Below are 59,357 nucleotides of genomic sequence, written 5' to 3'. Positions count from 1 at the left end.
TGCTCATGGATCGGGAGAATTAACATAGTAAAAATGGCCATCTTACCAAAAGCAATCTACAGATTCAATGCAATCCCTATCAAAATACCTACACAATTTTTAAAAGACATTAAAAGTTCAATTCTTAACTTCATATGGAAAAACAAAAAACCCATAATAGCTAAAACAATCTTGTACAATAAAAGATCCTCTGGAGGAATCTCCATACCTGATCTCAAGCTGTACTATAAAGGAACAGTAATTAAAACAGCATGGTACTGGTACAGCAACAGGCTGGTTGAGCAGTGGAATCGAATCGAAGACCCAGATATGAATCTACACACATATGGCCACTTGATTTTTGACAAATAAGCCAAATATATTCAATGGAAAAGGGATAGCATCTTCAGCAAATGGTGCTGGTCTAACTAGATGTCTGCATGTAAAAAAATGCGATTGGACCCATATTTGTCACCATGCACAAAACTCAAATCCAAGTGGATCAAAGACCTCAACATAAAATCAGAGACACTAAGTCAGTTAGAAGAAAAAGTGGGGAAGAGCCTGGAACACATTGGCACAGGAGACAACTTCCTGAACAGAACACTAACGGCCCAGGCCTTAATGTCAACCATTAGTAAATGGGACCTCATGAGGCTGAGAAGCTTCTGTAAGGCAGGAGATACTGTCAAGAGAACAAGGCGACAGCCTACAGACTGGGAAAAGATCTTCACCAACCCTACATCTAACAAAGGTCTAATATCCAAAATATATAAAGAACTCAAGAAATTAAACACCACCAAACCAAATAACACAATTGAGAAATGGGGCTTGGAACTAAACAGAGAATTCTCAACAGAGGAATATCAAATGGCTGAGAAACATTTAAAGAAATGCTCAACCTCCTTAGTCATCAGGGAAATGCAAATCAAAACAACTCTGAGATTCCATCTTACACCCATCAGAGCGGCTAAGATAAAAAATTCAAGCGACACCACATGCTGGTGAGGATGTGGAGAGAGAGGAACACTCCTTCATTGCTGGTGGGAATGCAAACTAGTACAGCCACTTTGGAAATCTATCTGGCGCTATCTCAGAAAACTGGGAATAAGGCTTCCTCAAGACCCAGCTATTCCACTCCTTGGAATATACCCAGAAGATGCTCCAGCACACAACAAGAACTTTTTGCTTAACCACGTTCATAGCAGCCTTATTCATAATAGCCAGAACATGGAAACAGCCTAAGTGTCCCTCAGTAGAAGAGTGGATAAAGAAACTGTGGTACATATACACTATGGAATACTACTCAGCTATTAAAAACAAGGAATTCCCGAAATTTGTGGACAAATGGATTGAACCAGAAATGATCATAATGACTGAATTAACACAGAAACAGAAAGAGATAAATGGCATATACTCACTTATATCTGCACACTAGCCCAAGGGGCATGTCCCATGAAAGTTTTCACTTACCAGGAAAGTGGGACAGAGGGGAGGACATCCTATTGGGACTCTAGGTGGGAGAAGCATGGGAGAAAGGCAAAATAGAAGGACCCAGAGGGCCCTAGAAACCTACAAGTAGAACATTATGATGGGCAGATCTGGGCCCAGGGGTCCTGCTGAAACTATGGCACCAGCCAAGGACAGTACGTGCAGTAATCTTCAAACCCCTACCCAGATCTAGCCAATTGACAGGACAGTCTTCACAGTTGAGTGGAGAGTTGGGTCTGACTTTCACACGAACTCTGGTGCCTCATATTTGACCATGTCCCCTGGATGGGGAGGACTGGTGGCACTCAGAGGAAGGATAGCAGGCTACCAAGAAGAGATTTGATACCTATGAGCTTATAAAGGGGGAGGAAGTCCCCCTCAGTCACAGTCATAGGGGAGGGGAGTAAGGGGAAAATTGGAGGGAGGGAGGAATGGGAGGATACAAGGGATGGGATAACCATTGAGATGCAATATGAATAAATTAATAAAGTATAAAAATAATTAGCAACAAACATAAATTATAGCAAATGGGCTACATAAAAGAAAGACATTTGAGTTTTTAAGTATAGGAGTGGTCCAATTCATGCTTCTGGGAGCTGATTCTGATTCCAGAGAGAAGGACAAAATCAGAGGAAAGGTCAGTGGAAACAATTGATCATACGGGATCATGGTTACAGTTCTAGTGAGAGGTGATGGTTCATCACACTTGGCTAATAGCACTGATGGTATGGAATGATTGGATTCACTTTGAATGCATTTTGTAGGTAGATATGAGAGCATTTCCTGAGGGACTGGATCTGGAGATTGAGGGGGAAAGATGAAGAGAAATGATTAAGAGACAGTGACAGAAAATGATCCTCTAGGATTTTGACCTGAGTAACCAAGTGACTCAGCAGTATGCACAGGGTAGGGAAGAACAATCTCTCAGGTACTTGAGCATTTGAAGGTCAGACAGAGGAGGAGGGCCTGAAAAGGGGAGGGAGAGTGGTTATACAGGAGGCAAAAGAGAATAGTGTGGGTTTCTGGAAACTAGAGGAGAAAATGTTTTCTAAAGAAAGGAATGACACACTATATCATCAGTGATGGAAGATGAGATGTGAGCAGAAAGCTGGCCACTGTATTTATCAAGTTGGAAGCTGTTGGCGATCTTTATGAAGACCCATTTCAGTAGAGTGCTGTAGAAGAAACCCAAGAGACAGGTTGAGAAGAAAATTTGAAACAAGGATATGGAGAATGCAACAATAGGCAACTGCTTTAGGGAGGTTTTTGTTTGTTTGTTTGTTTTTGTTTTGTTTTGTTTTTGTGTGTGTAGAGGCCAATAGAGACTGGCACCAATTCTAGAAGAGAATGTGAGATTTTATTAAACAAGGATGTATGGCAATGGGATACAGTAGATGAGAGAAATGGATGTGCACAAATAGAGAGGACAAGGTTCTGGGGGAGGGGCTCGGTTTGTAAAGTGCCTGTTGTGAAAACATGAAGCCTTGAGTTTGGATCCTCAAAGGAAAGGAAAAAGCTAAATATGCTAGCACACACTATAATCTCAGCACTGCAGGATGGAGACTGGCAAGCCTAGTCAATTGCAGAGGCCAAGCTGGAAAGCAACTACAAAAAACACTCAATGTCAATGTCTGGCCTCCACATGTACACACACACACACACACACACACACACACACACACACACACACACACACACACACACACACACACTCCCTACATGAAATTTAAAAAAATATAGTTGAATCCCTAAAGTCAGTTATTTCAATTGGAGAGATGTAACCAAATAACCTTTGCCTGAAAAATTAAATTTATCAGAACATCTTGCAGGGCAGCTAACATCATATAGCCTTGCATTGTCCCCTGTGCTTTCACATCTCTCCCCTTTTCCACATCGTAACACATTGTTTTTTTTATTCAGTTGAGAAAAGTGGACTCATTTAAAAATTTTTTATTATCCCCTCACTGGACTCAGTTTCTTCTCTTCTTTCTTTCTTTTCTTTTCTTTTCTTTTTGTTTTTCTTTGTTCTTCTTTTCAAATATATTTTATTAATTTATTCATATTACATCTCAATTGTTATCCCATCCCTTGTATCCTCCCATTCCTCCCTCCCTCCCATTTTCCCTTACTCTCCTCCCCTATGACTGTGACTGAAGGAGACCTCCTCCCCCTGTATATGCTCATAGGTTATCAAGTCTCTTCTTGGTGTTTTTCAAGACAAGGTTACTCCATATAGCTCTGGCTGCTGGGATTAAAGGCATGCACCACCATTTATTAACTGTTCACTCAAAGTCAACTGTCAAATTGGTACAGAAGAAATAAAGACTATCCCTCTTCAATTCTGGGCCTTAGGGACTTCTGGAAATATTTTGGGGTAAGAGACTATGCATTGAAAAGATTGGAGTCCTGAAAATGTAGATGATCAAATGAGTTAGTGTATCTAGGCTCAGATGTAATGATGACCTTCTTGATTCCCAGAAGTTGATGAGGTTTTGACAAAGTCCCCTTAAGTCAGTGGTTCTTCTACTGTACCATCCAAACTTCAAAAGTTGCATACCTTTACAGATTGTGACTTTATAGGGCTGGGGTGAAGTCTAAAATTCCTCATTTCTCATACTCTCTTGATGATACTGGGCCAGAGACCACACTTTGCCAACCCCGGTCAGAAGGAAGAAAGCAATAGGTTCATGATGATTGAAACTAGGAAAAGCTCATTGGAAATGTATTTGACTACATACCATGAGTGGAAGAAATAAAATGGTCCTTTGCTGTTTCTTTGGGTGGCATCATATGATCTACATTGATTGGTAGCAAAATAATAAGGAACACATCCATTCTGTTGCCAAAGAAATATTGGTTTTTAGTAGTACAGTCTTAACGAATGCCCAAGTTTTGCCAAATAAACATGATGGGGAAAATTGGCTACATTCGTACTATGGATTTAGATTCTCTGACTCCTACATCATTTATAAAGGAGAAAAGAGGAGCACAGGTGGTTTTCATTTCTAATCATAAAATATGATAGATTATTAATCAACATTCCAGAAAGATAACCACTCTTTATCCTCTGGGAAACCATCACTGAGTTAATAGCATCTCTACCCATCTGATGAAGAGGCTTTTTACTGTGCTTCCCTGTTGGCTGACATTCTTTGGTTTAATTTTTAGATTAAGCCAGGCCCAGCGGTGGTATTAGTCTCCCTGGAGGTTTGCACAGATGAATGGTGTGCATGCTGATAATTTGTAATTGGTTGGAATTATCTTGTTATAAATCAGAAATATGTTTTGGTTAAAAGCACACTTCTTTTTAAATGCCTCTAATATATTTAGAGAAGTAGAATTGTCTAGACATCAGAGTGCTTTGCTGCATCCTATATCATACATTTTATATTTTTCTAGACTCTGCCAAGTTACCATGAAACATGTTGAGCTGATTTACACCCACAATCATAAGAATAATCTTTTTGTTAATACTAGCTGTTTCTGTTCTTTCAAACTTAGGGCAAGCTGAATGTTGAAATTATTTTAAGTCATACTGCACTAACAACCAGCAAACATAGGTTTAATTAGATGCTTTGTTGACTCAATGTTTTTTCCCTCTGATTTGCCTGTTCTCATTGCTTGCTGAGTTTCCCCTTGGTTTGCTTGCCCGTTCTTCATGATTTATAGTTCCTTTTACATGCACATGCACACACAAACGTGCATGTGCACCTGTGCAAACACACACACACACACACACACACACTCTCTCACACACACACACACACTAGCAACCATTATGATCAGGTACCTCTTTTCAGTTGGTATTGAATTTCTTTCATCTGGCCATTTATGGTCAAACCTGTGGTTCAGGGAACACATATTCACTGTGTTTCACTTGGGAAAGTGTTTTCTTTATTACTTCTGAGCATCATGTCAGAATTAAGAGACCATTCCCATCTAAATATATTTATTGAAATACATTTCCCACATATAGATCTCTATATATTCTTTTAGTAGTTTAATAGAATGTTTTATGATTATGTCTTTAGCCTTATGATTTTTCCTTTTATATAGAGTATGATAAACAAATTAGTGTAGTGTGGGAAACTAAGAAAATTTTAGACATATTAGCATTCTGTTAGAAGACAGATGTCTATCTGGGATGGAGATGTAAACTTGTGAGTTGAAGATATAGAAAATATTTTTTTTAATTCTGAGCTAAGATCATAGAAGAAAGAGACTATAGAACCAAAGGAGATCACAGAACCACTGGGTTCCTGAAGCAATACAGAGAAAGCGACTGAGATGATTGAGAAGAACTAGGATAGTCATAGAAACCCAGAGGAGGTGTTACCCTGGAGGCCAAGAAGAGAAAGTTTGAAGAGTAAAATGAAGCAGCCACCTCTACTTTGTGACTCTAAGAGGACAGAGCCATGCCACTGTACTTAGTAGCATTGTGGATATTAGTGACCATAAAAAAAAGAAAGCACAGTGGGAAGCCAAAGTGGAAACCCTCTGCAGAGGATTCCGAATGAACTTAAGGGTGAAAAGTTGAGATCGTGACTAACCATAGACAAAGTCAAGAAGCTGCCTGACTAACCATTGACAAATTCAAGACGCTGTGCTGCAGAGAGGTTCAAAGGCTAGAAATGGAGGTTGAGGATGACGTGTTGAACATTGTCATCCTTGAATGATAGGAAAGGTAGAGTGGAGATAGAAACACTGAAGCAGGAGAGAAAAGGAACACAGTTTTCCTGTCTCCAAAACTCAAGCTTGATTCTTTTCTCAATGAATAGACAATTGTCTCAAAATCATTACTTGATTTATCTAAGTTTTCCTCTGATTTGAATACAATCTAAAACAATTTTCAAGTGACTTTCCTGTCCCTTATTTGTTTTATTGGGTAATTTTACTTTAGAGTCTATGTTTTAATGGGAGAATGGGGAAATAGAAAGATCCAGAGGGTCCTAGAAACCTACAAGAAGAACATTATGATGGGCAGATTTGGGCCCAGGGGTCCCGCTCAAACTATGGCACCAGCCAAGGACAATACAGGCTGTAAACTTCAAACCCCTACCCAGATCTAGCCAATGGACAGGACAGTCTTCCCAGTTGAGTGGAGAGTGGGGTATGACTTTCACACGAACTCTGGTGCCTCATATTTGACCGTGTCCCCTGGATGGGGAGACCTGGTGGCACTCAGAGGAAGGATATCAGGCTACCAAGAAGAGATTTGATACCTATGAGCATATAAAGGGGGAGGAAGTCCCCCTCAGTCACAGTCATAGGGGAGGGGAGTAAGGGGAAAATTGGAGGGAGGGAGGAATGGGAGGATACAAGGGATGAGATAAACCTTTGAGATGTAATATGAATAAATTAATAAAAAAGATTTTAAAAAGAATCTATGTTTTAATTCTGTAAGAACTATGTCTTTTTCTCTTATTTCTTTTGCCTACCAGACTAATTTTGTCTTATGGATGCAATACTCTTTTGAACATCTCTTAAGACATTAATTCAGATTTTAAATAGTATTTTCTACTTTTCATGTTAGCTCTCTCCTTAGATATTGCTTGCTTTGGCTTATCATCTTGGTGGTTCCATAATACCATTGTCTGTTGATGCTACAGTTTGGTAAGTGGTATGGAGTCCTCACAGTTCATCGGACAAGCCTCCTCTTTGAATTTGTTCAAGCAAATGAGTGGGTATCTACGGGAGAGACATTATTTATCAAGTGTAGACAGGAAGTTGAAGTCTGAATACCCAGTTATTCAGAATTTGGGAACTCATCTTTCTGGATATATTAGAGGATGTAACAGTGACACGAACATGTTCTTTGGCACCATGTCCTATATTGGCCACCAAATCCCCCGGGCACTCACCTTCTCTCTTTCCAACCAGAGAGACCACAGTAGGTTCCATTTCTATACATGGGAAGAGTTTTATTTAGACAATTGCTCTTGCAGGGTGTAGCCAGAGGTGAACACTATATAGCAAAACTCTACACAAAGCTGGAGAGTGGCCAGTCTGCTTTGGCAGACCTTCAGCTTGATTTGCTGCTTTTTGCATCATGACTCACCCTAGCTCCAAGCTGCTGCCAACTTTGAGCCTTTTCTGGGGCTCCCTTTATAAGATTCATTATCATTTCTTCAAAATCCTTTTCCTGTTGTTGGGTTAGCAGAATGTGTGTCCCAGAAGTTTAGTACTGCTTCCGGGAGGTCCCTAGCTCAGTGATCTGGCATGTGGATTAGAAAGCAGCTGCCTGGCTTAGGCAAACTGCCTACACTCACTGTGAGTCTGTTCACTCCAATTTTAAAAAATGGATAATCATAATAGTTGCCTTGTAAAATTACTTAAGTGGATTAATACACATAAACTAATTGGTTGCCTATGTTTTTATATTCTCCTAGTGAGATTCTTTCTAGTACTCTCTGGCTTTTTGTTTTCATTTTCTATTTCTTTTTACATTTCAGTAGGATTTGGAAAGAAGATAAACTGTAATGCATTGACTCAGTCGATCCCTTTAAGTTATGAATGAGCACTTGTCTTTGAAAAATATAAAAAATGAACATTCTAAGTTCTTTTTGTGTGTATGTGTCCCCCTCCCTCCACTGGAAGTCCTGCCTGGCTAGAGGCGGTGACCACATCAGGCTCCATATACCCCTCTCTTAGGAGTCTCAGCTAGGAACACCTCCATAGACTCCCAAGAGCCTTCCCTGTCTCAGAGATGCTCCCCCCACTGATTTCTGTTCTCTTTCTGGGTCCTCTCTTCACTCCTGGTCCCCACCCTCCACATCCCCATTCCCTCTCTCACCCAGTTCTCTCCCTCCATCTACTTCAGATGTCTATTTTCTTTGACCTTCTCAGTGAGATTCAAGTATTCTTCCTTGGGTCCTCCTTATTACTTATCTTCCTTGGGTCTGTGCATTGCAATATGCTTATCCAGTGCTATATGACTAAAATCCACTTATAAGCGAGTGCATACAATGTGTATCTTTCTGAGTCTGGGTTACCTCACTCTGTATGAGCCTTTCAAGTTCCATACATTGCCTGCAGATTGCATAATGTGTTTGTTTTTAATGGCTGAGTAATATTCCATAGTGTAAATGTACCACAGTTTCTTTATCCATTCTTAAGTTGAGGGACATCTAAGTTTTTTCTAGATTCTGGCTACTACAAATAAAGCTGCTATGAACAATAGATGAGCAAATGTCCTTGTTGTATGGTGAAGTATCTTTTGGGTTTATGTCCACGAGTGGTAAAGCTGGGTCTTGAGGTAGCACTATTCCCAATTTTCTGAGAAAGCACCAGATTGCGTTCCACAGAGATTGTACAAGTTTGTACTCCCACCAGCAATGGAGGAGTGTTCACCTTGCTCTACATCCTCGCCAGCATGTGCTGTCACTTGAGTTTCTGATCTTAGCCATTCTGGAGGGTGTAAGTCAGAATCTCAGAGTTATTTTGATTTGCATTTCCCTGATAACAAAGGACATTCAACATTTCTTTTTTATATGGCTTCTTTAAAATTAATTATTCACTTTATATCTTGGTCATAGCCTCCTCCCTCCTCTTCCACATGTCTCACCCTCCTTCCTTGTTTCCCCCCTCCTGTACTCCCCAGAGAAGGGGAATCCCCCCCACTCCAGCACATCAGGCTGTATCAGGACTGAGGGCATCCCCTTCCCCTGTGGCCCAGTGAGGCAGCCCCACCAGGGGAAAGTGACAAATAAGCAGGCAAAAGAGTCCACATCAGAGCCAGCCCCCACTTCCCTCACTAGGGTATCCACATGATGACTGAGCTGCCCATTAGCTACATCTGTGCAGAGGGTCCAAGTCCAGTCCATGCATGATCCCTGGCTGGAGCCGCAGTCTCCACAGGTTCCCTGGGCCCTGCTTAGTTGGCTCTGTCAGTCCTCATGTGAAGCTCCTGTCCCCTGAATACTCCATCCTTCTCCCCACTCTTCAAGACTCCCTGCACTCCATCCTGTGTTTGGCTGTGTGTTTCTCGAATTTGCTTCCATCAGCTTCTGGGTAAAGCCATTCAGAGGGCAGCCATGCTAGGCTCTCATCCATAAGCACAGCAAAGCATCATCAGTAGTGTCAGAGGTTGGCTCTCTCCCATGGGTAGGTCTAAGCTTGAGCCAAGCATCAGCAAGGCATTTCCTCAATCTCCGCTAAAGAAACTGTGGTATATTTACACAATGGAATATCACTTAGTTACTAAAAACCAGCAAGCAAATGAATGGAACTAGAAAAGATCATCCTGCCGGGCGGTGGTGACACACACCTGTAATCCCAGCACTCCGGGGGACAGAGGCAGGTGGATCGCTGTGAGTTCGAGGCCAGCCTGGTCTACAAAGAGAGTCTAGGACAGCCAAGGCTACACAGAGGAACCCTGTCTTGAAAAACCAAACAAAAAAACAAAAAACAAAACCAAAACAAAAAAAACAAAAACAATAGAAAAGATCATCCTGAGTGAGGTAACCTATACCCAGAAAGACACACATGGTATGTACTCACTTATAAGTGGATTTTAGCCATATAGTCCAGGGTAACCACACTATAGTACATGAAAATAAAGAAGATAAGTAACAAGAAGGGTTCTAGGGAGGATACCTAAACTCTCACTCAGAAGTAGAAATAGAATAGACAGCAGAAGTGGTTGAAGAGAGGGAACAGTGTAAGAGAGAGAGAAAGAGAGCACAGAGAGAAATGAGGGTCTATATCAGACCTAGGGTGAAGGGGGTGGGAGGACAGAGGGCATGCAGAGAGAAGAGAAACCTTGGGCAGGGACTTCTCTGTGATAAACTGGAGACCTAGGACAGGGTAGGCTCCAGGGAGAATGTGAGGGGGACTCTAGCTGAGACTCCTAGTAGCAGGGGCCATGGAGACTGAAGAGGACACCCTCCAACTAGACACCACTCCTAGTGGAGGGAGGGGAACACCAACCCATCCATGGAAACTTCTACCCAGGACTTTCCCTGCCTACAAGATGTGCAAGGACATTTAAGCACTTCTCATCCATTAAAGATTCCTGTTGCATTCTAAGTTCTTAATCTACTAACCTTTGGAACTGCATCTTCGCTTTATTTACCTAGAATAGAAAATTTAGAATGCAGGTATGCTGCTGCATGCCTGTAGTCCCAAAAGTTGGGGATCAGAGGAAAGGAGAGAGAGAGAGAGAGAGAGAGAGAGAGAGAGAGAGAGAGAGAGAGAGAGAGAGAGACAGACAGACAGACAGACAGAGACAGAGAATCAGAGACAGAGAGAGACCAAGACAGAGAGATCTGAGTCAGAAAATGTGAGAAGTGCCTGAGAAACAGTGAAAATCTGTCAAAAACAAAACAGAAGAAGAGAAAAGCTTTAGCATTCATCTAAAAGAACATTCTTACTTTCAAACTAGGCAAAGAAATAGAACTTCCTCAAGACAGAATATTTCTATAAAGCAATGTCGCAGAGTAAGGTTGAGTCAAGTAAAGGTCTCTTGTTTTCTAGTTGAACCCATAACTTATAAAAATATGGAAGTGATGGCGCCCTAGCCTATGTGACCTCATCTTAAGCTTTATTTTGTCTGTGTCCTTCCCAATCCCTGTCTTCTTCAAACAGTACTGTACATCTTCCACCTGTCCTTTAATCTCATACTGGTTTCCCCTGGTAATTTTTATTGTTAATGATACCTTCCATTTTTCATTTATTTTTCTTTAAATTTTCTTGTGCAGGTTTATATGTTGCATGTTTTCACTTTTCCATATACCCTAACCTCACTTCTTTTCTCTCCTAGATCTCTCCTTTGTTCCTGCAGACAATTTTACTTCTGTTTTCATTTTATGTATATGTGCATGATTTTATCTGATGATATAAAGCCTAAGAACCACAGATAAGAAAAAACACATGGCATTTGTCTGAAACTGGCTTGATTTGCTTACTCTGATTATCTTCGCTTGATTAATTTTTCTGCAAGCAACATAATTTTTGAGTGTACTCAACCTCTTGCTCTCAGCTGGGCCCTTTCCATTGGCCTCTAATCACACTAAAATCTATTCCTTTAATTAAAAGAAGCAGCGGTGGAACCTCCTCATCCTACTCCCACATTCTGGTCTATTTCTCCTCTCTCTCACCCTCAAACTTCTGCAGAGCTCGTTCTATGAGACCAGTACCTGCTCTTCCTCTCCTCTTTCCCCATTTCTCTTGACTCTTCCTTTGGCTTTATCACTGTAGAATACACCTCTCAATAAGGTCACATCTCACCCACACAGGCTTCTAAATCAACAAACCCTTTCCAGTCATCAGAACCTTCTTTCTCTTAGCACTGTTTGGTTGCCTGGTTCTAGAATATTGGCGTCCTTCTGCTTTGCTTCTTTGCTCATTCCTTCTCAATAATATATGTTATATATTATTATATTATATAAATATATATACTTATTTCCCCCGCTCCCCCCCCTCTCTCTCTGTGTGTGTGTGTGTGTGTGTGTGTGTGTGTGTGTGTGTGTGTGTACGTATGTATAAAATCCCACAGTGATGTCTCTAACTCAGACATCAGTCCTGACTGCATTCTTGTCACTTCTTCAAAAGAATATTCTCCAAGTATTCCAACATACTATGGCTCAGGGAAAAAGGCACGGTCAGCCACAGACTCATGCAATCCCCTTGTTATCCTTCCTTACATACATGCAACTAAGAACCAAGACTGTTGACTTTGTTATGCAGAAAGCTATCCCTCAAACCCATTGACTTCTCTCTGTTCCTATGTTCTTATTTCATGTCTATACACAGCTAACATTGTCTCTTCCATAAGTCATAGGAACAGCCCTCTGCTTATTTTCAATCACTAACTCAATCCTTTTGCCTCAGTATGGATGGACTGATGTTTTTAAAATATACATCATCTGGGTGAGGTAACACATATGTTTAATCTCAGTATTCAGGAGGAAGGAGCCAGCCTGGCCTACATAGTAAGTTGCAGGCCTGTCAGGGTCACATAGAGAAGCCTTGTCTCAAAAATCCCACATCTGATAATGTTTCCTCTCCTATCCCACACTCTTTAGCACATATTTCTTTATAAACTATCAAGAGCTTCTTAGTATTCTTCAATGTGGCCTTAAAACTCTGTTCACTTTGTGTGATGCCTACCTTCCCAGCTTATTATTTTTAAATACTTTACTTTTTGAGATTGTGATATAATTATATCACTTTAATTTTCTCTTTCCTTGTTCCAAACACTCTCTTGAATCCTCTGTAGAAGTACCTTTTATTCCTCTGATAAAATTGTTATCTCCCAAGCTTACTGCCTCCTTCTGCTAACCTAGGCCTAGTCCTGGAAGCTTCTAGCCTCCAAACAATCTAATCTAGGCCTAGAATGCTTTCAGCCTTCGAGACTTAGTGATGAATAAGCTCATCCTCTCTAGTACTTACTGAGCTCTGGACTGGCTGGGTCAAAATTCCTCTCCAAACTGAGTGAGTCAATCTGGTTTCTGACTGAATTGCTCTGTTTGGCATCAAACTAACTCTAGCAATATGTTCTAAGCTTCTGGGTCATTCTGGGTTCACCTAGGTCTAGCCTGTTGTCTCTTCAATCTCTCTCTGTAAAACTCTCCCAGTAAAACTGCCTCTGAATACCATGAACTGGACTGCAACAAACTCAACACCACTGCCTCTCAGCTCACTGACTGAACCAAACTACCTGAACCGAACTGACTAGGACTCAGAGATCCACCCGGCCTCTTGCTCCTGAGTCCTATTATTAAAGGCCTGTAGCACCACACCTGGGCCTAAACTTTTCTTTACCTGAAACTTTCTCTATACCAAGCTGGCCTTGAACTCAGAGATCTGCTTGCCTCTGTCTCCTGAAATTAAAAGTGGGTTTGTATTCCAGCAAGAGTAGCCATGTTGCTAGATTAAAATTCCTCATTTACTCTCTTTCTCACTTATGGCCTCTTTTTTTGTTATTTGTGTATGTTTGTGTATCCCTTTTTATTTTTTGAGCTTATAATATAATTACATAATATCAGTCTTCTCCTTTCTCCCTCCAAACTCTCCCATGCATCCCTTTGCTCTCTTTCAAATTTATGCCTGCTATACACACACACACACACACACACGCACACACATCACCTTTTATCTTTCTATTCAGATCTGTCAGGCCTTTCCCACCTTAGGGGTTTTTGCACAAGCAGTTTCTTCACCTTAGAGCACTCCTCTCTCTGCTCTGCTTGCCAAGTCCTTTTTAGTGTTCTGCACCTCACTATCAGACCTGAGCTGCAGAGTACCTTCTACAGGGAGAGTGTGCTTTTTAACTGATTAAGTGGCACTCCTACCACAGGCTGTTGATTCGTCACTTTGCGCTTGTACACTTACTTATGTAAACACTTCCCTAGCTTGTCACTCTTCTCATATCTCAAACACCCACTCAAGAAGTATTTGCTGAGTCCCCACTGTACACTGGGCATTATTTAATGAGGTGTGAGAAACTCTAAACAAATAGGCAGGCTGGCCACAGAAAGTGTCACAATGAAAATAACATGTGGATGGAAGCAACAGCGAATTAGAAAGACTGTTTCTCTGGGTAGGACATTGAGAGGGAAGCAACTAACTGAGCAACAGTTTGAATGAAGTGAAGGAGCAAGGCATAGGGATGCCTGGAGTGTGGGCTTTATTTGGGGCAGTAGGAGGGGTGAAGTGTAGCAGGTGTCTAACCTGTTCAAAACATCCAAGAGATCAATACATTTGGAATACAAGGGAGGGAGAGAGAGAATATGAGGTGATGCTTGAGGTATGAGAGTTTCTCAAAACTCTGAAGATAGAACTACCATATGACCCAGCTAGACCACTTCTGGATATGTACCCGAGGGACCCTAAGTCAGTATACAACAGAGACAACTGCACATCCATCACAATAACCAAGATACAGAATCAGTTCCAGTGTTCATCAGTGCATAACTAGATAAAGAAAATATGGTATGCATACACAATGGAATTCTACAGAGACATAAAGGAAGATTAAATCATGAATAAAATAAAAAGAAAATAAGAAACCTTAGCAAGAAAATAAATGAAACTGGAGATCGTTGTGTTAAGTGAAATAAACCAGATTCAAAATGACAAGTACTGAGCCCCTGGGACACAGCTAGCAGAAGTGGGCTGTGCTCTGTCCCCTGAGCTCCATTGTCAGGCCCACTGCTCTGCCTCCCTTCATGGAGAAGTCTTCAGGGCCCCAGGAACATTTAGATCCACCTGGGGCACGGCCAGAAGAGGCAAGCACCAGGCTGTTTCCTGGGCTTCATTGCCAGGCCTAAGGCTCTGCCTGCCTCCCATGGTAGTCCTACTGACACCAAGAACATCCAGCCAACACCATGGACAACCAGATGGCTAAAGGCCAGCGCAAGAACACAATCAACAAGAGCCAGGGCGATATGTCACAACAGAGCCCCGCTATCCTACTACAACAAGCCCTGGATATGCCAACACAGCCAAAGCACAAGAAATTTAACCTTATAAATGTGATAGAATCCTTTAAAGAGGAAATGAATGAATCCATTAAAGAAATACAGGAAAATTCAATCAAGTACGTGAAGGAAATAAATAAAAGTGCTCAAGAACTGAAAAGGGAAATAGAGGCAAATAAAGAACACACAAACTGGGTGGTATGGGGGCCTGAGGGGTGGGGGGCTCGGGGGGTAATCCTAGATATGGAAAACCAAGGGAAGAGAACAAGAGAAACAGACACAAGCATCACCAACAGATTAAAAGAGACAAGAAACGGAAGAGAAAGTCTCAGGCATAAAAGATAGGACTGTCTTTTAGGTATCTGTCCCAGAAAACTAAAAATTTCCTGACATAAAGCACCCAGGAAATCTGGGACAATATGAAAAGACCAAACCTAACAAGGAATAGATGAAGAGGAGACGACTTTCAGCCCCAAGTGCCAGAAAATACTTTCAATAAAATCATAGAAACCATCCCCAAGTTAAAGAAAAACATGCCTGTAAATATAAAAGACGCTTACAGAACTCCAAATATATTGGACTAGAAAATAAATTCCCCCTCCCAAATAACATTCAAAACACTAAATATACAGAACAAGGAAAGAACATTAAAAGCCGCAAAGGAAAAAGGCCAAGTAACATATGAAGGCAGACTTATCACAATTATACCTGACTTCTCAACAGACTCTAAAGCTAGAAGGGCCTGGGCATGTAAGAGTCCACAGATTCAGCCCAGACTAATATAACCCGCAAAACTTTTGACCACACGGGAGAAACAAGAATTTAAACAAACAGTACCCTTCCACAAATCCTTGTCTACAGAAGATACTGGGAGGAAAAACTCCAACACAAAATGTTAACTACACCCAGAAAACATGAGAAAATAGTAAAGGAAGGGAATGCATGCATGTAAACACACACACACACACACACACACACCACACACCAATTAAAAATGGGTATAGTGCTGGGCACAATGTCACAGGCTTATAATCCTAGGACTCAGGAAAGCAGAGGCAGGCAGATCTCTGTGAGTCCCAGGACAGCCTGGTCTACAAAGCAGTCCAGGACAGCCAAGGCTACACAGAGAAACCCTGTCTCAATAAAAACAAAAAATCCAAAAATGATGATGATGATCATGAAGAGAAGGAGGAGGAGGAGAGGGTATAGAGCTAAACAGAATTCTCAACAGAGGAATCTCTAATAGCCGAGAAGCAGTTTAAGAAATGTTCAGCATCCTTAGTCATCATTGAAATGCACTTCAAAAGGACTCTGACATTCCACATTGCATCAGTCAGAATGCCTAAGAAAAAAAAACTCAGGTGGTAACAGCACATGCTGGCGAAGATGTGGAGAATGGGTAACACTCCTCCATGCTGGTGGGAGTGCAAACTTGTACAACCACTTTGGAAATCAATCTGGCACTCTCTCAGAAAATTGAGACTAGGGCTAACTCAAGACCTAGCTATACCTCTCCTGGAAATATACCCAAAAAAATGGTCCACCATTTCATAAGGATGCTTCCTCAGCTATGCTCGTAGCAGCCTTATTTGTAATAGCCAGAATCTGGAAAATACTTAGATGTCCCTCAACCAAAGAATAGTGGTACATTCACACAATGGAATACGAGTCAGCTATCAAAAACAAGGAAATCTTGAAAATTTCAGGCAAATGGATGGAACTAGAAAAGATCATCCTGAGTGAGATAACCCAGACACTCATTTATAAGAAATTTTTGCCATATAGTACTGGATAAATACACTAAAATTCACAGACCCAAAGAAGCTAAGTAACAAGAAGGATCCAAGGGAGGATGCTTAAATCTCACTCAGAAAGGAAAATAGAATAGACAGAGGCAGTGGTTGAAGAGAGGGAACAAGGTGGGAGAGGAAAACACAGAGAGATATGAGGGGGGACATCAGACCTGAGGAGAGTGTACTGGGGGAGGACAAAAGGCCTGTAGATAAACGAGAAACTATGGGCATCTCTGTGAAAAATTGAAGACCTAAATCAGGATAGGCTCCTGGGAATATATGAGGGGGACTCTAGCAGAGACTCCTAGTAACAGGGGCCATACAGACTGAAGAGGACTCACCCTAACTAAACAAGTCTCCTAGTCTCTCTCTCTCTCTCTCTCTCTCTCTCTCTCTCTCTCTCTCTGTCTCTGTCTCTCTGTCTCTCTGTCTCTCTCTCTCTCTCTCTCTCTCTCTCTCTCTCTCACACACACACATACACACACACACACACAAACACACACATATACCAAACAAAACAAAACAAAACAAAAATCTTTGACTCTAAACTCACCCTGCCTATAAGATGTGCAGGGATAAAGATAAAACTGAGGTTGAGGGAATGTCCAACCAATGCCTGGCCCAATCCAAAACCCACCTCATGGGAGAGAGTTATGCTTGCAGACAGGAGCCTAGCAAAATTGGCCTCTAGGAGTCTTTACCCAAAGAGCTCTTTGAAACAGATGCTGAGACTCACAGCCAAACATTGGGCAAGGTGTAGAAAGCCTTGTGGAAAAGTGCAGGAAAGGAGAAAAGGACCTAGAGGTGACAAGAACTCCATAAGAAGACCAACAGAGCCAACTAACCAGGGCCCAGAGGGGCTTGCCAAGACTGAAACAGCAACCAGCGACCATGCATGGACTGTAGCCAATGGGCACCTGAAGCTTCATGTGGGTCTCCTAGTAAGAGGAGAGAGCGCTATCTCTGACTTCAACTTTGTTCCCAAGTTTTTGTTCATGTCTCACTGGTGGGATTGCCTTGCCAGGCCACGAGGGAAGAGGGTATGCTCAGCCCTGATACTACTTGATGAGCTGGGGTGGGTGAGAAGGGTGGCTCCCCTTTTCTGATGAATAGTGGAGGGTGATGAAGGAGAGGGAGAGAGGGTTGGAATGGGAGGTGAGGAGGGATGGGGCTATGACCAGGAAGTAAAGTGAATAAATAAATAATAAATAAACAAATAAATAATAAAAAAGATTATATCTGCTCTGAAGAAGATTCAATAGTAATGATATGTGGGTATGGAGGAGGGATGGGTTAGCATAGGTGTGATGACCCTGATTTGTAAGTAAATAATGCTTAAAAGCAGACTGAAGGCCTAGCAAAACCTTCCAAGGCAGAGGCACATGCAAAGGTCCTAAGGTGAGCGGGAGAAATGAAAACAGCGCCTGTATTATTGCAGAGTGGTAGCTAATAGAACATTCTGAGGGGAATCTGGATAAGGGTTAGGGATAAGAACATCAGGGCAAGGCATGTAAGGATTTTGGATTTTCTTCTAAGTACTGCTGGTAATTTTCAACAAAAGCCCTCAGGCATTTGGAAACATGGTTTTAAAATTTTCAGTCATGAGATATGCATTGCAGCAGAGACCAGAACAAAGCTGCAGTTGGTACAGAGCCCATATGCTGCTATGGTGTTGAGAAGTGGGGACGGGAATGACAAACATGATGACCAGAGGGTGTAATTTATATTTCTTCATCAGGTATCCATCTGTATGCCACAAGGTGCATGTGGGGATCAGAAGACAACTTGTATCATGTGTGCTCTGGGGATTTAACTCAGATTGTCAGGCTTGGTGACATATAACTTTACCCAATAAACCATCTAGCCTACCCAAGCTTTCGTTTGTTTTAAATTCACATAGCTGTTGTGAAAAAAAAAATTCCTTGGGAAAAGACAAGAATGCAGGTGAGGAGTTCAACATGGAAGCTACTTCAGGGAAGCAGGATGAGATGATGGATTTGGTACCAAGCTTGTGAGAGTAGAAATATATTTGAAGTTAGAGCCAACGATACTTTGATGTATACGGTGAAGGAGAAATAAAAGATGACCCTTAGATTTTTAATCTGAGCATCTGAAATGCTGTGGATTATTGATTTTGATGTTGACTTCATCAAGAACATGATGAGTTAGTCATGTGTGGGTGCTGTGCCCCCCTGGTGGGGCCTGGTGGACTGTGAGGGAGACCTCCATACCACTCAATAGTGTAAGTGTCTATGTCCACTGGCAAACCACAAACACAAAAGGAGGATAGCAGCAAACTGGCAGAGGCTCAGATTGGGCTGGAGCCAGGAGCAGGGAGGTGGCCGTCTTCCTTGGCTGTGTTCCCTCAGGTGCTGGCAGGCCTGACACCTCCCGATAGGGACGGGGGCATGATTGGCTATCCAAGAGCTCATGTCAACTCTCAAAAGGCTGTATAAAAATGCTCACTGATGCTCAATAAAAGGAGCTCTCCACCTCAATGCTAGTCTCGAGAGTCTGTTTCCAGAGTTGGTGACTCCATCTCCCTCACCCGCTCCTGGATTCCAGTTCATACTGTGGTGAAGTAACAAAGGACTTAAAGTGAACAGGGAGAGTGTGCATGAATGTCCAACGAACAGAATCCTCCACTGAGCACATACCTACTGAATCCTTACTGTATCCCAGGCACTGTTCTAGTCTCTGTAGAAGCAGTACTCCATATAGACACGATAACCACACCACTTCATCTAACATATTGGACAGACTCCAGCCCAATACATACTTGCTTTTTGACTCAACCAAATTATAATTCAGATTCTATAAGCCTGGATATATAGCCCAATGATAGAGCACTTGCCAAAGCACATTTGAGGTTACCCATGGAGAAAAAAAAAAAAAAGAAAAGGTATTATTTTAGGTTTGAATACGTTAAACCAATAGTTCGACATTACTATTGTCTTAAGACAAAAATCCACATATACACAATATAAGATGGCATCAAAAGAGTCAAAAAGAAGTACAAAGTTTTGTTAACTTCATTTAGAATTTCTTTAGAGTCACCTAAAAAATAAATATTGTGCTAATTTAAAGGTAGTATAATTCTTTTTGGTAATTCAAAACAACAAACTTGAATGTCAGATATACAGTTGAATCTGGACATTTTCACATTAAGATGTTTGAGGTTTATCATTGTTTAAGTCTAATTGTCACAGTCAAATTGGAAAGACTACATCAACTGACACTTTGTTCTTAGACTCTGATTTTCCTGGATTCATTGTCATTTCGATAGAACCTTTGCAGGTGATGCAAACAGCAGGATGCTGGCTGGTAGTATTCTTTACCTCAGCTAAAATGACAAACCCATCTCAATATCGCAGCCTGTAAGTTCCACACATACCCAAGATATGAAGCTAAGCTCACGTACACATGCTTTCCCATGGAGGCTGATGCATCTGGATTACCACACCCTTGTTCATGACTTCAAAGGGAAGCTAGAACTGACCTAGAGCACTCTGAAAAGGCAAAGGCCATTTCACATAATAAAGTGCTTTGTTTTTCTTCAAGCAGACATTCCTATGACTGATGGAATCCAGGACTATAGGCTACTTGTTATAGCAATTTGTAGTTTAAGGAGTGATTGGGGTACAGAGATGGCTCAGAGGTTAAGAACACTGATTGCTCTCCCAGAGAGACCCCAGGTTCAATTGCCACCATCCACTTGAAAGCTCACAACTACCTGTTATTCTGGTTCCTGGGAATCCAACAGCCACTTTTGGCCTCCTTGGACAATAAGCATGTATATGGTAAACACACAGATATATATCAAAACACTCACACAGTAAAATAAATAGATTACTTTTAAAGGAAGAAATTATAAAAGTAACTTTTATTTGCCTCATGTAATTGTCTCTCAGGCTTATTGCCTCTGTCTGCTAACCTAGGCCTAGTCCTGGAAGCTTCTCGTCTCCATACAGTCTAACCTAGGCCTAGAATGTTTTCAGCCTCACCTCCAAGATTTGCTGCTTAATAAGCTCACCCTTACTTGTTCTTTCTGAACTCTGGGTGGTTGGTTCAAGTCACTATTCTGCCTCAAATTCCTCTCTAAGCTGACTGATTCCAACTGGCTTCTCTGAGCTTCTGCCTGAATTGCTCTGCTTGGCCTCATACTAACTTTGGCATTGTGTTCTACTCTTGTGGCTCTTTCTCATTCTCTGGCTCTTTCTGTCTCCATCCGTGCCAAGTTTGTTCTCTCATTAGCCTGTCTCTGTAAAACTCTCCCAGTAACAACTGCCTCTGAATTCCATGAACTGAACTGCTACAACCTCAACTCCATTGCACTGCCTCTCAACTCACTCTCAGCTGAACTGCTTGAACATAACTAAGTAGAACTCAGAGATCTGCGTGCCTCTGTCTCCTGAGTGCTGGGATTAAAGGCATGGACCATGACACCTGAACTTAAACTCCACTTTACCTGAAACTTGCTCTATACCAGGCTGGTCTTGAACTCAGCTCTGTTTACCTCTGTCTCCTGAGACTAAGGACATGTTTGTATTCCAGCCAGATCACACAGACCTAGGAGGTCTTTGGATATGAACTCTTGCCAGAGCAGCCATGTTCTGAATTATAATTCCTCTACAACAAGTTGTGCTAACATTTTTATATCAGTGAAGCATTTTACTTTAAGATATAAATAAACCTAGGTGTGATAAGTGAGAAAATAATTTGAGCAGGATAATTTTAAATAAGTTATTCTTTTTACTCTTTAAAAACATTTTTTATTTTTGAGATCATAATTGCATCATTTCTCCCTTTCCTTTCCTCCCTCCAAAGCCTCCCATACACCCCTCCTTGATCTTTTTCAAATTCATGGCTCCTCTGGTGAGCACTGAAATATAGACATACAAATGACCTTATGCTTGTTAGACTGAACAGGTTAAACTTATGTATTTATATGTACACACATATACATATTAAATTATATTATTTTTTCTTAAGACACGTACTTTGTATCTGAAAGAGATCCTGTAAGGGAAAAAACAACTCAAAAGAACACAGATAAATGTTCACAAAGGGCGAGTGCAGAAGATAGATGTAGTGACTCACACATCCCAGCCCTTGGGAGGTGGAGGTAGGAGAATCAGGATTTTAAGGTCATATATGGTAACATAGTGAGTTAGAGTTAAAAGCTACATGAAAAAAAAACCCAACAAACCAGATGCAAAGGCCAAATGTATAAGCCTATAGTTCCCCAAGCCATAGCTTTGTTCAAACTAATAAGGAACGCTACTCTGTATTACATGGAAATGTTTGGTTTGCTTTTAAACACTATGTGTGTGTTGGGGGAAGGGTTAGGTGTAGGTGTGAACATGCCATGGCATGTGTGTGTGGAGACCAGAAGACAGCCTGGAAGAATTGGTTTTCTCTTACCACCTTGTGGGAACAGGGGGTTGAACTTGGATCTTTAAGCTTGGCAGCAAGCTCCTTTACTCACTGAGCTACCTCAGCAGACTGGTTGGCTTTTAGAAGGCAAGATTGTCATTATTTAAGAAAAGCAGAATAAGACTGAACTAATTCCAATCTTCTTTCCAGTCCTCAGGCATCAGTAGGTGATTACCCCAGGAAAATAGATTGCATTAAGGAATAGAAAAGGCAGCAGCTTCCAGTATGCTCATTTTGGCTCCTCAGGAATCCAGAAAGACCAATTATTAATTGTTTCTTGACAAAGAAGGAAAAGAATACTCAGAACAAATTACCTCAATTTCCCCATTATCAGACTTCTTTTGTAGAAAGCCATGATTTTAGTGTTTCATTCGAATTGCCTGTTGTGGACCTCAGTCCTCTGGGTACAACAGCTGCCATCTTCCGCAGACCACTATGGCTGCTTGCAAGCCTGTTGGCCATGATGATCTGCATGTGGCCTTGGGGGCTCTGGAGGTGCTAAGGGAAAGATTAGCTAGGGGACACTCCATCTGTACCGGCTATGGAGAAGCCACCACTCATGCTACGTGAAGACTGCACATAGCTGCTTTGGGGTCACTAAAGCTGCTTGAAGCAACACTTCAGCCATGCTCTGAGTGAAGATGAACTCATGAGTTCTCCAGGCTAGCTGAACTTTGATGCACTTATACTGTGTGGCTGGGACCTTAAGAGAAGGCAGATGTTTTTTCCCCTCCCCAGGAAGGAATTCCTGTAATAGTGCCAAAGACTGATAGCATCGTCTCCTAAAGTAGTTTAAAGTTTGTTCTTCTGTGTGTTATATACATATTTCTGGGGGGGGGGGGGGGTTATTGTAGTCATATATGTGTGGGTGCACTTACAGGCCAAAGGTCGATATGGGTTGTCTTCCTCCATTACTCTCCACTTTCTCTTTTGAGTCAGGGTCTCTCACTGAACCTGGAACTCACTTATTTGACAAGACTAGCTGGCCAGTGAGCTCTAGGGGTCCTCCTGTCTCCACATCTCCAGCATGAGGGTTATTGGTGAGCAGTGTTTGGCCTGGCACTTTACATAGATGCTAAGGATCTGAACTCAAGCTCTTTATGTCTGCATGCCAAGTACTTCATTCTCTGAGCCAGCTCCACAGCATCTGAAGTGTCTTCTTCATCCAATGTACTCATGGAGGAGAGAGCAGGGTGTTCAAGCCATGCAAAGGTGTGCCTAACCCCACTTTTTTTCATAAACTATGGGTTGAATTCAGTGTGGCATATTTGATAAACATTATGCATAGTCTTAAGGGACAGGTCTTTTGTTTTTTAGATTTCTGTGGTGTGTGAGTGTTTTGCCTCCATGTATGCATGTGCACTACGTGCATGCCGGGTACCTGTGAAGGTCAGAAGTGGGCTTTGGATCCCCTGGGACTGGAGTTACAGATGATTGTGAACCCCCTTGCTGGGGTTGGGAATTGAAGCCCGGTCTATTGAAAAAGCAACAAGTGCTCTTAACTGCTGAGCCAATTATCCACCCTTTACAGAGCATTTAAGGCAGAAATTGAGACAACTGTTGAGCAACTGTTGTTGCTTTTAAATTATTTGACAATTTCATACATCAATATAGTGTATTTTCATCATTTTAACCCATTAGACTTTGCTAATTTGTTTATGACACCACATGTTACTAACAGCTGTCTATGACTTCTAGTGAGTCATTTTACATTTACATTTTACATTTACATGAGTCATTTTAATCAACCAAATGAGAGAACTTGGGAAAACTGGACAGGCTATGGAAACAGCTTCCTCTAATTGAAACACATATACAAGGCACACACAAACACATGAGCAGGCTTGCATGCATGCACGGACACACGGGAGACTTTAACTGCTAGGGTTGGCACTGCTTTGACTATCAAGCCCCAAAAGTAGCAGAATTGTCTTATTTCCTGTCTGCAAATGGTAAGGAGTCTTTGCCTAGCAGTGTTAATCCCTCTTAATATGCAACAACTCATTAGGTTTACATTTAATGGCAGCCTGGATTATCAAATCATGCTTTTCTTTCTGAGACAGGGTTTCAGTATGAGGCTGAGGCTGGCCTGAACCTATGGAGACCAGGATGATCTTGGACTGCGGCACTTCTGCCTCTCTACAGTTAAGATTACAGGTATGTGTTACTATAAAGAGCCAAAATGACACTTACCACAAAGACCCTTTTCTTGTGATAGTTGTGCACTTAATTTGTGTTGGTGAACCACACATTCCAACCGATGTGTATAGAAGGCAAAGCATTCCTTTAGAGTCCCTAATAAGTGGGTGTTTGAGCACTGAGACAGTTCAGTGCTCCCAACACAACTTAACACTACATTATTGGTAAATTCACCAATACTGAATTGAGAAAACACGATCACAGATGATTCATGTGCTAAACTGATTTGGCACAATACTAGGAACTGTGATTTCTAAGAAAAAACCAAGGTATATTCCTAGGAAAAGTTACTCATCTCCAGGGGAATGTATGAACTCCAAACTGTATAAAAAAAAAGAAAAAGAAAAAGCTGTGCAATGGTGCTCGTTTTGGCAGCACATATATTAAAATTGGAATACACAGATTAGCATGGCCCCTGCCATGCTAATTTGGGATGACACCCAAATTCATGAAGCATTCTATATTTTTCCTTGGTCACTTCCCCCTGGCAGGGCAGCCTTGCCAGGACACAGAGGAAGAGGATGCAGGCAGTCCAGATGGGACTTGAAAGGCTGGGGTCAGATGGTAGAGGTGAGGAGAATCCCCCTTTCTGAGGACTAGGTGAGGGAGAGGGATGAGGGAGGGAGTACAGGAGTGGGAAGAGACAAGGGAGGGGGCTACAACTGAGATGTAAAGTGAATAAATTTTTAAAAATAAATCATAAAGAAAAGCTGTGTAACAGTTGTGCATACGCCTTTCTGGAGAGAGGCCTGAGAACGTCATTTATCATTTAAATTTGTACAGTCCACGCATTTTCAATATCCAAAGCTGTGCACCATGTGGAATTTAGTTTTGTACATCTTGGTTTTGTTGGAAAAGGGGTAGAAAACAGGTAACTTTTAAGGATCGGGGGAGGGGGTCTGGAATATCATTCCTTTTATGACTTTAGGACCATGTTATGGTATATAATGGGGAAAAGTTATCCCAAATGTAACACAGCTTACAAACAAGGGCTGAGGGAGAATCAACCAACAGTTCATTTAAAACACAAGTGAACTCAAGTGCACATTTCTGTTTCTGCATATTATCAATTTATCTTTATTTCTGAATATCACAAATTCCAATTAGAGTACTTTAAAAATATTCTTTTGCATGCATTTAACAAATCCAACAAAACAACAGGTATCCAGTTTACTTGCATTGTAACAATGAAGTTTTTTGTTTTTGTTTTGTTTTTGGTTTTTTGAGAAAGAGTTTCTCTGTGTAGCCTTGGGTGTCCTGGATTCGCTCTGTAGACCAGGCTGACCTCGAACTCACAGTGATCCGCCTGCCTCTGCCTCCCGAGTGCTGGGATTGAAGGCATGCGCCACCACCCCCAGTGCAACCATGAAGTTTTAACTGAAGAGCCAATAAACATATTTAAATTCACTGGTACAGGTGAGAACAAAATCCTTCGAGATGTGAGTCTGCTGGCATCCTACCACTATGCACATGTTGATGTAATATTACTACTGACCCTGAAGCACAGGCAAATGGAGATACAGGCTCTCCCTAAGAAGCAAGTAGAAAAGATTACACTTCATCATCATCATCACTACTGAGGGCAAAGCTGCTGTCTGTGGACTGAGACCCATCCTCCTTCACATTCCCCAAAGTCCCTCTCTCATCAGAATCATCAAACAACTTCTCATTGAGACCGTCTTCCTCATCAAACAACTTCTCATTGGAATTATCATCAAATAGCTTGTCATTGGCATCTTCATCTTTCTTTACATCTGTATCTTCTTCATCTTCCTTTTCATCTGAGTCTTCAAAGAGCTTTTCATCTATGTCATCTTCTTCCTCTTTGTCATCAGCATCTTCACACTCCTTTTCATCTGCTTCTTCATCTTCATCAGACTCATCATCAAAAACCTTTTCATATATAACTTCTTCCTCTTCTTCTTCATCTCCTTCCTCCTCCTTTTCATCTGAGTCATCCTCAAATTCTCTCTCAGACCCTTCCTCACCTAACAGTCTATCAGAGCCTTCATCAAATTCTGATTTGTCAGTGTCATTTTCTTCTGACTCTTTCTCAACATTTTCAGGGAACTCCTTGTCAAAGGCATCCTGGTCGAAATCTTTAACACCATTTTCTTCTAATTCTTTGTCAGAGCCATCTTCAGACTCCTTTTCTGAGCGGTCTTCCTCAGATTCTCTGTCTGAGTCATCATCCTCTGACTCTTTCTTGAGGCCTTCTTCCTCTTCTGAGGCTTTGCTGGGGTCACTGCTTTCTGCCTCTTTTGCAAGGCCATTGTTTTCATAACCATCTTTGTCTTTCTTCTTGGAGTCTCTTTCAGCGCCATTCTCTTGAGACTCCGTTTTAGGATTACCATCTTCAAGCTCACTCCCAGGGCGGCCTTCTTCACCGTCTCCTCCAGGGTGGCCCTCTTCACACTCTCTCTCAGAGTCGCCCTCATCAGATCCACCACCTTCTTTAGCATCTTTTTCAGGAGCATCTCCTTCTGATTCTCCCCCATCTTCTGCCTTTTCAAACTTATTTTCATCGATAGTTTCTTCAAATGCCATTCCAGTTGTAGCTTCCTGAACATGCGTGTTAGACATGCTTGGGTGCTCTGAAAAATGCCTCACTCTCGAAGGCCCTGCCCTTTCTGGAGCGTAGATGGAATCCATACGCTGGAGGCCTCTGTTGGCCTCAGGGGCATTGAGAAATGCCTCCCAGCCTTTCAGCCTTTCCTCTCTTTCTCTTGAGGTCTCCTCTACCTGTACATAAACAGGAACTACGGTTAAAATGAGTTTTAGGCAAAAGGAAGCTAACATCCTCTCTGATCATTTCTAATACACAAGTACCCTGGTTCTATAGAGCAACTTTCCTAAAGCAATCAAGCACTTCCTTCATCTCTAGTCTTCAAAACCATATGCCTTGGTTGAACAACCTTACACACAATTAACCTTAAACAAGATCATATCAATACAAGCAAATACTGGTATGCTGGTATTGCTGAAAAATGTTTCATTTCCTAAAACATTACTATTTAAGTTCTGTGTGCTGTCTATAACAGAAAGAATGAGGGATATTGTAGTTTAATGTTCTTTTCTTATCATTCTGAGAAAGCCTCCAAGTTCAGACTATAAACTGAGAAGTGATTAAGTTTGTCTCTATCACCCAATGTAAAACATTATTTACAAGACATATTATACAAAACAGATTAAGCCAACCCTCACACTAGACCTACAGTTGACAATGCAAGTTCCTGACCCCTTCCTTGACAGCTGCAGGATATACCTGATAATCTGTAGTCCCATCCCAGGCTTGAGCAGTGATCTGACGGCCACCAAACCACCTTCCATCAAGAGTTTGAATACAATAATCAGCCTCCTCTGGTTCCCTGAAGGACACAGATGCCACCCCATCTGGGTGTCTCTAAAAAGACAAAAATTAGAAGGGCTGAATGACAAGATGAAAAATTACAGACACATTTCCAAAGACAGGTAACGCCTCCTGACACTGTGAGCTAAGGGACTTAAGCAATCGGCCTCCCCTTTGTCCCAGCCAGTGGTCAGCTACTTCTTTAGCGTCATCTTGTCTAACAAGGCCAGGCAAAAGTTTCTGTTAATGACACTATCTAAGGGACAAGGCCATGTGATTGTTAAGTGTGAACTCAGGTCAGATTTGCCCTGGGATGGGCGCTGAAGGAGCACTGAGCAAGGGCTTCCACGTGAAAAGATGTGGTTTCCTCATCTCTAGGTCTCGTAGCTACCTACATCAAAGGGTTCTGAGGCCTGCGATGTGTAAATCCCTTGCAGCACACAAACTATACATGGTAATAAGTGGTCACTTAAGTATTTTGTATCATTTTTGGAAGTACAGGGAAAATACACAAGATCTGTTTTCCCCCTTGACTATGATCAGGTGAGTAATTCAGAGAAAGGCAGGAACTTTGAGAAAACTGATGTTCCACACATTTTCTTCTACTTGCTCTCATTTTTAAGAGTCAGGCAGAAGGGAAATAAGCTCGGCATATCAAATCAACCGAAGAAATGCCTTGTAAAGAGTGTTCATTGAACTACTGTGGACAGACAGCAGGCCTGTGATATAAAAACACTAATCTAAGCTGGGCACGGTGGCACACGCCTGTAATCCCAGCATGGAGAAGGCAGAAGTAGGAGGATCTCTGTGAGTTCAAGGCCAGCCTGGTCTACAAAGTAAATCCAGGACAGCCGAAGCTATATGGAGAAACCCTGACTCGAACCCCCCAACCCCCCGCCGCCAAAAAAAAAAAAAAAAAAAAAAGCCAAAGCAAAACCCACTAATCTAAAACCCAGGGCACTCGCAGTCACTTGCTCAGCTTGGAAGCGGTGAGGCTTCAGCACTGACTTGGGCAAACCTTGAACTTACATCAAACAGAAGGAGCTTCCTAATCTGTCCAAACTTTGAACATTCTACTCTCAGGTCTTCTCTGATTTCATTCAGCACCAATGGATCATCCTGCAAAAACAAACATGGTTAAAATGGAGGGGACTCCTTCTTCATTATCCAAGAACCAAGTTTACTACTGTGACAAATTAACAAATGAAAAAACAGTGCTTTGCTTAAAGTCAAGTACATCTGTCTACAGACTACAATGATAAATCAAAGAATCAACACAGAGTTATATGGCTTCACTCACTGCTACTAGTTCAGGTTTACTCTGAGTGAGAAAGAAGAAATAGACAAGCATGGCAGAGAGGGGAGGTCCTCAGCAGTGGAGGAAAACTATAGACTTAAACATACGTGTGTGCGTGTATTTTTTAAAGCACTGTGTAAAATATTCTTGTTGCTTTTCCACTGTGAATGTGCTTTAAAAAAAAAAAAGACAGATGCACTGCTGGTCCCAGTGGCCCCTAGTTCAGGAAGGTTCTCCTCCCGGAACTCTGGGAGAATTCAAGGCTCCCAGTACTGATAAACAGACCTCCATGCTTCAGGGCATGAGGAGTCAGAGGCGAACACTCCACCTCTGCGCTCCCGGAGCCTACAGTTCACTTCTCCAAGACTCTCTAGCCTAGCAAGCTACGCATGGAACTCTCTGATCTTAACTTTACACTAAGATGGCAGACAATGACCACGTGTGGTTACTAGGCACGTCCTTTCCTTATTAAAATTAATCTTCCTAGTTTCATCTTATTTTTTTTCACTAAAGCTATAGAAATACTGAGCTTCCTGTAGCTTTTCACATTGCATTGAACCATACTCATATGCACAAAAAGGGACCTCCCTTTCTGTCCAGAATTCTGATTCTTCATTTCTTGAGATTCCAACTTTGCAGGCAAAGTATTTTTAGGTAAGGCTTGGAACTGAACACTGAACCCATTGGAAGTAATATTACAAAATTAGTCATTATTTACCCTGATACCAGAGAGGACTTTTATGTATGCAACTTCTAACATTACTCACGTATCTGGAATGAAAACACACTCCATCCTTCCAAATATGAACTTTTTCTGATACCCTGGGTATTCATTTTCCTCTAAAAAGTTTAATGTTGGTGTCTGTTCTTTAGGCTTATAACCACCCTTCAGTCAAATTAAAACAGTCCCTACTACCCCTCTTGAACGCTTTCTACCAAGAGTTATACAGCAGCACACCGGGACCGTCCCGGTAATCCCAGTTCATGGGACGTGCCAGGACTATAAGTATGAAGGTAACCTGGGCTAGTAAAATCCTGTCTACGAAACAAGAACAAATAGAATGATAGAACATCTATTCCGCTGTCAGCCAGCATGTTTCTGTGAGGATATAGTTGTTCTATGTATCTGTATTACCCAACAGAGTAGCGACTACATGTGTCTTGTGTAACTGAGATGAATCCTAATTAATTTATAATAATCTGTGGCTACAGTCTACTTTACTTAAGACTGTGCAGGTCTATACTGACATGATTTCAGGTCCAGATCTAGAAACTCTGAACTTTTAAAAAAGAAAGACATGAACTCTAGTGCTCCATGTTTGACCACCTCCCCTTGGTGGGGAGGCCTGGTGGCACTCAAAGAAAGGATAAGCAGGCTACCAAAATGAGACTTGATAGCCTATGACCATATAGTGGGGGAGGAGGTCCCCCTCAGTCACAGACCTAGGGGAGGGGAATAGGGTGAAAGTGGGAGGGAGTGAGGAATGGGAGGATACAAGTGATGGGATAACAACTGAGTTGTAATCTGAATAAATTAATAAAATTAAAAAAAGAAGACAATCATCATCTTTCTTGTTAACAGGCTCTCATCGAGCTAGTAGATTACCGGAGATCAGGCATCTGTGCAAACAAAGAGAGCATGCACCAACGACAATTTCCTTTTCTGCGAATTCTGACACCACTGCCAACAGAGACTGTCCTGCCACATAATTTGGCATCGCATTGGAGACGGAAGAGTGCCCTTATTTACAAAGATGCTAAAAAGTAACTGTTTTTTTCCATTAGGCAATGGAAAGACAGGTTGGAACAGGGACCTCACTAGCTCCTTCAATTATTCTTCACACAAAAAGTCAGGGAAGGGCTGGGCTGAAGCTCAACGTTTGACTGTGTAATTGCTCAGCTTGTACCAGGCCCTGGGTTAGATCCGAGTACCACAAAAACATTCAGGATGCATTACTACACATACACTCCAGTACTGAGGAGTGAAAGCACAATTCTTTAGGCAAAGTCCAAGGTTCCTGGGGAGCTCACAGTGTGGCAGAGGGGAGGAAACTATTTCAGACGAAAACAAATACTGTGAAGGAAATCCAAAACAGAAGTACAAAAGTTTGCGAACTTCAAAGCACAGCTTGAAACAAACCAAGGACTTTTATTACAGCCATTTATTTGTTTATTTGGTGTGAGTGCGCGCATGCCCAAAAGGTCACCGGCAGAAGTCACACAAGTTACAAGCCTTGGTTCTCTCCTACCACCTGGGTTTAAGGATCCAACTCAGGTGCTTGGGCTCGATGGCAAATATCTTTACCAAATGAACCATCTTGCTGGCTCTGGGACTCACTTTGAAAGAGTCAGCCATTTGTAAGTGTGAAACTTCTGTCTTCAAAAATATCCGCCAGAAAGAATTTGGAACGGCCAGGAACAAATGTGTTTGAGCCAGGAGTGGTGGCATAAGGCTGTAATCTAGCAATCCAGGAGGTGGAACAAGAAGATTTTGAGTTTGAGACCTGTCTGGGCTACAAAGCAACGTCAAGGCCACCCTGAGCTACACAGTGTAGGTCTATTAAAAAAAAAAAGACCTAAAAACCAAAGTAGTTTTTAGGGGACAAATAATATGGGCTCTATCTAGGAAAGCCTAATTGTGCATAGTGTGATAGCTTTATTGGAGAAAGTTCTCCCAGTGAGCAAGGCCAGAGGACGAAGAAACAGACGCAATTACAGGCTCCTATTTGCAGAGGGCCAGGTGTATTGGATGACGTTTAGAGGGCCAGATGCTTTGGATGAAGTTTACAAGGTTTCTTGCTTGAGTTTAAGCGGAACAAATGTATGTACATCACCTGATAAACCAAGCACTCCTTTTCCATGGACACGATAATGAGGCACGCTAGCAACATATCCAGTGGATTACATGCATTACTTTTAAAACCTTCTCTGGCAAGAACAACATTTCAAAAAGTAAGTCCAGATGGCCCACCTGTCTCGTTAAAGCCAGCCTAAACTGAAAATCTACTAAGTATAAAGTGCACTTTACATTTGTGTAGCCTCCTCCACCTTTAATACACACAGAACATCTATTAGCCCAGAGCTTGGCAAAAGCATCTCAAAAGCCTGTTTTATCATAGTGTTGAATAGCCTAGCTAGTTAACTGAACAGTAGATAGGTACACTGTAGACTGTTGGTTGCTAACCCTCGTGGCAAACGGCTGTTGGAGCATGGCATGCAGCTTGCAGCTGCTGCCTAGAATTGTGAGAAAGGATCACAGCAAATGTCACTAGCTTGACAAAAATCTCAAAACCCAAACTGTGAATCATGCGCTCTGTTGAATGCACAGCTGCTGTCACGCCTTGTTAAAGTTGGAAGAACCTCAAGTCAAACTGACTATGTAGCATGCATTCATGCGTTTCACCTGCACTTCATTGCTACTCTACATCTAAACCGGCTGCTATATACCCTAAGTCTTTTGGATCTCAGGCGAGAAGTAGAGCACACAATCCATCGAAGCATACTTGTCACTACCTCATGACCACAGTTCAGCAATGAACTGACCATTTAAAGGCTAAGGAGCTAAAGTGAAACTACCATTTAACCCTGTTGACAGCACGAACAGAAACAAGCAAACAGGTTGCAACTACAATGTTTCCAAATCTGAACTTTCCCACTGTGAACATTTTTTCCTTGTATGCAATGTGTTACCATTAATTCCTGAACCAGACAGAGAAAGCAAAGGTTATTTTTTCACTATTGATAGCACCCTCCACACTAGCACATGCCATCAAGAGGCACAATGCAATGCAAGCTATCTAGACAAGTACTACTATTTCTTTAACACCTTACTTGCTGGTTTGGGGATTTTACATGGACATTAAAAATGTGATCTTGTGAAACAACCTCCACTATTTGAACATCAGATTTCTCTAAGGATCAAACTGTCAATAGTAATCCAAAGTTTTCAGATGTGAGTGTGGAATTGATGCTCCCCACCCAAATCAGCTGCTGTTTACTGAGCTGCAGTACAAACCCACAGGCTGCTCCCCTCAATTTGATTTCAGATAGCAAGCAGCTGTGATTTGGGGCCACAGTATGAGTATTAACCATTTTTTCTGGGATACAAGCAAAGGAAGGAGGGAATTCTAAATAGAAGTTGATTCTTTGCTCCATTTTCCTATTCTACCCATGACTACAGAAACATGTCTTCACGACGGGGCATAGTAAGCTTTGAACTCTCTTGTACGAAAACATAACAGAATTTTTAGATGTTAAAACACCACTTCCTACCTCAAAATCCAAGGGGTGAAACATATTTTTGAGGATGACAACTCGCTCATGGCGCATCCGGGATGGTCCAGCTCTCCTCTCAGGTCTCCAATCCAACTGCCTAATGTAACAAAAAATAGTCATAAACTTAAATCTGGGTTCAGATTTGTGGGAGAGAAAAAGGGATATAATCTTCAGTCATTATCTGATTCTAACATAGTTTCATAGAACTTTATGAAGTAAAAATAAAAATTCTAGGCAGGGGGGGAAATACCCGCTCAGTATCTGAAATCCCTCACATGTGAAGTCCCCCTTATAAATTAACTCATCTCCCTGGAAGAGCACTGAAGTTAGACTTCTAAAGCCTCCTAATGATGTAGTATGTATAACTTTCTACAAAGATGAAAAGATGGAGAGGCATCCAGCCATTACCAGTGGGGAACTGGTTCCAGGACATACATCCCCAGCTGGACATCAAAATCCTTGGCCATACAGAACATTAATACAGAAGACTACTGTATTGGCTTACAACCTATACCTATCTTCCCATGCACTTTAAATTATCTCTTGGGTACTCTAATACCTTACACATAATGTAAATGCTATATAAGCAACTGTCATGTTACACTGTATAGGCAGTAATGACAAGGGAAAAAAATAGTACTTATTTAGTACAGTAAGCCCACGGATAGAGAACCCATGTAATATGAATGGCTACCAAAACCCATAAATTTGTATGTAATTTATAACACTAGGAAGAAAAAACTGCACTGAGTAGTATACTACTAGTGGCTTTTTGCTATAATCTTATATTTTCCTTACACTGTTTGTAAAATTTGTAGCTGTCTATTTTAAGTAAGTGTAAAAAACACGGGACCACACAAAGAAACCACGATCATTTTATCATGAGTTTAAGCATAATGTTAGAATGCTAACAGATTTTACTGGTGGAAGTATTTACTCCTTTGACTAATTTCCTAAAATGAGCATATTTCAAAACATGTATACACACACACACACACACACACACACACACACACACACACATATATATGGTAAATGCAACATACTAACAAACCTGTGTATACAGATTTAGTTCTTTGCAGTTCATTTCAATCCACATGAAAAATGAAGGCATGGTTCTGGCATAAAGGCCTCAACTCTTCATTTGATGTTCAATACTGAGATCAGTTAAGGTCCCTTTTACTTCATAAATAACCACCCCCAAAATTAAGTTCTTTATCTACTGAAGAGGGACTGGGAGCACAAAGGATGGGGGCTCGGAGTGTGGGAAGAGGTGACGGAGGGGCAGTGAAGTTTCGTGAAGCTCCCCCATCACTCATTGTTTTGTTTTTAAATTAAGAAGTCTAGGACAGAGTAAAAAAAAATCATGCCAAAAAAGAAAATGCTCCACACCACTGCCAAGTGAGCCCATGGAAGAGACTGCTGACAACCCCTGATTAGCTAATGAAATGCTTTTAGACGTGTCTGATAGAACAAAACGAAATCTCAAGAACATACTTTAAAATATTTATATGAAACTTTTCAAAAAAGAAAAAAATACTAACTTTTGTTGCAGAGACAGCTTCTTCTTATAATCTTTGCACTTCTTCTTCTTTTTTGAGGCATCATATTCGCCCTTCAGCTGGAACTTTGCCACCTCGACATGCAATTTGTAGCCTCTAATTTCATCTTCATCCAAAAGTTTTAATGCAAGTTCCACCGATTCTTTCTTTATAAAGGTAAAATAAAATAGTCACTAAATTGAGCACTGAAATGAAATGAGATTTTGATATAAACAGCTACCTACTTTGGGATAAAGAGTCTTAGAATACTAATCAGGAAAGCTTTGTTCAAAATATAGGTAGACCTCAACGACCCGTGTTAACTTAGGTATGTGATTTGTTCTCTAAACCCATTTCTCCATCTGTAAAAAAATTAAAATGCTATCTTCATCACGGGGTTCCTGACAAAATTAGAGGAAATAGTATAAGGAAAAGTTAGGGCATGGCATAAGTAGGTGTTCAGTAAATTATATTATTGGGTAATATTTGTCTCCGGGAGCCCCAAGTTCTCATCGGCAGAATGAGAGGAATGGACTTGATTAAATTCTCGGGCACATTCCAGTTTTGAAATTCTGTAACATCTACTTAACTGTGGCTGGTTCAAGGAACTGGAGTAATACAGCCAGCCTTTAATGTTCAGCTTCATCAAACTAAGATGTAGATCTGTAATAGCAAGTTCAGTAGGAGATAATTATTTAATGGCTTATATATTAAATGCATTTATGGATTCTGGGTCCTACACAAACACAGTAGTTATCACCTCACTCAAACAGACTAAAAAATGTAAAGGGCTGAGGACAGCACAGAGGAGTACTGACCTGAGCTGTTCCCTTAGACACGGATCCTGGAGTAAGGAACTTTATTTTCTGGACTGTAACTTACTGGTTTGACAATCTGTTACTTTCATAGGCCCTAAGTTTTATATAAAAGTGTTTCACTGAGCAATGTTTTTCCTTAGAAACCCAAATATGGAGCTGAAGAGATGGCTCAACCGGTAAGAGCCCTTGCTGCTTTTGCCGAGGACCCAAGCTCAGTTACCAGCAGGCATATGGGTGGCTCACAACCATCTGAGCAACAGCACTTGTGTGTGTGTGTGTGTACCCACACACAAATAAAAGAAATCAATTTTTAAAAATCCCATGAACACCCTCTTCTTTTAAAGCGTTACTTCACAGGTTTTTATTCATCTTTGGGCTGGTAAAATTCTCACCTCTTACACATGAAATAGAAGACTAACACCGTAAATGATTATGGTAGAGTTCACCACCCCATCTTGTTTAAGAAACAGACTGGAGGCTGAAAATCGCACACTTTGCCAGCTCAAGCCTTTCTTCTGATTCCATTGCATATTGTCCACTAACTACACACCCATGATATTTATACTACATGGTCATTTTTTACTTGGATTTGTAGTTATTTCCAGGTTCTCTGACAAATACATGTCATAATTGTGGTCGTTTGTTTCACGCCAGGCAATAATGGATAACATGTGCTCCTAAGGAGACTGACCAGTGTTCCTTTCACATCAAGCAATCCCTGTGCAATTTACAGTAACAAGACCACACAAAAGTCCACAAATTTCCATTTTAATTCTCTTATGTAGTATTTAAAGCAGCAAGTATAATTCACCATCTCCTTTCCGGTCTAATTCAGAGCTTAAAAACTTTTTCTAAAGAGCCAGTCAGTAACCAGTTTAGGCTTTGAGGTCAGAGGTTGCTACTGTAACCACTCGATGCTACTGATGAAACACAAAAGCAGCCAAACACAAAGGTAAGTGAACCATGAAACTGTATTTGCAAAAATAGGTGGCAGGTAAGACTTTGCAAAACCACATTCCAATTCACTCCAATGTGCAAATAAAATGGCACTGCCTTTTTTCTTCTCAGAATTATAAACTGTTGATTACATACACCGATGAAGAGATCTTTGCAGTGAGATTTTTCGAAGAGAAGCCCCACAATCACATATTTACATAACATGTTGACCTTGTAGCAAACAGTTTCTTAAAACAAACAACCCTAGATTTACTAAGTTGACTTTCAGATTTTACTTTCTCTTAATACTTCCTTTGTGTTATATATTTTCAGCCTTACTCAAATATACCATATGGAAACAGTAATTTATATCTAAAATTTAGAAGAGGTACCAACATCATCTATACACAGTTTTTTTATACTCTGTTTTGGATGGTTTAGGGTAGGTAGTATCTATAAAAAATTCTAGCCCTTGTACCTGAGTTAATAGTACAGAGACAAGAGACTTATTTGACCAAATACCAACCTTAAGATAACAGCAAAGCCCATCTCCTTTAAGATTTCCTTGATCATCTTTATAAAGTTTGACCTTAAATTCTTCAGTCTGAGGATCTCTCATAATAATGCCAAATTTGGACATAAGCTGTATAAATTCATCCACTGTGATATCTGGAGGCAGACCTGTAATTTCACAGAACAATTTTAAAGTTTTTAAGGACGGTAAAAGGTATTTCACATTTTATCAATGAGAAATGACAACTGGGTGAGCACAAAACTTCCTATTTAGAAATCTGAAGAGCATCCATATTGTCTAGATTAAGATATATCATAGTTGTGCTCTGCTTCTGCTTCACTAACTTTGAAGGAACAAATTGCTGTAAACTATCTAAGGCAGGCATACAAAACAGCATGCAAAGTTGCATAATTTTTCTTCATACTGTACTAAACAAATTCCTAGTTAACACAAGTTGGTGTACAAAACACAAAAACTAAAAGTCACTTAGCACAAAGGCTCAATACTAAATGTTTTCAATCTTAAAACTTCATGAAAGAGCTGGAGAGATGGCTCAGAGGTTAAGAGCATGGGCTGTTCTTCCAAAGGTCCTGAGTTCAATTTCCAGCAACGACAAGATGGCTCAAAACCATCTGTAATGAGATCTGGTGCTCTCTTCTGGCATATAGGCATACATGCAGGCAGACCACTGTATATATAATAAATAATTTTTTTTAAAGTTCATGAAAAAGGGATACCTGACACATATACATTGGTATTTCTGTCTTCTTCAACGTGGAACCATCCTAAAAATCAAGTGAAACAAATAAAATACTTGAAGAAACATCACTAACATTATGAAGTCTTTGCAATGGCACTTTCTTAAAATGTTTAGAATATTCTCCTTATTTAAAAAAACTAAGACTAACCCAGCTTCCAAAAGAAGAAACCCTTTGACTGAGAATTAGCTTTAGTGCTCTGAGAAAGAAAAAGGCTATCTAGATTCTCCATGACTTTAAGCCTTTCTTAAAGTGAAAACTCATATTATCATTCCTTCAATGATATTATGATCCTCCAAAATGTAAACTGTATTCACACATTTTTCCTATCTCAGTTTTCAACCCAGGCTTTGTAAGGTAGAACCACTTGCCTGATTCGGCCTTTCTCTTTTCTCCCCTCTTTTTGGGGTCAGTGGTTTCCGGGGTTTCTTTCTGTGGAGGTTCTTCTACCGTGTTGGTGTTGGTGTCCTGGGCATTCTCAGTAGAACTGGATGCACCATTACTAGAAAAGCCGTAATTAGCCTGATACGTAGCAATGAAATCTTCAGTGATCTAAGTGGGTAAGTCAACACACATGCAGACATGGTTACTTCACTTGTTGAAACTGTGTTATACGGCTGTACATTCAGTTACTACTACCTAAAAATTCAACAAGTGTGAATTTTATGCCACAGGTAGCTGTACTAATTAAAGTATATTTTGAGACCAGTCATCTTATATCTGTGTAGTGCAATAAAAGTAAGACAAATGTACTAATATTGCCAACACGAAGAAAAGTATAATTTTAAGTGATGCCAACACCTTTTCTAGTTTTTAATAAATTACGTACTGCTTCTCTATAGTATATTTGACTAAGGTGGCCAATACATAAAACAAAGGAATATTAAATAACAAGAGAGTAAAACTAAAAGTCAACTAGTAATCTACTCACAGAAATCACCTTTCGGTGTGCAGATACACACAAATATATATGTACACTAAAATTGTGTTTATGCGTGAAGCTGGCAACTGTCAAACAAAATGCTCACTTTAATTCTAGCACTAATTCACTTTAGTGTTTAGTGACAGAACAAATTAAAGACCAACCCAAAATACACCTAACACCCTGGCTTTGCAGGAGAAAATGGCTAAATGAAGTTGTAAGTTCTGTTTATCACTTTCAGGCGCACAGAAAAAGTGGAGAAATTTTAGCCGGGTGGTAGAAATGCACACCTTTCATCTAGGCACTCAGGAGACAGAGGCAGGCCTGTGAGTTGGATCTCTGTGAGTTCGAGACCAGCTTGGTCTATGGTGTCCATGACAGCCAGGGCTACACAGAGAAATGGACTCCAAAAAATAAAAAAATGCCAGGCGTGTGTGGTAGTGCATGCCTATAATCCTAGCACTCAGGGAGTCAGAGGCAAGCTGGATACGAGGTTGAGGCCAGCTTGGTCTACAGAGTGAGTTCCAGGACAGTCAGGGCTACAAAGAGAAACTCTGTCAAAAAAAAAAAATGGCGGGTGGGCGTGGTAGCACACGACATAAATTCCAGCACTAGAAACTGTCTCAAAAAATAAAAAATGGCGGGCGGGTGTGGTAGCACCCGACTTAAATTCCAGCACTAGAAACTGTCTCAAAAAATAAAAAATGGCGGGTGGGCGTGGTGACACACGTCTTTAATACCAGCACTCTGGAGGCAGAGGCCAGTGGATCGCTGTGAGTTCGAGACAGCCTAGTCTACAAAGTGAGGCCAGGACACCTAAGGCTACACAGAGAAACCCTGTGTAGAAAAAGAAAATGGGAGAAATTTTAGAACCCAAAGTTTAAAGAGCCATGGTTTTCAATAACATAAAAGATAATCTTCCCAAGTAATTGCTTGTGAGACTATTAAATGCACTCAGAAGGAAGTCACATGGACATTAAAGCAGCAATTCTAAGTCCAGAAGTGGAAGAGTGAAATTTTTACAATCTGGGGAACTTGAAATATGCACAAATACAAAATCAGAAAGAATAGTTGAAATAAGGAATTTTTGAACTAACGATCCATGTACACAATGTAGAAAAGGTTTTTTTGTAACTGGCTCTCAAACTGCTTGTGTGCTGTTAGCACCCTTTGATACCAAAACTCCTGTGAGGCTACTAGTAGGGCACTTTCACCAGACAGTTGACAACACCAGGCTTAACACTAGTTGTTTTCTTTCCATGTTGAAATTAAACACTTAGCAATTCCCAAGTACTCAAAACAAATGTGGAGACTTTGTCCCATCCATTTTTGGTGTCTTCCTAGTCATATTCCTGTGATTAGAAGGTTCAAACTTAGATGCCCTGAAACAAAATTCAGTCGAAAACTAAAACAAGATGCAGGGAAAGTTTATTCAATAGAGTGAGGTACAAGGCTGTTTTCTCACCCCTTAAATCAACAAGCTGCACTTTGCACACAGCATGCATACGCGTCTCATAGAAGTTAATATTGGCTATACAGGATGAAACTGTTACTAATATGTTTTTCTGGGTGTTTTTCCTCTTTGCAGTAAAAACATCAACCAACTGTGACCTTCACACACACAAATTAATAAGGCATAAAAAGCGCTTAAGGCACCACCCTAACAACTACTTTTCTTCATACGTCGGTACTGCAATAGACTGACCGGACTAGCCACCAACCACCAGTTCAAGGACTTAGTATTTCACCAGTACTAAGAGGGGTGTCCCGTAAGGGTGGCCAGGGAGCCTCCCGGCCCAGCACCCCAATGGCAGTCAAGCTCTTCTTTCTTACCTTAGGAAACCAAGCCTTCTTATCAAGGTCCCACTCATAGGGAGTGTCATCCGGTGGTTGTCCCGAAGAATCGGTTTCTCCAGAGGGCTCATCCTGGGTGTCACCGTCCTTGGGGTCGCCATACAATTCTTGCATTCGCAACTGTTCATCAAACTCATCGTTCCCGCTTAAGTTGTTGCCACTCATGTTTCCTGGGTAGCCCCGGCGACAGCGATCAGACAAATGAAGAGGCCAAAGCGACTCTGGAAAAGAGCAGAAAGAGGTTGGTCCGAGGAGCTCAGAACGCACACTGCAAGCCCCGGTCCGCCTCCTCGCAGCGCCCCAGCAGTCCCTGGGAAGTCTAAGCTGCACTGCCCAGGCTCCGCCCTCCAGCCCGCCCCACATGCGCGAGCATGCGCCTTGAAGCTGCCAGCGCAGTCACCGCCACCCACCTGGCGGGCTCCGCCGGGCCTGAACGCCACCTCCAGGTCCAGGGCGAGGCGGGAGCGCGCACGCGCGCTGTCACTTCAGCGGCGGGCTCCGGAGGCACCTGAGCTTCCTCCCGCCACGTCAGGAAACGATTTGTGAACGAAGTCCGCTCAGGCTAATGCAGTCGCCATTGTCCGCGCGTGAAGACGTAGCGGGACACGCTGGCACGCCTACCCTGGCGTCATATGGCTGCGACGCTTGCGAGAGTCTGGGGCGGGGCTCCAAAGGCGTGCTCTTGCCGCGTATGTGTACATACTCGCTTGGAGGTGCAGCCTGTAGAGAGGCATGACACCCCAGGAACCTTGGGCCAGGTGGGCTCCTCTGCATTCCGGACGAGTTTTGCCCAAGCGATAGCCTGAAAAAGGACGTAGGACTCTTCAATAGAACTGCCGCTAGAGGGGCTTTGCGGCAGCCGCCATCTTGAGGAGGTGGGTGGGACCGTGGGACAAGTTTCAACCGCTTCGCGAAACCTTTGCACCTCCTTCGCTCAAATCCCCGCCCTTGCGCAGGAGCCAAGTAATACTTAGTTTTAAATGCTTGCCCTAGGGCACACGGTTTTTTGTTCATCTTAGGAACCCAAACACCTAACACACGCTTTGGCGTCGAGTGAGGAATGAGTGAGTGATCAAATGGAGGGCAGAAGGGCCCATCAGTTCCTAATCTCCATTTTTGTATGTGGTACCACGCTCAGGCTTGCAGTATGAAAGAGTACTTTTTGCCTACAGCCGGTCCATCCTGAAACTTGAAGCTTGACTGCAGGCGGATCGCTGTGAGTTCGAGGCCAGCCTGGTCTACAAAGTGAGTCCAGGATGGCCAAGGCTACACAGAGAAACTCTGTCTCGAAAAACCAAAAAAAAAAAAAAAAAAAAAAAAATCCCAGTGTAAACCAGCTGAACCGTGTGGCTCCGTTTCCTCTTACAATACCAGCTCACAAACTGCTCTAATCAGAACTTTCCTCTCAGATGTCTCATGCACAGCAAAAAGTGCAGGAGTCCATGTTTTTAAAAACAGACAGGTATTTACTGAACTCCTATTAAGTGCCAGGCATTGGGTGAGGGGGTGAGGTTCCACAGCAGTGGAGAAGACAAGCACAGATCAAGGGAGATTCAGTTAATGGTTGGTGAGCAATATGATAGAAATACTAGATGCTAGAGAGTGGCAACTGTTCTGTTTTCAGCATCCTTTTATACTCAAACACTAGAAAATTCTAAAGAGCTTTTTAAAAAAATGGATTCCATTTATCAACAACATTTGTTGCTGTAATGTTAACTATGCAGTAATATTTTAATTCATTAAAAGTCCCAGTGAACGCTATATGTTTGAACATCAGAGTTCTAACCCAGACTTGACAGTAGGGAATCGAAGAAATCACTTCAATTCCAATCACCTTTCTTTGTAAGTACAGTGGTTGTGAGTGGGTTCTAGACCATCCTGGCTCATCACAGACCTCTGTGAATCTGATTTCAACCTTAACAGTATTTTTAAAACAGTAGTTTTTGTTTTCAAATACACGTATTTTTACGATGTCCTTGGTTTTAGTAGAACTGGTGGAGAACTAAATTTGTATGCTATGGATTTTGGTAGATTCATTTAAGCATTGCTGAGTTCTTGCTCTGACCTGAAAATGGTGTATAGCTCTTTTCACTAATTTGCTATTCAGCTACCATTTTGTTCTGGAGTATGTTTACAACACAGGAGATACGGTGCTACATGATCGTTCCTGCACAGGAGACACACTGTTGGTGCCTGAGGTACCCTAACCACCACCACAAGCAAATGGGCAACCCCACCCCATCTCCTTACAAATAAATGGGGAAAAAACCCCACTCCTATGTCTAGGTTCCATATTACCCAGTCTTCTTTGCCCAAAAGCTTCCCAGAAGCCTATGGGAGCTCTTGCTGGAGGGAGTATTGCATTTTGCCCTAGATTTGCCGGAGCCACTACCGTTTGTCCTGTAAAGTTTGAGGACAAACAGATATATAGAGTCAGGGTCAGAGTAGAATGAAAACAGGTACCTATAAGAAATGAAAGGCCTGATAAGGGGCCTTCTGTGAAAAAGTTCCCCTACGTTGCTTACAAACTCTGCTAAGTTAAAGAACTATGCTAGGATATATTTACATCTACTTTAGTTTGAGAGTTTTCTTGTCCCCACATCTTATAATCTCTAAACTTAGTTGGCAGGGGCTGGTGGGGAGAGGGAGTTCTTCTGACTAAAAGGTTGGTGGATCTTCATCCTAAGATAATATGGACTGTAGAAATTCTTTAAAACTAAATTTGCTCACAGAAGGTATACAGTGTTAAGTGGGGGCACTTTTCATTTCAATGAGAAAGATCTGTCCTCAGGACATGTTTTGATTGTACATAACTTTGTAACTATGTTTTCATATTTCATAGAGTTTGTTGCGATCTGTATCCTAAATCTTAGACAAGGGAAGACCTTAGGACATATTCACAATTTGTTTTGCATGTGTCCGTATCTTCTCCTAGCTAGAACCCTTGTTAAAGAAATGAAATATCCCATAGGAACATTGCTTGTACTACAATAAGAAATAGAAGTGTCGCCAGGTGTGGTGGCGCATGCCTTTAATCCGAGCACTTAGGAAGGCAGAGGCTGGCAGATCGCTGTGAGTTTGAGGCCAACCCTGTCCACATCCAGGACAGCCAAAGCTACACAAAGAAACCCTATTTCGAAAAACCAATATAACCAATATATATGTGTTTCTCTCTCTCTCTCTCTCTCTCTCTCTCTCTCTCTCTCTCTCTCTCTCTCTCTGTGTGTGTGTGTGTGTGTGTGTGTGTGTATAATTGTGGGTAGTATAACCACCTGTAGAGTTAGCCCCAAGAAGAAAAATCAGTTATTTCCCAAATAAAAACAGATAAACTTTAATCCCAATTTTGTAGCTACAAAAGGGGAGGGAGCTGATGCCCTAGAAAGCTAAGAAGTTATTTTATACTTAGTCTGTCACTAACTTCATGCAGAGCTCTAGTTTTATGAAACATGAAAATTCTTGGTCTTTGTAGCTTGTTACTTTTTAAAATGAGTGTTGTAATTATTGACTCTCTGTATGAATGTATGTATGTGAAGTATATTTCTGTATGTGTGTGTGTGTGAGAGAGAGGGGGGGGGGGGAGAGAGAGAGAGAGAGAGAGAGAATGCACACAGGTACACATGAATGAAGACCGTGGAAGGATATCATGTATTTCCTCTTTCTGCCTTACTCCTTTTGAAGTAAGGTTGCCTACTGAACCCAGAGCTTATGGTTTATTTGGTTTTGGTTTCTTGCAGCTGGACTGGCAACCAGCAAGTGCCAGCGATCCTATTGTATCTGCTCCAATCAGTGCTGTAATTACAGGTGTGTACAGGACCACATCTGATTGTGGGTGATGGATTCCAAACTCTGGTCCTCATGCTTGGGCAGGAAGCACTGTTAACTGCTGAGCTCTCTCTCAAGCTCAGAGCCTGGTATATTTATACATTTCTTTCTTACTTGTTAGGCTCAGGAGAGCAAATATATAACATTTTTCTAATTAAGGAAAATTAAATATTTTATAGTTTTGTGATTTAAAAATAATATGTCTTGGAATTGAAACAGGTTCTTATATTCTGCCATTATCTTTAAAATAAAAAGTTACAGAAAGCCATTCAAACTTTATTTCTTATTTATTTGCTCACTTCCAGATTTTTTACAATTTTTTTCAGTTAAAGCAATGTTAATACAATATTAGCACCCCACTTTAAGCCAATTTTAAGGGCATTTAAAGCCCTGTGTTAATATATGTCCCACCCCTTTTGAGCCACATAATTAGCAGAAGTTCACAATGGCACAAGCCATTTAAAGCTCAAAAATACCAAAAGCACTCTCAAAAAAAATCAAGTTTTTAAAAATACAAATGTAACTATAGTGCCAAAGATAAGCTTCAATTTACTTCAAGAATACATTTTCTGAAAGCACAAATTTAAATCTGACAAATCTATTGACTACAGGTCCCCCACCCCAATTACAGTTATTAAGCTTATTTGTATTAGCAAGTTGGAGCAGAGTCTGTCTGACTTCCAGAAACAGAGATGAGCTCTAGGATTTAGGCACCCATCAAGTTGAGTAAAATCAAGCAGGTAGATAGATGGTCTGATGATGCTCGCACAGCCAGGTGTTGGAGATTCTGCGTGGCAGTTCTGCAGGTTTTTAGAAAGAGGGCGCTGCTCACCCAAATGAAATCAGTTTCCTTAAAGGAAAGAATTTCAGAAGGTGGCAGCTTAGAAACTTGGACAGGAATCTTCCTCTAGGGCCCGCGGTCACATCAACTCTGTGGCCTCCTGTTTGGGCTGTGAATAAGACAAATTTCTCACAAGTTTTTTGTGAGACATGGCTTTGCCCAGTTATTAATCAATGGCAGTAGAATTACGTAAAGTCAGGAAGTGTTGACCCGGTGTGGGAAGCACCCTGCCCCAGACTCAGCACTTAACTAACTAAAGCAAATGGACTCTCAAGCATTTGTATTTCAATTGCAAGTTTTCTTGGAATGGAATAGTGACTGAAGGAACAAGGCAGTCACTCTGTGAAAGTATATATATATATATGTATATGTATTACAGAACACCACAAGAGATGCTTTATCTCTGTTTGATCTCCTCATTTACAGAGTAGATAGCTCCAGATTTATAGCACACAATAAACACAAGCACTATTTTATGACAACCACACAAGTACATGAGAGATGAGGAACATCCGAGAGGGGGGGGATCCAATTAGAATTTTAAGCTTTCATCTTGGTTACTTACCATCCCCCCTATACAGCCCTCTTCGCCGTTGATTGGCATTTCCAAACCTCTTTTTCTCTATTTGGTGGGCTTCATTGTATTTAGAAAGCCCAAATGGCATTGCTGTTTGCACCTTGAAGAAAGTGATGGTTTGTGTTTTACTTACAGGGATAATTCATTCTGAAAACTTCAACACAATTCATGAACAACAAAAACCCAGACACAGAGTAAAGCTGGATACACACAAAGGGACTGAAATTCATCATTTTTTAAATGGAAAAATCTAATCCTTGTCCTCTCCTTTCTTGGTGCTACAGCCACCGAACACAGTCACACTAATTTCAGACACATGTGTGCTCCCAGTACCTGGAACCCGCCCCATCACAGTGAGGTTGTCAAGAGGGGTGTCGCCAAGAGACGTCTCAGTCTGGTCTGCCTTGAAGCAGCAGAGCTGAGCTTTGAAGTGCTTCTGGAAGGTCTTGCTCAACCAGTAGAGAGCAAAAGGGTTTACACAGGAATTACTGAAAGCCAGCACCCGAGAGAAAACGGTGACGAGGAAAGGAATGGCAGAGGGCTCTGAATAGCTTCGGTAAGTGAATGAATGGTAGAGGTACAGGAGGTGATTTGGCAACCAGCAGAGAGCGAACAGAGCCACCAGCACCAACACTGTTTTGGCAATTCTCTTCCGGGATTCAATCTATATGGGAAGAAAATTGCACAGACAGAAAAAAAAAATTCATTTAGCTGGTAGACACTTAAAAAAAAATTCCATACTGAGATTGACATAGGAATTTACAGTTAACAAGCTGGCCTCCCTTTGAACACATGCTTATGAGCTAACTGGCTGGGACACATGGGAAGTGCACCTGTGGATACAGAATATGACAAGTTAATTGGCATGGTAACCTGTGATCTTGGTCTCATTAACTCTCATTCTGAGGCCTCCCACCATCCTTGGATGTTGAGATAGTCTAGTTAAGTCAAGCAGTGCTGTGGAATCCCCAGTGATTTCATCTCACTAAAATGAGTGATACTATTCAGAGCAGCTTTCACCGCGTCCACAGAGGCTGACAGGAGACAGCAGTCTTCTGCAGTTTAGGAGACTTGTCAAGTTGGCACTGAAGTTGTTTTTAATCTATAGGGATTTGAATCATGTAGGCAGAGGAATAAAACACAATGTGCCATCCATCATATATGAGACTGCTCCTATTCAGATCTTTTAATACAAGAGAGGCACCTCATAGAGCCACAGACAGAGCCAAGGCACTGCAGCCCATGGACACTAAATGCATAGCTTACATAGCTTCCGCTTCATGAGCTCAGCTAGTGAGCTAACTGACAGACTACCAAAAATCCCTTTCTCCCCTTCCTCCCCCCTCTATAAAATGCACTACTTCCCTGTTCTCCAGGATGGATGGCTCCCTGACCACCAATCAAACAGAACAATGTTTTGTACCATCTTTTTATTCTGTACAGATTTATGAAAGGAGAGCATGCCTAACTCCTGCCACAGTCTGAATCAAGTGTGTGTGTGAGTCACTATGTTCCCTTGCTATGGCCACTTTATTCCACTCTTCCCAGACCTTGGGTTGCTCATCTGTATTGAAGTAGTTTGCACTGAGTAATGCAATGAGTCTTGCCAGTTTTACTGGTCTGTGCCTTTCTACTACCCTGTGATACTTGCTAAAGCAAATAACGCTCTGCTTTATAATCTCACACGATTCAGATTCCCTTACTGTTCTATAAGATAAATAGCGTTGACTGCTCTCACACTTCCACTACTCTGTCTACAATGCTGATAGTCTCACCACTGGTTAAATGCAGAGTGCCTTCAGGAACCATGCTGGGAGGTGTACCTATGTCATTTAGTCCTCTTCTTCATTTTACAAATAAATCAACTGGGGCCGAGAAAGGTCAAATAAATTGCTTAGCGTTGTTCAGTGTGTGATAAATTTCAGGCTGAAATGAGAGGCTGTCCTCATACCAACAGCAAGAGACTGCTATTGGACCTCTACACAGGTAAAAGCAATGTAGCTCACTGCAAAGTGGTTGGGGGGGTTCACTTCTAAATTCAGGCTGTATTTGCTAGAGGGCCAATTTATTACATACCTGCTTTCGGGCATGGCTTTGTTCCTCAGTTGGTATGTTCAAGGTGCTTTTGTAAAGAGTCCTGGCAATCAAAGAGTAATAGACAGAGATAATAGAGAGAGGGATAATATAGAACACCAGGAAGCACAACAGAGAATGTATTTCTTGCAAAAGCCTCTCAGAGACAGGGTAGGAGTTACAAGATTCAAAAGTGACATTTCTGTTAGGATCTTGGAAAGTGTACACATTTGAGAATATAGCCTCTGGCAGAGCAAATATCATAGACATGATCCAGATGCCACCAGCTTTTGCACAGGTCTTCAGAATAGCATTGGAGGGTTGTCTCTCAAGTGGCTTCACGACTGCTTTGTATCTAGAAACATAATCACAAGCAGAGTTGAAATCAGTGACACATGTGACTTTAGCAATCATCCAGCTCTTCCTTCTTTCCAGCCATATAGAACCAACTAGAACTGGCCATGGTTCCAAAGTCAGAGAATATACCCAGTGATTTTATTTATGCTAATCAGCTTCTCCCTTATTTACTCCCGTGATACATTCCAGATCTGCAACCTTGTACTTTTATGACAGACCATTTACTTAGGACAAATATTTTCAGTGTATTTGTCTGTGTGAGGAGAATAATTCACCACCTATGTGTTGCCATAAGTATTCTAATGAAGTCCTGTATGTATAAGTGACTCATGTTAATCAAATTAATTCTCCTGGACAAAGTAAGTAGTCTTCAGTCTACCTAGAAAAGATTTCCGGCAGTAAGAAGCAGAGGCTTAGCTTTTCACTATTCATAAGGGCTACTTCGTTCCCAGGGTTAATGGATTAGGATAAAATCAGAAGTTGAGCTCATGCAATGATGCTTCCTCATTTGGACAGAGACACCTTAAATCCTGTAGCCTCTATGGGAGTCGCCCTCAAGAAGAATATGTACCAATAAAAGTAACAACAACAACATAGAATAATGATGATCATGGTGGTGGTGGTGATGAGATGATGATGATGATGATGGTGATGATGATGATGATGATGATGATAATAATAATAATAATAATAATAATAATGGGACAGAGCAAGCTTTTGCTCCTGTCAGATTCCAGAATCTAAGGTTTTTTCTGCCTATACTGCCAAGCATTGATTACCTACAGGATTCTTGCAAAAAATTTAAAGCACTACTTTTAATATTTGGAGCCTCATTTTTTTCATGCTTTCCCGATTATTCTGCAATACATATTCTACACAGGAAAACACAGTACTCAAACTAAAAACACTATCATGGAGCCCCAACTTTCTCACAGTGAGACTGTTTCACATGCTATAGCCATAGGACTCTAAAAGTCCCTCAGAATTAATTTATTTCTCTGGGAATGATAATGCCAACACATGCTTATAGAGAGAACAAATAGAATTAAATGATGACATGGCACTGAACTGCCAGGGAGCTGAAAACCATACTGTTTACCGCCCATTAGGTAATCTGAGGACTTTCAAATAAATTAGGTGCATTTTCTCACTTTACCATGCTTCTGGTACGTGGCAATGCATACACGGTCTATTTCATACCTGTGCCAGTGTTTTCATGTTGACTCTGTTATACCACTAGGCTGCACTAATGTATAAAGCATGAGTCTTTTTCTTTGCACCTGCAACAATTTGCCTGACTTAATAAGCTGAGGGAAAATAAAAACACCGTTTGCTATTCTTTCAAGCAAACAATTAAATTTCAAAGAAATGAGACCCCTACCCAAAACACATATTTTTCAAGCACTCTTCAGATGCTAGCAGTGGCATTTTAACATTTTTACTCTAACTTTTTTTTTAATGCTACTGTTTTTTTTTTTTTCCCTGATCTTACATCTAGGTTACAGAATATAAGAAAAGCAACCGGTAGCCAGTAAATCCTAAGCACAAGCTTTTCTTTCTCTCTCTCTCTGTCTCCCCTCACCCCCTCTCCTTTTTCTCTTTACCTAATTCACATCCCGGCAAATAGAACAGAGAAGAGAAACTCACCTGTCAGCACTGAGAATTGTTAGCGTGAACACTGACACCCCGACAGAAGTGAGCCGGATGAAGGAAAGCACTTTACAACCGATCTTTCCAAACAGCCATCCTTCTGCCAGGTAGTGGGTTGCATCCACAGGCACACACGTCAGCAGAAGCAACAGATCTCCAAAAGCCAGGCTGGTGATGAAAATATTGGGAACTGTCTGCATGGATTTAGTCTTGAAAAAGACTTTGATGAGGATAACATTTCCGAGGATGCCCACTGAAATGATCACAGCATAAGTGATATAGATGGCACACAGGGCTTCTATTCCTGGAGAGTTGTCTCCGGTCCGTCCTTTATGTGTGGTATCGTTGGAGACGACAGAGCTTGATGATTCTGTGTCATTTGTGATAGAAATTAAAGTCTGATTAGGTGACTGAGGCTGCCTTTGAGACATGTCTCCTGCACACTCTGCCTTCACTACCTCTTCTCTGCTCAGTTCAAATGTAGTTGACTGTCACGTCTAGTGCCTACGTCTAGTAATGAGGTGGTGTCAGGAGACAGAACAGAACGGAATGGGAAGAAAACCCAAGACATCCGGCTACTCCTTCCCTTTAGTTGTTCTGTGTCTCCCAGCATGCTTGGCTAAGCGCTTACAGATCTGGCATCAGGAAGTGGGAGGTGGAGTATGGACGAGTCTCATTGGCATTCTTATGACATAAGATGAGAAAGGGGGCTAAAGAAATGACCTGTACTTGCTTTTTCTTTTGGGAGGTGGGTAGTCCTTTGAATAATTAGGCTTACTAAACCATCTAATTATTTATTAGAATCACCTATGTCTTCATTTCTACCCAGCAAAGTCTAGATAGATCTTAGTGAATTAAAAAAAAAGACTCACCATCCCCCATCACATGATGGTCTAATACACTCTTTTTTATATGACAAATAAAGATAGATGGCCCCCGAAGCACAAACTCCTCAAAATTTAATATCAGAGAGACACTGAAGCAACAAATCACTCACATCTTGACAGACTTCATGTCACCTCTCCAAAGCAATAATCCAGTGACCTGGGCTTAACTTCTAACTGTGACACCGGAGAGTTCCTAACCTTCATGTCCCGGTGCTGTACTATACCAATGCAGTTTGTAAGTGGTGCAAAGTCCAAAACACCACCCGTCATTTTGTCTCTTAGCGTCTCAATAAAATCAGCGCTTCCAGTTAAATATCTGTTTAAATATAAATCTTTTCCAAAAAGAGCTTTTAAAGGAGTTCTTCCCCCCCCCCCCCAAAAAAAGATTCAAATGAACTGGCCTTATTCTACAACCAAATAACACAGAATAATGCCTCTTCGGGTCTTGACCCAAATACTGTCGTAAGAATGAAAATTATTCTGTAAAAAGAAATGTAGATTATTCCAGAGATAAGGACCATGTAGCTGATCTGTGCATCAACTAAAAGAATTAAAAAATAGAAAATTAAGGCAATCACAATGGCACCAGAAAGGCCTATTTTTTAAAATTATTTTTTAATTTTTATAATTTATTCTATTACATCCTGATTGTTACCCCATCACTGGTATTCTCCTCAGGTTCCCACTCTCCCTTCCTCTTCCCCCTCTATTCCCCTCCCCTAGTCCTCTGACAGGGGGAACCCTTCTCCCCTACCATCTGATCCCAGCCTATCAAGTCTCATTAGGACTGCCTGCATCCTCTTTCTCTGTGCCCCCCTTAAGGCTGCTCTGCCAAGGGAAAGTGATCAAATTGTGGGCACCAGAGTCCATGTCCCAGGTAGTTCCTGCTCTCCTTACTAGGGGATTCATGTGGGGATGAGCTGTCCATCGGAAAGGTTTATTATTTTTTTAAAGAAAATGTATATAGGTGTGGGGGAAGAGGTGGAAATAGATTATATGTGGTAGGAAAGTGGAAAGAGGTTACTAGGACTGTAGACCAAAGTACTGAAAAGGGACAAGGTAGGACACGGGTGGAGAAGAGTGCTTGCTTTGATAGTCTGTGCTAAGAAAATGTGTAGGTCTCTTTGTTATTACTCAGTGGGATCTGATCAGTTACAAAGATGCAGTCTGACTCGTGACTGTACTCTGCAATAGTGACTCCTGTTAGCTCCAGCCCCTCTGTTCTCATTCGTAATGGCATGCCCCCAAATCTTACTGGCACAATTTCCTACTTCAAGAAGACATGAAAACTCAGAATGGCCTTTGTAGAAACCAAGTAAAGTTAAATACAAATTGTAGTGGTAGATTCTAAGAGTTGGGGTTTTCAATTGAATCTTCTTCTTTTTAAAAATGTATTTATTATGTATACAGTATGCATTAGATCACATTATAGATGGTTGTGAGCCACCATGTGGTTGCTGGGAATTGAACTCAGGACCTCTGGAAGAACAGTCAGTGCTCTTAACTGCTGAGCCATCTCTCCAGCCTTCAATTGAATTTTCTAAGTGGAATGTTTGGTTAAAGGCAAATTCTTGTCTTGACCAAACCTAATGCCTCCCTAAAAGTGGACATTTATGGATGCCATTTCCAGATGTAGACACCTATATCCTTACTCTCAGCCATTCACATCTGCCTAATCTCATATGCTGTGATCAGTGTGAACTACAATTAAAATTTATTGAGAAGATCTTGTATTGGCTAAAATGTTTAGGCTTTCTGAACACTGAGGTACAAATTATTTGGCAGGTGCATTTATCTCCATGCATTCTTATCTCTCCTCTCAGTAATCTTTCTTTTTTTCAGGAGTTTTCTCCCATACCCCCAATCACGCGTCCCAGTCCTACAACAACCTACTTTCAGCCTTTTACTTATTAATCCCAGTTTAAGGTGCTTCAATTAATGAAGACCAGATGCTTACCATATGGACCCACAATTCTAGTCTTAGGTGTCTACCCAAAATAAATGAAAAGCATATGTCCACACAAAGACCAATATGCAAATGGATGTGGAAGAATTTTTCATAAAAATGAATTATGAATAACTCAAATGCTCTTCAGTGAGAAAATAAAAAGCAGGACCAATTATTTAATAGTGGAACACTACACAACAACAAAAAACAACAAACCAACATCAACCATATGTGCAATGAAATACATCAGACATATGATATCATTATTTAACTTAAAATTCTGGGAAAGTTGAAAAGCAGGAGTGACATATATAGCACATTTATAGCCTGGATATGAGTATTTCAATGAGGATGGGTGTTGAGGAGCACAGGAAGTATCTGGGTATGCTGGGTGTTCTAGAGCTGTGTGATGTAGTGTAATGATAGTTGCCTGTCTGTAGGAAGTGATTAAAATGCAGGCTGAACTCTCTCAACTGGTTGAATTCATGATATAAAACCTGGATATCAATGAAGTTTGAAAATGTGGAGAAAAGGTAAGGACGGGACTAGATACCTTAAGAAGATTTGGACGAGAAAGACATTTCCAGCAGTCTCCAGAGAATTCCATGAGGACTAGAGCTTGTGTTTATAAGAGATAGAGGGAGGAGAAGGACTTAGCACGTAGCTTTTAAACTTTATTTAAGGAAAGTACATGAACAACCATGCAATGTGAATTTCTCTGGTCATAGCACACACTTGCTCACATGGGATATCAAGGTTCTTGCCAAGTCTTCTACCTATAGAGGCAGTAACACATTCCCAGCTCGAGTTACTGGCAATGTTGTAATCCTTCTGGGTCTTTCAAAGGTCTTTATTGTGCTTTTAAATGGATATTTTTACCAGGTGCTGTGCTGCCTAGAGTTCCACCATGCCATACACTCTCCTAATATTCTTTCTCACAATTTCTCCAAGCCATGCAGTCCTTCTCCAGTGATCACCACTGCTAGACCTTGTTCTTTTCTATCCAACCTCTGAAAGCATGGAAACCTCTCTTACCCATTCTTTCCCAGAAGAAGAATTCTAATGTTAACCTTACTTAAACAGAGCTAAGACTCTCTAGGGTTGCTTTCATGTCCCCACTTCCCCACCCATCAGTCTCCTTTGCTCACTGCCGCCCACTGAGTGATGGGTAGCGTAGTCTCACCTCTTGAGATGGACTTCACAACTGCCAGAATGAGGTCTATATCACTACTGCTTTCCCTTTACAGACTCCACTATTCCTGTATGTAATTAGGGATGCTGAAGGACTGGGAGAATCAAGGCACCAGACTGAACCATGTGTAGAGGTTTCCAGGTCTGTGTTCCCAACCACTCCCTATCAGAAAGAGGTAATTTCAAGCAAACTGCAAGCTTTGACTAGTTCTAGCACAGAACACTGTCTTGACCAATGCCAACAAGATGGTTTCTTAAGCTGTCATCTGGACTTTGTCTGACTCAGGTCAGATATGTCTTAAATAAAAATTCCCCAGATCCTCATGAATTCTGACTCTTTAGTGACTAAGATGAAGATTGTGCCTTTGAGGAAACTCCACTGGGTATTTAGGATGACAGTGTGCTCTCAACCACAGCCTTCTTGAGCTACCTGGACTCTGTCTCTTCCTGCATAGGAAAAAAAATCTTAGGTCCCTTATCTAGCGACAGAGATTGTCTTAGTCAGGGTTGTATTGCTGTGGAGAGATACCATGACTATGGCAACTTTTACAAAGGAAAACATTTGATTTGGGCTGCCTTATAGTTTCAGAGTTTTAGTCCATTATCATCATGGTGGGGAGCATGGCAGTGTGCAGGTAGACATGGAGATGGAGAAAGAGATGAGATCTTGATACACAGGTAGCAGAAGGAGACTGTGTGGGACACTAGGCATAGCTTGACCATAGGAGACCTCAAAGCCTGCTCCCACATTGACTCATTTCCTCCAACAAGCCAATACCTACTCCCACAAGGCCACACCTCCTAACAGTGCCAAGCATCCAAACACATGAGTCTATGGGGGCCAAACCTATTTAAAGCACCACAGACATGAAGCAGAGTTCACATATTATCAAAAGAGGGTCTTTGTTCCAAGTTTAGAAATGGGTAGAGAAAAGCAAGGGTGGAGTCCTAAACCCAGTGTTGAGAAGAACCACAAAAGTAAGAAAACAGCTGGAAACTGAGACCAGAGAATGGCTTAGAACTCCTTCAGCACACTTTTGCCTTAAAACCATGACTAATCAAGCGGACTGAGGGAGGGACTAAATGCATATGTGGAAGACCTATGATCTCCAAAAATTGGGACAGGAGGATGTCATAGTCTGCTATATGACAGGTTCTGTACTGTACCTTTCCCAGGCCATGCACACCCTTGGCACTGTGGTGCTAGAGAATTACTTTCCCAGGCCACACTCACACTCAGAACAGCTCTCTCCTAGAGGACAGACTTCTAAGCTGCAGGACTATGTCCATGGTATCTTCATTATTACATGTTACTTTAGTGTGTAAGACAAATTTCTGGTAGAAACTCAGAGGATATTTTTAAAAATATGTCAGACACAATGAGACACAACTACATATCGCTTATTGGAAAGTAAACATGTAGATTACCCGTGACTAACGTGGTTGGAAGATGTACAAAACTCCTAGCAAGACATGGAGTGTGGATGCCTAACAAATACAAGAAATGACCACAGCGCTGTGAATCTATAATTATGCTTCCATTCATATTTCTTTCTTTCGTTACTTCTGAGATGCCTTGGTTTTTACATAATCTATTTTCCTTCCAGCCGAGTAAATAGTTCTATGTTCCATCTCTCTCATATGAAAGCAAGAGGGATAGTCCCTGTCTGTCCTCAGCAGGTAGCATGTTGCCTTCTCACCAGTTGGAAACAGTAAAGACAAAATTGGGTGTTCACTGTACACCCTGACTTTCTTAGGCAGGGCCACCCTCATGCAGGAGTGACTTCCCAGTGTAGCACTGCCAGAAACACTAAGGTTCATCCTCCATCCTGCCTGGATCCAAGGAGGCCTGGTCTCCCTCCTAGGACACCCCCAGGAACTGGCCCGTATGCTATTTGAAGTGGTACAAGGCTGGGGAGACTGTACAGTGAGCAATAGTCCCGAGCCTTCTGGCAGGGAGGTGTGCTTGACATCTTCCTTTGGTCAGGTAGGGGCCTGTGCAGATAGACGGCTGTGAAATGGACAGCCCCAGAGAAAGTTGAGGTTTCTTAACAGGAGGGACAAGAAAAAAATCTCCAAATATCCTTTCAACCTCAGTCCACTTTTTTTTCTCTCTTAGGGTATACAACTCCGTATATAAAAGGACAATGAACTCTTTTCAAGATCTCTTGTACAGAAAACATTTGAGCGCTCATTAGCATGCTAAGTTACAGACGTAATCTCAAATATGACCCCCTGGAAGAGCTTTAAAAGTTATACTATCACACACACACACATGCAAGCACGCATGCATGCACACACCACCATCACCACCACCACTACCAAAATGAGTAAGCTGATGAAGCCAAAAAATCAATTTGCCAATCCTCTAGACTCCAATTTCCACTTGTTACAACTTGTTATAGTCGTGGACACTGGAAGCTGTCTCATTGGATCTGTTCTTTCACTCCCTTTACCCATGGAAGTAGCTATATTTGACTTTTACAGGGCTAGGATATTAAGTGGTTGTTACTCTTTGCTATTTCTCTGGGTTTCAGGATAATGAATCTGGGACAGATGCTTGAGTCTTCGGCAGTGACTTAATGGCAGTGATGAAGGCTTGAGAAGGATATATGATCATGACTTTGAGAAGTACGAAAGCAGAACCCGGAAAACAAGGGTTCAGTCTTTCCCCAAAGCAATCCATCCTCTTTACACAAGGATCAATACACTCTTTGCAAAATCCCATAACCTGTTTTCTTCTTTCAGCTCCAAACCCAGACATCCTAACTAGCAGCCTCCCCTCCCTCTCAGGTTAACTGAGACAAGACAACTGCATCTGTAACTCTGCATAGCTCAGGACTGGAAACACTGGTAACCTTCTCCTGTTCCCACAACTTCCTCAATTTTCCATTGAAACAGTTGAGCAGTGAATATCAGGGGCATGGATCCAAAATCATTCTCCCCGCTTGATGAGAAAAAGAGCCACCTGAAGGGAGACTTACTGGGGGGTGGGGTCCAGAGAAAGCAGGAAGTGGCGGAAGGCACCATGAGCTCAGTGAGGTCTAGAGCAGGGCCCACAGCCCTATATTGCTTTGTGTCTGTGCCTCTCCAGTGCTCTTATCTGAGGAGCTAGGAGTTAACAGCTGCCCCAGGCCTCAACAAATGCCAGAGACCAGAAGTGCTATTAGCTTCTCCATTTTTCCAGAGTCTTGCCTATTTCCAATAGAAGCAACTGTGCACTGGCTGAAGGAAGCTTAGATCCAGACCGCCCTGCCTTGCTGGCTGCTTTGGAGAAAGCTAAGAGAAGGAATGACTACAATCACCCAGGCAGGAGACTTGGCATTGTCAAGGAGACAGTCACGGAAACTGCCCTGCCCCGACTTAACTCCCTCTTCTTTATTGATGCTAGCCCAACTGGAGACTTCTCAGTGCTCAGAGCAGACAGGAAGTTCCTTTATCCACTCTCCCACTATGGCTGAAATAATGGAGAATGTACTCTGACCCTGATCACAAGGTGCTGTAGATCCGTTTTCAGGGCTAGAGCAGCTGTGTTTTTGCCTTCCCAGAGGCAGGTGTCTGGAATTACTCACAGCATCTCTGTCATCCTTGAGCTTTCTCTATGTAGAAGGGATAAGTGTGGGCGGTAATTTGTGGTAGAAAATGTGCATCAATAGTGATCCTTGCCTCGTGTGATGGGCTGAAAGACAGCTCAGAGGCTGATTTGCCAAAGAGGCTGGCCCCGTTAGGGACTTTGCTGAAAGTATTCTGTGGACTGGGAAGAACAGTAATGGAAAAGTTGTTACCTTGTCCCCAATAGCAACTCCTTCTCAGGCCTTTTTGACTGTGCCCATAGAGCCACTGTTGTCATTTCTATGCCTTCGCCTTACAGAACCCAAAGCCTCAAAACCCTTTTTCTCTTGATTTGTCTTTGCCTTACGGGATGTAATGCTTAAGTGTACTGCTCAAGAAAGGAAATGTGTTTGCTGCCACATGGCTTCTAGGGCTTTCAAACAGCTGCAGAGAAGGAAGCTGCCAGGGGAAACTAAATGTTTACACTGGGACAATTGGCTATGGTGGGACTGAAGAATAGAAACAGAGAAAACCCTCAAATAAGTCTTTTCATTGGCACTACAAGTTGGCTGACACACACTATGACTACTTCTGATTCCGGCCACACTGAAGGGCAGGTGCCCCACACCTTTTGCCTTCACCATCACCTCTGCCCTGTCATATATGAAAGTATCTACAGTAAAAAACTAGTCAAAAGTGAAGGAGCTAATTCTTAAAAGGGTCTTGAGCACCAGATGTCCCATTTTCATTTTTCCTTACTCTACAAATTCTGTGGCTTGTCATGTTGTTGCTGTGGTCTAAAGTCAAGGAGTGACCTGCACCTCCCCCCACCAGCCAAAGCAGTCCTCATTTGGGGTTGTGGGATTCATTTTGTAGGACTTTGAGTTTGCAGCTCCGTGAGCCTTGCCCACCTATGACCCACCATGATCTTTTCCCCAATGGCTTCTGCCATCTCCATACAATACCAAGCATCCTACCTAAGTGTCACTTTTTGGAGATATCTCAATATAAATCTTGGCTTCCACTTTTTACAGATTTCTGTGGATATCTTCAGATCAGTTGTTGACTTTTTTTGTGGTAGGCAAGGTGGGTGGACCACATCTACAGCCAGAGTCCTGTGATCTCCTCTGAAAGGCTGTCCAACTCACAAGGCCAGCAGGCATCAGGGAAGAACGCTGAACATGAGGATTTGTGGGGGAAACCTGGATTCAATCCCTTGGAGTGTGTGGGCTTGACTTTGTAGTGTGTGACCCAGTCTGGCTTCTGTGCCATAAAGCAAGGCTGATGGGAACCAGCCCTTCCCCGCAATTCTACTAGCTCAGCACTGAAGTTCTTGGGATGACTGGAATGACAGTCTTCTACGCCTTCTGTCTCCCTTTCTTCTTCCCTTCTTGTCCTTTCTGCTCCTCTGTTTCTCCTTTGGCCATCCTCCATTCTTGCCAATACCCTTTCCTCTTTGTTATTCTCCTACTATCAGTAAGTCTGGGAAGTTGACTTGACCTCTTGAATACCACTTGTAGCTCAAGATGAGAAGCTTCAGGTGACCTGTGCAGGCTGTGGTTGGTGTTTAGATGCCATCATCCAGAGCTACACATCCTCCAGGGAAGTGGAACCTCTGTTGTTTTGTTTTTTTTTTTAAGAGGGGACAGTCTCTGTATTTTTCTTCTTTCTAAACATTGTCTATACCCCATTTTAGTGCTAAAGGAAGGTGGAGTTTTGGTGAACTGACCGCCTTGCTGTGATTTAGATGGGCTGGACTAACTCAGAAGGACTGTGGGAGCAGGTGGTGCTAAGCACAAGCGGAGGCTGATAACACTTGAAAGCTTTTACTACAAATCCCCCTGCTTTCTGTTACTTCAAGCTTGCATCAAGGCCA

The 59,357-nt window shown here is 41.7% G+C and overlaps 2 protein-coding genes and 1 non-coding gene across 4 annotated transcripts; 1 reads left to right on the top strand and 2 right to left on the bottom strand.

The window, feature by feature from the left end:
• Positions 1–24,678: 24,678 nt before the first annotated feature.
• On the top strand, positions 24,679–24,787 carry LOC127185994 (U6 spliceosomal RNA). The gene has a single exon (XR_007830255.1). It is a non-coding gene; the product is annotated as a U6 spliceosomal RNA (small nuclear RNA).
• An 886-nt stretch (positions 24,788–25,673) lies between these two features.
• Htatsf1 (HIV-1 Tat specific factor 1) lies at positions 25,674–41,103 on the bottom strand. 2 transcript variants are annotated; one of them, XM_051141182.1, is made up of 10 exons: positions 40,994–41,103; positions 40,563–40,804; positions 38,179–38,359; positions 37,787–37,834; positions 37,062–37,216; positions 34,785–34,948; positions 33,238–33,337; positions 28,698–28,787; positions 27,585–27,722; positions 25,674–27,061 (listed from the first exon to the last, which is right to left on the bottom strand). In XM_051141182.1, exons 2-10 carry the CDS (start codon positions 40,746–40,748, stop codon positions 25,871–25,873), a joined length of 2,253 nt encoding a protein of 750 aa, XP_050997139.1. In that variant the 5' UTR covers positions 40,749–40,804; positions 40,994–41,103; the 3' UTR covers positions 25,674–25,870. The 2 variants fall into 2 exon arrangements, with proteins under 2 accessions (XP_050997139.1, XP_050997140.1); XM_051141183.1 differs by lacking the exon at positions 40,994–41,103 and having other exon boundaries at positions 40,563–40,888.
• Positions 41,104–46,073: 4,970 nt separating this feature from the next.
• On the bottom strand, positions 46,074–50,334 carry Brs3 (bombesin receptor subtype 3). The gene is made up of 3 exons (XM_051141917.1): positions 49,901–50,334; positions 47,900–48,251; positions 46,074–46,487 (listed from the first exon to the last, which is right to left on the bottom strand). The coding sequence occupies exons 1-3, from the start codon at positions 50,332–50,334 to the stop codon at positions 46,074–46,076; spliced, it is 1,200 nt and encodes a 399-aa protein (XP_050997874.1).
• Between the last annotated feature and the right edge of the window lie 9,023 nt (positions 50,335–59,357).

Source organism: Acomys russatus, chromosome X (assembly GCF_903995435.1).
Source record: "Acomys russatus chromosome X, mAcoRus1.1, whole genome shotgun sequence".
Lineage (NCBI taxonomy): Eukaryota > Metazoa > Chordata > Mammalia > Rodentia > Muridae > Acomys > Acomys russatus.
Note: the sequence above shows the minus strand (reverse complement) of the source record. Positions and strands in the feature narration are given on the sequence as shown.

What these genes read in the sequence shown, in the direction of transcription:
- Htatsf1 (XM_051141182.1), bottom strand. Translation starts at nt 40,748, where the DNA reads ATGAGTGGCAACAACTTAAGCGGGAACGATGAGTTTGATGAACAGTTG. An exon ending in GGAAGCTCCTTCTGTTTGAT is followed by an intron (nt 27,723 to 28,697) that starts GTAAGTTCAAGG and finishes TTGTCTTTTTAG; the next exon opens with AGACACCCAGATGGGGTGGC. An exon ending in ATGGGACTACAGATTATCAG is followed by an intron (nt 27,062 to 27,584) that starts GTATATCCTGCA and finishes GTTTATGTACAG; the next exon opens with GTAGAGGAGACCTCAAGAGA.
- Brs3 (XM_051141917.1), bottom strand. Translation starts at nt 50,334, where the DNA reads ATGTCTCAAAGGCAGCCTCAGTCACCTAATCAGACTTTAATTTCTATC. An exon ending in ACAATTCTCAGTGCTGACAG is followed by an intron (nt 48,252 to 49,900) that starts GTGAGTTTCTCT and finishes TTATGTTTCTAG; the next exon opens with ATACAAAGCAGTCGTGAAGC. An exon ending in AAAGCCATGCCCGAAAGCAG is followed by an intron (nt 46,488 to 47,899) that starts GTATGTAATAAA and finishes CTTCCCATATAG; the next exon opens with ATTGAATCCCGGAAGAGAAT.